Source organism: Orcinus orca, chromosome 1, assembly GCF_937001465.1.
Source record: "Orcinus orca chromosome 1, mOrcOrc1.1, whole genome shotgun sequence".
In the NCBI taxonomy this organism is placed as follows: domain Eukaryota; kingdom Metazoa; phylum Chordata; class Mammalia; order Artiodactyla; family Delphinidae; genus Orcinus; species Orcinus orca.
The window spans coordinates 195,774,861-195,846,949 of NC_064559.1; the positions used below are offsets into that span (position 1 = coordinate 195,774,861).

At 41.6% G+C, this 72,089-nt stretch overlaps 2 protein-coding genes and 1 long non-coding RNA gene across 5 annotated transcripts in view; all 3 read right to left on the reverse strand.

Annotated features, from left to right (window-relative positions):
• Positions 1–5,124: 5,124 nt before the first annotated feature.
• On the reverse strand, positions 5,125–46,605 carry CDC42 (cell division cycle 42). 3 transcript variants are annotated; one of them, XM_004272509.3, is made up of 6 exons: positions 46,469–46,602; positions 24,285–24,439; positions 21,793–21,865; positions 11,546–11,655; positions 11,226–11,423; positions 5,125–6,635 (listed from the first exon to the last, which is right to left on the reverse strand). In XM_004272509.3, the coding sequence occupies exons 2-6, from the start codon at positions 24,387–24,389 to the stop codon at positions 6,546–6,548; spliced, it is 576 nt and encodes a 191-aa protein (XP_004272557.1). In that variant the 5' UTR covers positions 24,390–24,439; positions 46,469–46,602; the 3' UTR covers positions 5,125–6,545. The 3 variants fall into 3 exon arrangements, with proteins under 3 accessions (XP_004272557.1, XP_033289108.1, XP_004272558.1); XM_033433217.2 differs by lacking the exon at positions 46,469–46,602 and adding an exon at positions 45,490–46,155; XM_004272510.3 differs by lacking the exon at positions 5,125–6,635 and adding an exon at positions 7,940–8,124 and having other exon boundaries at positions 46,469–46,605.
• A 6,717-nt stretch (positions 46,606–53,322) lies between these two features.
• On the reverse strand, positions 53,323–64,025 carry LOC125962074 (uncharacterized). The gene is made up of 2 exons (XR_007473445.1): positions 63,496–64,025; positions 53,323–56,541 (listed from the first exon to the last, which is right to left on the reverse strand). It is a non-coding gene; the product is annotated as an uncharacterized LOC125962074 (long non-coding RNA).
• Positions 64,026–70,054: 6,029 nt separating this feature from the next.
• Positions 70,055–72,089, reverse strand: part of CELA3B (chymotrypsin like elastase 3B) — a 5,960-nt gene continuing 3,925 nt past the window's right edge. Inside the window, exons 6-8 of the mRNA XM_004272507.2 lie at positions 71,676–71,818; positions 70,868–71,020; positions 70,055–70,166 (exon numbers count right to left, since the gene is read on the reverse strand). Of these exons, the coding sequence (XP_004272555.1) occupies positions 70,149–70,166; positions 70,868–71,020; positions 71,676–71,818 (314 nt within the window). The 3' untranslated portion in view covers positions 70,055–70,148. The remainder of the gene's footprint in view (positions 70,167–70,867; positions 71,021–71,675; positions 71,819–72,089) is intronic.

A 72,089-nucleotide genomic window follows, 5' to 3' on the forward strand; every position in this document is an offset into this window, starting at 1 on the left:
TACAGACGAAGCAAGTGTAGCTTAGGGACATTCACTGACTTATCCAAGATCACACAGCTAATAAGGCCAGAGTTATAACTTGGGGCAATTATTTCCCTACAGCACATTGGATTTTTATATTTTGACTGACTCCAAATTCTCTGACTGACTCTTAACCTCTCCTAGATAATTCAGAAATCCCCCTAGTCCACAAGTGAATTCACTCAGCCAATATTCCTTTCTGCCTCACCACCTTCTCCCTACCCTCTGCCATCAAGACCCCACATAGGGAATCCCCTGGCAGTCCAGTGGTTAGGGCTCCACGCTTCCACTGCAGGGGGCACGGGTTTGATCCCCGGTCAGGAAACTAAGATCCCCCATGCCGCACAGTGCGGCCAAAAAAAAAAAAACCACAACAAATAAATAAATAAAACAAAAACATACAAACAAAACACCTACATAAAGAGTGGTGTTCAGATATTAGATAAAGAGCACCCCGGAGTCAACTGGCAGTTCTAACTTAGACTCACCACTAGGTGGAGGTAATCTCAACAGTCCAAGAAGTTCATGGGCTAGCTCACTGGGAAAGAGAGAACAGTGGGGCCGGATTTCAAACTAGCTCAATACTGCGCTCTAGAGCCCGCGACCACCACTACTGAGCCCGCATGCCACAACTACTGAACCCGTGCTCTGCAACAAGAGAAGCCACTGCAATGAGAAGCCCGTGCACAGCAACGAAGAGTAGCCCCTGCTCGCCACAACTTGAGAAAGCCCGTGCACATCAACGAAGACCCAACGCAGCCAAAAATAAATTATAAAATATAGAAATTTTTTTTTTTAAAAAGTAGCTCAATAAACTTTAAAATAAGAAAGAGATAGCTCAATACAGGCACAAGTTTCCCCACTTTTGTGAGGGTATGCCCCAATACCCAACAGCCCATTATCAGGGAGTTAAGAATTTCCAGTTCAGAGCTTATGGCTCAAAAGCACTGAACATTTGCAAAACCACACAGGTCCTCTGCTCCAGTTCCTGCCTCTGAGAAGACTGGTCACATGACTGCATCAACTACAGCTAAACCACAAACCAAGACACAGAAACTAAGACCCTATCCAATCAAATATTAATGCATCAGTATGAGGCTAATACAACGAAGCAACTCTCTGTTTAGTCAGACTTCAAAAAAAAAAAAAAATCAATCCACCTGGAACTATACTCACTGACGAGAAAGAGGAGGAAATAAAGCCACGTGACACTGGCTCACACCCTGCCTAAAGGTCTGAAAAATAACCAGGGTGTGTGTGGCGTTGGGGATCTGCAGCAGAGAAACAAAGTGACCTTGTTTTTAACTTAGCAAGAGATTTCATCTCCTAGAAGTCCAATTTAGTCTGTTGGAATAACTTCAATTTCATACTCATTTCTAGCACTAACTTACACTTTGGAATTTGGACCTGTGTACTCTCTGCAGATGAATTAGAATATTCCTGGGACGAGTGAAGAGGATATCCATCTCCAGTGAAATCTGTATAGTACACTTGTCTTGAAGTTATCAGGGAAATACAGCCTTCCTCTACATTCTAGCTTTGACTTAGAAAACCTTAGCTGAACTCTACAACTCAAATACCTGCTCCCTTCTCACATTGCTGCCTAAGTAATTTAATTACTTAGGTGACTGCCCAAACTATCTCAGTGCCAGTCCAATAAAACCATATGACTATGAATTTTGTAAACCCTCTTTCTAATTAAGGGTAAGAACTGAATGCTGGTTTGGAAAACCTCCTCCTCAAAGGAAAAATGCTGTAAAGACTTGTAGCCCAAAATCACTCTAAAATTCATGTCAGACATAAATGAAACCTTAAGAGATCATGTAGTGCCACAGTTTTCAAACCTGGGGGTATATTAAAATATCTGATGAGCTTTAAAGAAGTGATGCTCTGGGCTTCCCTGGTGGTGCAGTGGTTGGGAGTCCGCCTGCCGATGCAGGGGACGTGGGTTCGTGACCCGGTCTGGGAAGATCCCACATGCCGCGGAGCGGCTGGGCCCGTAGGCCATGGCCGCTGAGCCTGTGCGTCTGGAGCCTGTGCTCCGCAATGGGAGAGGCCACAACAGTGAGAGGCCCGGGTAACACATACACACACACACACACACACAAAAAGAAAGAAGTGATGCTCCTACAAAAAATAATTTGAAAAAAATTGTGATGCCCAGACCCTATCTCCATTATTTTCCTTTTTTTTTTTTTTTGGCGGTACGCTGGCCTCTCACTGTTGTGGCCTCTCCCGTTGCGGAGCACAGGCTCCGGACTCGCAGGCTCAGCGGCCACGGCTCACGGGCCCAGCCGCTCCACGGCATGTGGGATCTTCCCGGACCGGGGCACGAACCCGCGTCCCCTGCATCGGCAGGCGGACTCTCAACCACTGCGCCACCAGGGAAGCCCTATTTTCCTTTTTTAAAATGAGCTCAAACCTATTTTTGAATTTACTAAATATGAGGGAATGAATATATGAGTGGCAGACTTTGGGCTTGGCTATGTGGAATCCTCTGGGCAATGGAACATGAGAAATTTCAAATGTGCTTGACCTTGTACCCCCTTTGGCTCACCACATGAAGTCCTCTCAGGAAGGCACTGCTCTCTGGAGCCAGGCTCCAGAATGAGAAACATGAAGCCAACCTGAGCCTAATCTGAAGCCTGGAGGCAAAGCCCAACTGACCCCTCAGCAAGAAAAATAAATGCTTGTTGGAGTAAGCCGCTTGAGTGTTAGGGTGGTTTGTAATGCAACATTACTGTAGCAATAGCTAATAAAATGTTTTTTAAAAAGAGGAGGGGCTCTTCAGAAAAAACTCAAAGTAATACATAAAGTATTGTAACAGCCCTGGAAAGAAAATATTAAGATGAGGTCTTCTGTTGAGCTATGTAGTTAAATCACCATGCTCTGGAGTTCGGGGAACCTGGGTAAGTCTTACAGAAAACAATGAGAGCTAAATTAGGAATGTGATTTAAAGATACTCCCCTCACATATTATTCAGATACACTAACCATGAAGAGCTCAGCCCTTTCTGAAAGATAATGGAGTTGCTACTTCTTGGTGAAATACCGTCCCTTCCCCAGACTGTTATATACCAAATGTGTAGTGTATGTTAGCTGTACCCAGCGGAGGCTAAGTTCCAAACCTCAAGAAGCAGGGTCCTCGTATACCAGTTTCTTAGCACTCAGCACCCCAATAACCACTAACAACATCAAAATGGGAGAAGGAAAAAAAGAAAATAGTCCAAACCTAATAATGAAGAAAAAGTATTATTTTATCCATTCTATGAAGGTATTATGAAGATACCAATAAGACACCAATGATTTAACAACAGTTTTTTGGAACCAAAAAAAAAAAGCACCACTACATTAAATGTATACACAAATTTTAAGAGGTATTCTGATCATACTATGAAAATGAGCCCCCCAAGAAAGGAAAAATACACCTCAGAATAAAGGAAATATTGCAATCATTTCTTAGATTCCACAATCAATCCTTTCTTCCCCTTAGAATATATTCCCTCTACTGGCATAAAATCCAACTGAAAGGGAATTCCCTGGCAGTCCAGTGGTTAGAACCCGGCTCTTTCACTGTTGGGGGCCTGGGTTTGATCTCTGGTCGGGGAACTAAGATCCCACAATCCACATGGCACAGCCAAAAAGAAAGAAAAAAAAAAAAAAATCCACTCAAAGGATGCCTATTTCTAAGACCTTCAGTAAAACATGGGTATTTTAGAAAAACAGTGATGTTCTGGCGTTGTATTAGCCTAGATACTGTAAATTTTGCTATAAGCTAAATCTGCTAAGGCCTGTTTCAAAATAGCGCTTTTCCAATCCCTAGATCACACTCCCTGGGCAGTATCACTCACTAAGCCAAAGATAACAGACAAGTCTGTTAAGTCAAATAGAAAACAATATTTAAACAGAAAACAATGTTAGCTTCATCCATTTGCCACCCATGTTCATCTGATATGTGTAAATCAAATTGAAAATATTTAATTAGAAAACAATGTTAGCTTCAATCAATCCTCTTGTCACCACTGCTCTTCTGACGTGTGGATAATTCATCAACACAACCATGTAACCTGCTTTATTTCATTTATTCATTCTTGAAAACATGTACCCATCCAATGACTATTTTTAGAGCCATTTCTTATGTGTCAAACACTGCTCTAGGCCAGGGCTACAGCAATAATCAGGATGGACCTATATGCCACTGTACTAAGAACTAGGGATACACATACACAGTTTCTGCTCCCCTCAGTCTCATAACATGATCCAGGTGTCTCTCCCTGGTATGGTCAACAAGGAATAAGATACATTCGTTAAAACAGCAAAGCTTAGATTTGCCTCTTCCTAACCCATTCCCGATCAGCCCAGCTTAGTTCTAGCACAGTATGGAAATCAAGTCAAACATGACTCCATATAGAAAACTATCAAAATGAGGCTATACATTGTATCAACCTTATTAACTGGATTAACAGTCCTTAGTTTCTAAGACTCTCATACAGATCAGTATAATGCCCTTAAGGGAAATGAATCATTCTTGTCACCTACAGAAAATGTGTCCCATATTCAGATTCAAAGCACAGAATCTGGAATCTTTTAGAAGCAGTTTGAGGTTAACAACCTAGGAGCAGTAGTTCTCAAACTTGGCTGCATAATGTAAATACCTGGAAAGCTTTTAAATAACCCAGTGCTCAAGCTCCACTCTACTAAAGCAGCAAAGTTTGAAAACCACTGATACAGAAAACTTGGAGAAAAATGGCTGCTTTCCAACTGATGGATGGATTTGGAAGTATGCTGCCATTTCCTTCCAAAAACATGAGCAGTGAGCTTCCAGAACATTTCTTCACTAAGAACTGTTATGAACCCACTTGGTATTAAAGAGGAGTCTGTAGGCTACCTGCCAAACTTAGGGGAGAAGGCACAAACCTGAATGTGAGGGGAAAAAAAATCTCAAACTGAATTCCACAAAACAAAGTACATTAAACCTTTGTGCTCTAAATCTTTATCTTGAAATCTGTTAGAAATTGATATCAATAAGAGTCAAGTTCCCATTCCTAAATATCTAAAAATTAAGAGGCGGAGGGAAAATAACAACCCCCAGGCTGACTTGTAATGGGTTTTTTTGTTTGTTTGTTTAATACATCTGAAAAGAATGCATATACAAAGAATTCAGACATGAGAAAGCATTGGTTCAACACTAATGAAATCTACAAGAAGTAGGATTTGGGGAAGGTGGGGAAGATTACCTAACATTTTTAAGACTTGGAAACTGCAACCAAAATAAGCTGATAAAATCCCTATTAACACTTATGAAGAGTCTTCATAAGACTCTCCCCAGGATTTTTATTAAACTAGAGAGCCTCACCTGGCTGCTCTAGCGTTCCTCATATGCAAAACAGAAATAAGGGGATTTCCCTGACTGGTCCCCATGTTGTTAAATGTTCTCCCCACCCCCACCCTACCCCACCCCACCCCCAGCTTCTTAATGAAGCAGGTCTCCATCCTCATAACTTGAAAGAGGATGTGAATCATCCCATAGACATGTCTTCTAGCACCACCCCTCGGATTTCCTCTATATACCAGGTCTTCAGCTGTGTTCTAGGAACGCTGTATCATACACTATTAAGCTGCACATCTATGCTAAGCATATTAAGACAATGACTGACAGGGAAAAAAAATGTTTTTTAATTACGTACTCAATCCATTTGGTGTATTTCAAAAGGTGCGATACTTTTCTTCATGTATCAGTGAAAGAAGTTAGAAATTAACTTCAAAACAAATCGGCAAATGGCAAACAAATTTCCTTGAGAGCCGGTCACATATATAGTGCGTCCTAGAAAAGCGGAGGGGCAGGACAGGTTCCACCCACTCTCATGAGTTTCATCAAATACTGGACCTACTCAAGGGTGGAGAGAAAAGGCAACTTTCAAAAAGGAGTATATTATTAAATGAGGCGTTTACTATACTCCTTCCTAAGAGCACCAGGTGGGGAACACGTTTTCTAAACTAGATCTAGGAAGTGGAATGTGGAATCAATCCACCCTCCTCCCCTTAAGGGCTGTCCAATGGTTAATGAATTTAAAAAACATGACTAAATAAAAACAAATCCCACACACACTCCCCCGCCCCCCAAAAAAAAGAAAAGAAAAAAGAAAACTAGATATCCCAGATTACTCGCCAGAGTGGAACCCGGAAACAGCTTCAACAACCAAATTAGTCTGTTACAGAGTCATCACAAGCATGCCTTGCTTTTAAACAAAAAAAAAATAATAATAATTTTTTTGAAACAACAGAACAAAAACTAGTACTGATCACTTTTCTGACAATACACAATTACTCAAAATTAACTAGTACTGAGAGGGGGAAGGGGGCCATACCTATGGGCCTTGTCTCACACGAGTGCATGTGGGTAGGTGCAGGGCATTTGTCATTATTGCAAAAACGAATTTTAATTTTTAATCTTTAGTTTGATTTAAACATTGCTTTTAGTATGATGCCGACACCAGCTGTGCAGAAAGGGCTCTGGAGAGACGTTCATAGCAGCACACACCTGCGGCTCTTCTTCGGTTCTGGAGGCTCCAGGGCAGCCAATATTGCTTCATCAAATACATTCTTTAGGCCTTTCTGAAAAGGGGTAGAAAGAAAAAAAATGGGCAGTCTGATATTCAGTATAATACAGTTGAGGATCAAATTTAAAACATTCAAACCCCCAGGAGTTGGCAAATAACGAAACATTAAAAACAACCCTGAATCTCAACACAATCATCTCACTTCACCAAGTTTTGTCCAGGCAGGGCACTGGAAGGATCCAGCAATTCAGGAGGAGAGGAGCAGATATTCATGAGTGAGACAGTGGCCTTTGAGAAAGCTTTCTGCAGACCAATGTATGTCACAAGAAGCAAACAAGCACATGTCATTTGCTCATTCAATATGAGTTTTGTAGTATGCTGCTGGAACATTTTACATAAAAACAAGTAAGCAGCTCTGCATTCGAATGAAACAGCTGGATATGGAACAGGACTGAGAGGCTGGGCACCGGGCAGTGGCATCCTTATCATATGGAAGGCGCAGGCAAAGATGGAGAGAGCGATTACAGTAGCTGCATCAAAAATAGTCACTCTAAACTCCCTTTATCCCACCAATTAGAGCCAAGGGGATTCAAGGAAGCAAAAATGTGGGTACCTGATACATATGTAAAACTAAAGCCAGTCAGTGCAACAGGAATAAAGTTTCATCAGGCATTTATACAAACAATTGTATATTTTTAATTTCAAAATTTGAAGGTAACCATAATTGTATGTTTCCCTCACAACAATAAAATCAGAAGCAGGAAAATATAAAGATGGCAGCTTTACATCTCAACATTAACAAACCTTAAGTCAACTGTTAAAATGGATGCTACTCTTAAAAGATAATGTAACAAATGATCTCATAAAGCAGTAGCAGGTACATCAATTATCTTTCCCACCCAGACTGACAAATACTCCACTACAGCACAGACAGCCAAAGCAATAGCAACACAAAGTTTCACTACACAAAGGAAAACCAGAAAAGAATCCTCCCTTCCCCATTACACTGTACTAGCAGGTCACCCTTTTTCCATAAATTTTGTCATGCAATTACAATTAACAATTGATCGTAAGAGTAAAATGATGTTTGTGTTATTTTCTCCATCTAGAACTAAGATCTAGAAGTGTTAAACTCTTCTTATTTTCTCCAAGAGGACATTCTTAATGCCAGATCAAGTTCCCTTTTGCAATAGTAATCCAAACCAAACAGCTCTGAGCATCAGGCAACTCAAGCAGCAGAAAGTTAAACAAGTCCAACTTGACTACTGATCACAAAAAATATTCTATAAGATATTGCATTCTTGATCAAAAACTAATACAGAGGTTGCTCTAAGGTGGTGAGTAAAAAGACGCAGAGGCTTTCAAACAGGATGGTTTTATTCCTTTGTTTTTAAACGATCTTTCTACAGTAGTGGGACAGGAAGCAGCAGCAAAGAGGGGAAGGAGAAAACAGTTTAGAATATACAGCACTTCCTTTTGGGTTGAGTTTCCGGAGGCTCGAGGGCAGCTAGGATAGCCTCATCAAACACATTCTTCAGACCTCTCTACAAGACAGAGGGGAGGAGAGAGAATAGCAGCCAGGTTAGAGGATTAGAAAGACCAGCAGATACAACAGCAGTCTGGATTAACTGGGCTGAATTCACAGAAGCAATGTGCCTTAAGAAAAATAACTGCCAGAAAGCTAGATCTTAAGCCCATTAGCAAGACAGTAAATAACAGAACAAATTTCTTACCTCAAAAAAGGTTAACTGAGCAAGAAAGCAATTTTTGTGAAAATGCCATATGTTGACTTCTATAACAATCACACTTTGAAATCTAAATTACAACATTTTAATGAAAATAATGCCAGAGGAGAGGAATGGATATGTAAGCACAAGATACATGCAGTGAATAATCAGGCCTTGCAGAATTCCCTAGTACTTCTAATGACAAGAATGGCACACACATTTTGGAACTACACCTACTACAACTTCAGGCTTCTGTGAATTCATCCCCTGAATAACTGAAGGACACAAATAGCAGGCTAACAGGCATGCTACATGTTTCTAGATCCAATGACATATCTGGATGGGATTAATCAGGATTTCAGAGTAAACCAGTTTCCCAGAACAAAAGGTTCAGACACTTAGAAAAAGTGTTAATTGTTCAGCAGTACCAACTGGGAGAAGTTTAAACAACAGACTCTAGAAACAGCATACACCTCAGTTATTCAGTAATGTTATTAGAGCAAGTAACCACCACCCAATAGGAAAACAAAGAACAGGGTCCTAGAATGAATTTTAGCAAGCAGTCCAATGCTTTTAGATGTCCGCATGGTTATCAGAGCATAAAGCATGGAGTGAAAAACAAAGAATATTCTCAGATCTACAGGGATTAAGATGCAGAAATACACTTACACCTCAGCCAGAACTCCAGCGTGACAGTGCGACTCAGTAGTACTGGTACCAGGTCTACAGACTCACCTAAACTCACCTAAATCTGAAGCCACAGGTATACCTCCCAAAGAAGTTCCACATGTTCTTTAGGTCAGTTGGATCCCAAGTAAAACCATTCCCCAAAGCCCCAGAGCACGGCTCCGAAAAGGAGCGCCAGGCCCAGATTACCCCAGCCGCCCCCACCTTGCCCTCCCCCACCACAGAAGCCTTGAGAACTGGCACTCACACATTCCACTAGGGACAAAATAAATGAGAAATAACAGTAAGCACTTGGAAAGAGGCAAAGAGGTTAAAAAGTTTCCTTCCTTCTGTGTCTTTTACAAAGTAGAAATGATGAAAGTTAAAGTTCCTCTGAAATTCTTTCTACACATCTAGGAGCAAACTCTGGTTGTCAAACATAAAAGGAAGGAGGGAAGATAGAAAGAAAAATAAATTTTATAAGGGAAAAAAGAGGAGGACGACAATCAGAAACCAGGGCATCCCTTAATAAGAAGCAAATACTTTCTTGCTTATTGACAAAGATCAATTAATCCCCTACAAGACAAAACTAACCCCTGCTTTAATCACACTATCTGATTATATTAAAAGCTCAGTTTTAAAGGAACCAACAAACAGAATCTGTAATCCTAAAAAATTATAGCTCCCAAACAGTACCCAGGGACCCCATTTTCTATCTTCTCTTTTGATTTCTCCAAACTTCAAAATCTGGTAAGAAAAATGTAGTTGCTAAGACCTTTTCAAATTTCTGTTCTCTGGAAAGTGACTTACTATATAAACCTGTTCAATACTGTAAAAAACTTTACATGGAAGCATCCAATTCTCTAAAATAAGCTTCACTAGTGACCTAAAATTGGATCCACATGGCCTACTTGCCTCCATTTCCCCCCAAAGCAACCTGTATTTAGAGAATGGGGATATGTAACAGTTATCTGACTCAAATGTTCCACACACATCCTTCTTCAATACACACACACACACACACACACACTTTTCTGGGGATGGTATCAAAACACAAAAGCATCAGGCATTTAAAAAAATCTCAGTTAGTGCTACATGTGAGAAGATGTAAAATCTTCTCAACTTTTACATATCTGCAATAGCAATACAACAGGACTAAACTGCCAAGGAAAACTGGGTTTGGGAGAAGAAATTAGCCCTTGAAGTCATCCTGTGAAATATCCAGCTAAGAAAAAAAATTTTATCTTTGCACATCCAACCCAGGGCTAAACTGGAGATTATTAAATTACGTCTACATGCTACATACTATATACTTAGTACATGTTTTTTTTCAAACTTCATAAAAAAGAAAAATTACCTGAAAAAGTAGCATGAGAAATATGTGAATTTCATGTAATTATAAGAAATCTCCACCCTTCAGTCTTGCCTTATTTTATTTAGGCGTGTTTGCTCATTGTTCAAATGTCAAAGTAGAATAAAAGAGTTCTGTGCTAATTATTTACATAATATTTTCCTTTGGTCCCCAGAACAGTACTCAGAGGGGAGAACTGGTTGGTGATACCATGAAGGTAGAGAAAATGAAATCACACAGGTCACTTATAACTCTCACTCTAAATACCCTAACACTGCTCCCTGTCCTCAGAATCTGAAGTTTCCCATCAAACTATGAGAAGAGTTCCAATTAAATCGTTCAGAAAGAAAAGAGGACTGCATAAAGAAGGAATGCCTCCAAAAACATAAGAATAGTGACACTATATAAAGGCATGCTTGAGAAATGGCCTAGGTAGCTTTCTCTGACATGAAAGTCTCAATGATTACAACCAATTCCCTATCCCAGTTGAATTACCCCAGAAACAGTATACCATCAATTGTCAGTACTGATAAAAAATCAGATTTATTTAGATGAGATTTTAAGTTGGGGGGGGAGGGAGGGGAATCATTCACAGACTCTTGTAAGTGTGTGCTAATCTGGACCTTTCCGTTAATTTTTGTTTTTAACACAATCCCTGACCACTACAAATGATTCAGTAAAACGTGGGAACTCACCATCACAAGAGCTTTATTTAGAAACTAATAATTTTCTCCATAAAAACAGAGACCTCTAACAAAAGAATATATACTGTGAAGCTGGTCACAGTCTTCCTGGGCAGCTTTCTTGAGCACTGCAGACCGCTGTCAGAAATAAGCCCTGAATCCTACTGCTGCTCGAAACCACTCCACTGTAAATAAACGTGGGGTTCCACAGTCCTCACCTGTGTAAGTGCAGAACACTCCACATACTTGACAGCCTTCAGGTCACGGGCCAGTTTTTCAGCAGTCTCTGGGGTGATAGGCTTCTGTTTATTCTTGGCAAGTTTCTCAATAGTAGAGGGGTCATCTCTGAGATCAATCTGGGTCCCAACAAGCAAGAAAGGAGTCTTTGGACAGTGGTGAGTTATCTCAGGCACCCACTAGAGAAAAGATATTTTAAAAAATACACCTGCATTAATCCACAAGCCTCCAAAGCTATTTACAATCAACAGAAGTTCTATGACAACCTTTTTTTCAGGACAAGAATATCTGACTAACTCACCTTTTCTTTCACATTTTCGAATGAGGATGGAGAGACCACTGAAAAACAGACTAGAAATACATCTGTTTGTGGATAACTCAGCGGTCGTAATCTGTCATAATCCTCTTGCCCTAAGGGGAAAAAAAACTGGAGAAATCAGCAACTGAATCTTGGTGCCCTCATAGCATTAAAATCACAAATCAGTCAACAGACTATGCATGCAGCTAACAGCACACTTATCATTAATAAGAAGCCAACTTATTTAACAAAATATATGGCTTTGTAATAGAATATTTGAGCAATATTCTCACTCACCTAATTCTAGTTAAAAGGTACAAACTATCAGTTATAAAATAAATAAGTCACAGGGATGTAATGTACAGCACAGGGAATACAGTCAATAATATTATAATAACTCTGTATGATGTGTAATATATAAAAATATCAAATAACTGTTATACAGCTGAAACTAATATAATATTGTAAGTCAACTACACATCAGTAAAGAAAAGCAAAACCAAAAACCAAAAAAAAATTTCAGGTCCTTAGAACAGCAATGAATTTGTTATGTATTAATTATTTGCTTTGTTACTGATTTGTAGTTTTCAATCTTTGTGTCTACTAGCAACGAAACAATAATGTAACAAAAATAAACTGTTGCTACAGAAATAGTTAAAAATCAAATCTACTCCGATCTGATTAAGAAACAATCACAGTGAAACTATCTAAGGGAAGAAAAATCTCAATGAAACCCAGCTGACAAAATCCACTGCCCATGACTACCAAAGCAGATTCACATGTTTAGTTAATGTGTACATGTAAGACCACTACCTGAAACTGAAAACACACAGAAAAAAATTCAACAAGAATCAATGGATGCTAAATCAATATGGAGGAAACTCTGGTGAAAAGGAGAATATTTGTATGGTCTTAAAGATTATTAATAAACCACAAGGGGAAGAACATAACTACATTGTGAAGAAACAACATCACCTTGACTGAGTGATCTAGATTGCCATCACCAATGAGTGGCAGATGAGTATCATATGCCTCTACATTTATATCCTGAGAAAGACATCACTAAGGTAGTATTCCAACCAAAATAGCATAACTTGTATCTAATCATGAGGAAACAGACCAAACCCAAAATGAAGAATATTTTTGTAAGGGGAAGAGGGAGAGAGGATTCCTGGGCCTGTATTCAATAAAAACATCATGAAAGACCAAAAAAAAAAGGGGGGGGGGGCAGGAGAGCTGAAGAACTGATCCAAATTATAAGAAACTAAAGAGACATGACAATTAAATACAATACATGGTCCTATGCTAAAAGCAGAAAAAACTGGACGTGGATCAACTGATAAAACTGGAATATAGATGTTAGATTAGAGTATGGTATCAATGCTAAATTACCTTAAGTTGATTACCATTATACAAAAATGTCTCTGCTCTTAGGAAATACATACTTATTCAAGGCTAAATGGCAACTTACTCTCAAATAGTTCAGGGGGAAAAAATTATGTATAAATATGTTGAAAGAGAAAAATACAGCAAATAGGGTAAAACATTAACAACTGGTAAATTTGGTTAAAGGATGTATGTGGGCTCCTGATACTATTTTTGCAACCGTTCTGTAGGTTTGAAATTATTGCCAGATAAAAAGTGTTTTAAAATATCCATACACATTTCCAGAACTGTGAAGGGAAGGGAAGAGTCACAGAGGAAGGATTTAACAGTCCAATTTCAAAAGTGAGCTACAACAATCCTATGTATTAAAAGAATAGCCCTAAAAAACAAACAAACAAACAAACAGAAAAAAAACAAAAAGGGAATTCCCTGGTGGTCCAGTGGTTGGGACTCTGCACTTTCACTGCAGAGGGCACAGGTTCAATCCCTGGTAAGGGAACTAGGATCCCACATGTCACACAGCCCAAAAACAAAAAAAAACCAAAAAACAAACAAATAAAAGAATAGGTAAGTAATTAATGACACTGAACCGTATGCTAAAAATGGTTAAAATGGTAAATTTTATGTTATATTATTTTACCACAATAAAAAAAAAACTTTAAGGGGAAAAAAGGAAAGTTAAATATTTTGTATGCCAGTGATTTTTTTTGTTTTGTTTTGTTTTTGCCAGCATTGAGAGAGAATACAAGAATTTAGGGTAGCTATCAAAACATGATAATTAACGATGTCATTCTTATTGCCACTTAAATAATACAACATAAGTAGACAATAAAGGTACTGTCAGGATAATACTCTATGGAAAGTGAATAAAGGTTGAAGGAGAAGTCCAAACAGCAGATATTACAAAACAATAAAACCACCATCAGTACCTCTAGCATTTACTGAATACTTACTATAGCAATATGCTAGGGTTAGAATCAAAGGAATTCAAAGGTATGCACTAAGATGTGTAATTCTCACTTCTTAAATTATTAATATAATGTACAACTGTAGTCATAGAAGGGATTTGGAAAAGAAAGAATGGGGAAAACAAAATCAGCCAAACTCTAACAATTGTCTCAAACTGCCTGAGCTCTAACGCTAGCTGGAGCTTTGAGGCATCACAACCAAAGCTCCAATAAAACAACAAAACAAAAAGTAAATGTAGAAAATAAGACAACAAAACAGTTAACCAAGCTGTGTAAAAAGTACAGACATTCACATACCTTTTCTTAGCCCTAGACCCTATTCAAATGGAATATATTTCACAAAAATTAAGTCTGGCATACTAGAAAAGGCTTCATTTTTAGTCATTCAGCCCCTGCAACAAAAACAGATCCAAGTCTGTATTCCTGAGCACCACTAGGGGCATCTAAATAAATGCCCAATGTTTTACATGCAACCAACCTTCTATTCAGATGGACTGGTGACAGAAAACAAATACAGTCATTCTTTTTTTTTTTTTTTTTTTTTGCAGTACGCGGGCCTTTCACTGCTGTGGCCTCTCCCATTTCAGAGCACAGGCTCCGGACGCGCAGGCTCAGCGGCCATGGCTCAAGGGCCCAGCCGCTCCGCGGCATGTTGGATCTTCCCGGACCGGGGCACGAACCCGTGGTCCCCTGCATCGGCAGGCGGACTCTCAACCACTGCGCCACCAGGGAAGCCCCAGCCATTCTTTCTTAACACTAGATCCAAAGCTGTACTGGTCTGTCCATTTACTTGCAATGAACAAGCCCTCAAAGCTATAAATCTTTTCCTTTCCCAAGGAGAAAAAAATTAAAATTGTTCGATAAACAAAAAGTAGGCTACCTTACATCTACATTTGCTACAATTGCTACATTTAAGGAAACAGAATGAGTACGATCCCTTAGATGAGCAAGATTCTTCAATATCCAAGCATAATTTATCCAGCTAAAATCTATCCTCTAAGTATGAGGCAGCACTATCATTTAACATACTTTAAGGTACACAACATGATCAAGAAATTTTCACTCTACTGCGTAAGACAGGTTTTGACTACAAGTCTTAAATTATATCTACTCTAACAGTACACCAGCTCATCACTTAACTTCTAATACTTGACAAAAAGCAAGGATACATCTCATGAGTTGCTGGTTTTTTTCCTTCCTCCATATTCAGAATTTGAATTCAAGAGGAACTAAGTCAGTTTGAACTGAGGGCTCTGGTCCATATGAAAAATCTGAAGTGATCTCATGGTATGAAAAATAAGAATACTGCTAAAAAACAACACTTTCAGAGAATTCCAGTAGGACATTGTAAACCCAAGAAGACAAATTAAAGATTTCACAAAATTTACCGCTACAAATTAAAACCTAAACATTTTTTCTACAACCAAGTACTCAAAATTTAATGGCCCTTAGTGATCCCTGCTTCCTCTGTGCTATGGAGCTTACTCCTAAATAATTCCGTACCTTTTATATCATAAAAGAAAAAGAAAAAAAATCCAAAAATAAATGAGGACACTCTGGAACCTGAGACTCCTACCATGTTATGTATAACATCTGTAAAAATCTATACTATTGCATGTTAATGCAGAATTTACTGAAGATTCAAATCTTAGTCGTAACGCCTTTGGAAGGTTCTACAGTAGCACTAAACTAGAGACCAAAGCAGCTATAAATATCTCTATGGAGAGCGTTGTCATTCCTGATAATGTAATTGATCAGTAACTGCAGAAGGTTGCCAGATACTAGAAAACACCTCAATGAAAGGAGTTTATTTTTAAAAAACACAACAAACAAAAAACAGAATCAGCTAAACCAGGTCAAAGTGCACCACTATGACTTGTTCTGAATATTCTTCTGCTAAGCAAGAGAATAATATTAGCTGTACACCAAACACATTCCAGTCCCTGTGCTGGGTTTTTTTAACAGTAAAGTGTGTGAATCATAAATACACAGCTCCTGAGTTTTTACATATGTATACACTTTATTAAACTATCACTGAATCTTCACAACACCTCTAAAAGGAAAATATTTTAAACATTTTACATATCAAGGTAATTAAGCCCCACACAGTTAAGCAACTTGTCAACTATCTAGCTAACTGCTCTATCTAGCATCAAAGTCCAACCTTTCTCTTGTTTATTACCATGGTAAGCCCGGAATGATTGACTGTGATTACAATGATTAAAATTTAAAAATGAAGCTAGCTTTTGAAAATTGAACCTAAGAAAACAATTAAGACTATATATAAATAAATGAGAATGGGGAAAAACAAATTTAATGTAAACATAAATGAACCCAACTGTATTACAAATAATATAGCCACACTTTGGGGGGGGTGGGGATAACAAATCCAAGTAATTTTTGAACAAGGAACTGTGTATGCTATTAGACCAAAGAAAAAAATTACTGCAAACAAATCTTGAACTCTTCTTACATATTTGTTTTTCACAGTGGTATATGGTATAGCAATTCTGAAACTATTTTGTGTGTATTGCAGGACTGAAAACAGGTACATCTTTTGGGGAACCTAGCTTCTAACTATAGAAGAAATGGAGATGAAAATATGGAATTGATGAAGGTAAAGAAGACTGCCTGAGTTGGACTAAATTGGAGGTATCAACAAAAACTCATTATCCAGAATAAACGTGTTAATATTTTCTTCCCTAGTTGAATGAATGATATTCAGGACAAGTCACTGTGGTGCAGAACAAGTCGCTAGCATGTTACAGCTGTTTGCTGTCTTATCTCTGTCCAGACCTCTGTAGCAATGAGCATATCTAGCACCTAGATTCCCATTTTGCAACAACTGTAGGAAAAATTGATTCAGGCAAGAATTGTCAATGGTTATTAAATCTAGAGGGGGTGCTATTTAATGACAACAGAATATTTACACCATTTTAATGTATCTCCTCACAATTAATTATTAATTATAAAAGGAAAAATTCTAAACATATAGTAGGAAAACTGGACAACACCTTAATCAAGTGATCAGAATTACTTTTACCAAAAGGTGATACCCTGAGATGGACGTAACATTACTGATCTGGTATTCTAACCAAATATGCAATATCCTGAATCTACTCATGAGGAAATGGACAACCTCAAACTGAGAAACATTCTGTAAAATAAGTGGCCTGTTTGCTTAAAAAAATGCCAATACCATAAAAGGCTGAGGTTCCATACTAAAGGATACTAACCAAAGAGAGCGACAACTACATGCAATGTGCGATCCTAGGTCAGAACCTATACAAGAAAAATTGCTCTAAGGGACAATATTAGGACAATTGACAAAATTAGAGAGTTGACTACAGGTTAAAGTTTAAAATGTTATATATAATGTCAAATTTCCTAAATTTGGTAAGTGCACTATAAGAGAATATCCTTGCTCTTAAGAAATATACAGTGAAGCATTAAGGAACAAAAGGCCATGATGTATGCAACCTAACTCTCAAATGGCGTAGAAATAAAAGCAATATGCATATAGAGCTGGAGAATGTCACAAAGGTTAAGAATTGGTGAATCTGGTAAGGAGTTCTTTGTATTAGCAACTTTTCTGTAAGCCTGAAGTTAAATCAAGACAAAAAGTGACAAAAAAGAATGTGTGTCCAAATACTAAAATGTTTCTGTAGTAAAGATCATAATATGAAAGAAAACTGCAAACAGACCCCTATATTAACAAAAGAAGTTAAACAAATTGTGGTGTGAACTGCCACACAACGGACTACTGTGGAACCATGAAGACTATGACACACAAGTACAACACTGAGAGGTATCACCATGCTTTTCTTTTAAGAGATAAAGTCAGGTACAGAGAGAAGAATATCCTTTTTTTTCCTATGTATAAATACAATGAATGTATAGGAAGAGCTCTGTTTAGGACATACACTAAGATGTGATTGTCTCTGGATATAGATGCTTTTTCATTTTCTCCTTTAGCTTATCTGTATTTTGATTTTCCTGTAATAAGCAAAACCTGTAATCTCTATAATAAAGAATAATATTTTTAATTTTGACATAGAAAGGAATTGGTGGTGGAATTGGAATTATTCAATATGAAAAAGAGCCTATGATAAACATATTGTGAAAAAATTTAAGTATAGAACTATATACACAATAGTAAAACATATGAAAAAAATAAATAAATAACTGTGGAAACTCATTAAACAAGAATTTGGGGGACTTCCCTGGTGGTCCAGAGGCTAAGACTCTGTGCTCCCAATGCAGGGGGCCCAGGTTTGATCCCTGGTCAGGGAACTAGATCCCACGTGCTGCAACTAAGAGTTCGCATGTCTCAACTAAAAAGACCCCGCGAGTCACAACTAAGACCCAGCGCAGCCAAATAAATTTTAAAATATTAAAAAAAAACAAAACAGAATTTGGTGTTGTGACCACAGGGGCAGAAATAAAGCTATGAAACAGAGGGAGAGTCCTATCTCTGGTCTTAAGTGATATTATTTTAATATATCTACAAGAGTTTCAGCCAAAGACAGGAATAGTATAAAAAGCATTCAAAACGACTATATTCAATATCTTGTAATAACCTATAATGGAAAAGAATCTGAAAAAGAAAAACATATATATATATATATATATATATTATATATATATATATATAAAAAACTGAATCACTTTGCAGTACACCTGATATTAACACAACACTGTAAATTAATTATACTTCAATTTTAAAAAGGTTTTAAAAAAGAATAAATTAAAGAATTCAAAATAAAATAACACAATCAACAGGTTAAAAGTAACCAAACAGTTAAAGGAAGTCAGAGGCTATCTCAGTGGGGATGAAAGCTTTAGCAGAAAGAAAATTGAGTTAATGGCATGACTTGAACCAGGACTCTGAGATTAAGGCCGTTGGAGAAAGACACAGAGTCTCCTTGTAGGTATGTCAAAGATAGGAGACTCAATCTGGATGCCTACAGTCCCAGGTCTCCAGTGCCTGTCAAAAAAGATCTCTGGCTTATAGCGACCTTAACCAGTTGAGGTGAAAACTCCCCAATTTGCCTGGTAGAGTAAAATAATTTCCTTAGTGAATGGCCTTTAACCCCTAGAAAGATTCAGAATCTAATATAGAGATGAAATAAATCAACATTATTATTGTTAATTTTCAGTTACATTTAGGAATAACCTATTCTTATTTAACACTCAGTGTCTATAGTATTTAAAACAATCACCATGGGACTTTGCTGGTGGCACAATGGTTAAGAATCCGCCTGTCAATGCAAGGGACATGGGTTTGAGCCCTGGTCCAGGAAGATTCCACATGTCGCGGAGCAGCTAAGGCCATGTGCCACAACTACTGAGCCTGTGCTCTAGAGCCCATGAGCCACAACTACTGAGCCTGCGTGCCACTACTACTGAAGCCTGCTTGCCTAGAGCCCATGCTCCACAATAAGAGAAGCCACTGCAATGAGAAGCCCGCGCACCGCAACGAAGAGTAGCCCCCACTCGCCGCAACTAGAGAGAGCCTGCACGCAGCAACGAAGACCCAACGCAGCCAAAAATAAATAAATAAATTTATTTATTTTTTAAAAAACTATCACCATGTTAAAGAACACAATAGATTAGTTTTCTGATTCCAATTTAAACTGTGTAATTGAGTAACTGATCTTGAGGTTTTTTGTTGAAAATGTTAAGAATTTTATGAAAGTTGTAAATAATACTGTTTAAGATAAATTAAAACAAATACAGAAAATCATAAATTATCAGGTTTATTAAAGTTACATATGTAAAAACTTGGAAATGTTTCACTTGTCAGGTCAAGCAAACTGAATTGCTCAAAACAGAAAAGTAAATACATTAAGTTTATAAATGCAATCTAAAGTGCTAGAAGAAATTTAACAGTTGTAAATGAGGCTGACTGGGATTAAAGTCTGACCAATCCAAATTAAATAAACCAATATTAATCAAAGGACCCTAGGCCACCTTGAGAACAATCTGTCAAAACCGACTGTTTTAATAAAAGATTTAATAAGTGTGCAACTAAACTTAAAGGCTTACCCACTCCCAAACTAACACTGTACAAAGACCTGCATACAAATGTTCATAGCACCATTATCCATCACAGCTTAAAATTAGAACCCAAACAACCAGTAACTCGTAAATGGATAAAACAAACTGTGCTATATTCATTGACTGGAATACAACTCAACAATAAAAAGAAACAAACTACTGATACACATAACATAGACGAATCTCAAACAAATTTGCTAAGTGAAAGAAGTAAAACACAAAAGGCTACAGACTGTATGGTTCCACTGATATGAAATTCTAGAAAAGCAAAATCATAGTGACAGAAAGCAGATATGTGGTTGCCTAGGGCCAGGTCAAGGGAAGGGACTGACTATAAAGGGCAAAAGGAAACTCTTTAGGATGATGTATATTGATTATGGCGGAGGTTACACAACTATATGGTCAGCAAAAATAAACTGAACACTTAAAATGAGTGAATTCTATTGTATTATACTTCAGTAAAGCTAAAAAATTAAACACTGATTAAACCATAAAGGTTTATAAAAATAAGCTTTGAAATTTGAAAATAAAATTTTAAATTAATTTTCAACCCCAAGTAGCCATAAATTGTCTTCTCTCTGTATATAGATTGCCTCCAAGGGCACACAGAAACACAAAAAATCCCTCACCTACCACGAAATGTAGGTCATTATCTCATTTTGTCTATCTTCCAAGTTTCCTCTAATATACCATTACCCCTAATTTTTAATTCATAAAAACTTTAAAGGCCTAAAACACCATTAGAAAGCCACTGATCTCTGGGGCTTCCCTGGTGGCACAGTGGTTAAGAATCCGCCTGCCAATGCAGGGGACACAGGTTCGAGCCCTGGCCCGGGAAGATCCCACATGCCGCGGAGCAACTAAGCCCGTGCGCCGCAACTACTGAGCCTGCATGCCTAGAGCCCATGCTCCACAACAAGAGAAGCCACCGCAATGAGAAGCCTGTGCACTGCAACAAAGAGTAGCCTTTGCTCGCCGCAACTAGAGAAAGCCCGCGCGCAGCAATGAAGATCCAACGCAGCCCAAAATAAAAATAAATAACTTTATCAAAAAAAATAAAGAAAGCCACTGGTCTCTAAACTTAACTGTTTACTATTGTCTCTCCATTTCACCCTCCCAATTGAATCTAGACAGTTCCTTAAAGTGGGCAGTATGATACACTCCATAAGAGCAATATGTCAGCTGACAGACAATGAGAGGGTAACTCATAAAAAGTGAAAAAGTTAGGATTCCTACATACCAAAAGGATACCTTTCTGAATTTTTCCTTTGCCTAACTGAGCTGATGACAACAGAGACAACAGAGAAAAGTCAGAAATGAAGATGTGCAGCTACTGTTAAAACAAGGAAAAAACACTGAGAAATTGGGAATACTTAAGGAAGAAAGAAATCTGTTCCTTAAATCTGAAAAGTTGACCACAAATGTCAATACTGTGAGCTAGATTATTGGTTTGCCCTCAAAATATTTTCAAATATAGTATAAAATAACAAGTTATAGTATAATATAAGAAGCTATCTGTACATATAATATGCAGACACATATATTAAGTAAGTCTTCAAATATCAGAATGATAGTACAGCCTGTCTAAGGTACTCTGCTCTCATCCTATTTTATCTCCTTCCACACCATCCATCCAGGTTACCCCAAATGCCTATTTGCTATTCCAGGTCTGGGACTGCTTCTTGGTCAAGCATCGACCATCATAATATTCAATCCTGCTATTAACAAAAGGCAAATGGTTTGCTAATATTCTAGTTTCCCAAATGTCCAAAAAAAGACAACCACCAAGTGTTATAGTTACAGACCAAAACATTGTAAAAGACATCAAGTTTTCACCTGCAGTATCAAAAAGTCCAAGAGTATAAGGCTCTCCACCAATCATAACTGTGACTGCATAGTTGTCAAAAACCTAAAACATAAAAATATGACATTGTTAGTGTGCAAGGGGATGGTCAAAACAGGACAGGACAACTCTTAAGCTAAGACAATGTTTCTTTCCCAAGACTCAACCATCTCTTAGTCCATCTTTCTTATATGACCAACCTTGCCAACTAAGCCCTTGCATGACCTAATAGTTCTTGAAAAAAGTGGCAGGAGATGTATTCTGGGATGTCTGCTCTACCCCAGCAGCTTGGATAAAAATCCACAGAAGGCTTAGAGGTGTCACAGGAGCAGAGTCCCCTGACTATACAAGATGATCCTATTCAAGTCTGAAACTTCTGAGACAGTAGTTTAAAGTTTACCTCAATTTTCAACCTGATTTCTAAGAAATTATTTCTTCATAGACCATTTCCTTTTAATCTAGTATTAAAATCTCCTAGATCCATGATAATCTTTTTCCTTTCAGGGTTGAAGACAGGAGCAGCCTTGTTGCAAACATTCCCATTAGAGAGAAATGTAGGTTCCCTCAAGGTACTCAAGGAAAGTGTCTAAGAAACGGCTGGCAGATTATTTGTTGGGACTTCATGAATAAAACTCATGTTATTGGGTACAAATCACATGACCTAAGATATCTTCTTTGAATTGGGTATACTTAAGGATAGTATATAGGTAGGGGGGTGTGTGTGTTTATGTACACTTAAGGATAGTGAATAGGGTATACTATTTGTAAACAGACTGTAAAACCCATTAACAAACTTAGTATATACTAATATTGGTTGTACTAAGTTATTTGTGAAAATGGGAGCTAACAGTGCTAAATGAAAAAAGACCCAACACTAATTCATGGACTCCTGAATTAATTTACAATTGAAAAGCAAGGCTTTGCAACCAGGAGAAGGATGTTACATTTTAAGATCAGCTCTGTTTAACACTAATTTTCTGGTTCATGTTTTAGTGGGTTGTTGGGAGTTTGTTTAAATGTAAGCAAGAGTGGATTGGAAGCAAGGGCTTTGGGGGAGGTGGTAGTTAAGGGAAAGTCAGTTCCTGATAACAAGAACAAGGAAGTGTAAAGAATGTGGTTAAGCTCTCAAACCATTCAGGTTATTTTCTTAAGTCATACCTAACCCTCTTCCAGAGATCCACATACAAACACATACATAAAACACCCATAAGCCCTCCTTAAATAGAAAGCCTAGACTCAGAAACCATGTTTACAAGAAAACAACTTTAAATGGAGACTGAAACACAAATAATCTGACAGTTGCCCTCACTCAAGACCTACAAAATCGATGTATCTCTAAAAGTCCCCTAAAAGTCCCTTTCAACCTCAGAACTTCTTTCACTTATGAATGTCCCCAAATGGGCCAACTCAAAAATACGATTTCATATTTAAAAATATGATTTCTCCCCCTCAAAGAAACCTAATTTTTCTTCCAAAAGCCTGGGCCTATCTCAATCACTTTATATGCCCTGGGACATTATAGACTTTCAATTACAATTTAACATAATTACCAAGCCTTTAACCTGTCACCCTCTTAAAAATGCTCTCATCTCTGAAGATTAACCTAAAGTAATGATACATTTTCTTCCTTTTTACTTCCAAACAATACTAGTTCCATATTAATCATACATAGGTGCTTCATAACCCACCCCTAAAAGAGCTCACTTCACAGAGGTGGTTATTGCCAGGCCAGGCCAACCCTAGCTCCTCTCTCACCACAGAATAGACATCTATGTTTAATATAATTACACCACTGGATTGGTCAACCAACCTGGGACAAACACTGGATCCCCAAACACATTCACAATGAGTGTTACTCTAAATAACTGTCTCTCTCACTTCAGTATCTTTGTTATTCCCATTTTCCCTCTACTCTTCCAAGGAGCTGATAAAAAGCATTTGTGGGAGAGAATCCCCAAAGGCTTCTTCTGTTGATGTACTCATAAGAAAAACAGGTCTTCTGTGCCTCTAAAAACCAGTCTGGAGCTCCATTACTGCTAGGACAACAGCTCCATAAGCTTTCCTTCTATTCCCTAAGGAGAATAAGTGGAGACACATACTACTTTCCCTGAAGTTACAAGACCCCCAAAATCATCCCAGAAGATCTCCAAGCACTGATTAATCATTGGCCAAGATATCAAAAAAAATCACCTCTTTCCAAAATGTAGGGCATACTTCTCCAGACTGAGACCACCACTCTTTAGAATCTTGTCTATTGGAGTTTTGCCTCCCAGCACTTCTTGCAAACCCTTGTATCACCCCTTCTGACTTTCCACTGATTTTTCAGCTGTTTAATTTTAAAGTGTATATAATTTACCCATGATAAGTCAAGATCTTTAAAAACAGGAAACAAAGGCAGACAACAGAAAAATTTCAGTACATAAAGTTTTCAAAAGGATATCAAATTATAATATATTTCACTAATAGATGGAAGCTTTATACTTACAGTCGGTACATACTCAGAAGGAAATTTGTTTGTTGTGTAGGATATCAGGAGACATGTTTTACCAACGGCACCATCGCCCACAACAACGCACTTAATTGTCTGCATTGCTGAAACAGTTTTGTATCCACTTTAAATATTTCAAATTTGATGATGACCTACAAAAGGATTAAAGATATTTCTGTTAATTATTTGTACTTATACATGTGTTTTTTTCCTTCAATTAGCAACAGGCTCTCTCATTCAGAGCAATAACAGAACCAGCAACCCAACTACTAGGGCTAAAAGAACCTAAAAAGAGAAATAGTGACTTGCAAATAAGAGTCAATTTTCTAAGTTTCTGATCCTTGGCTGTTTTCTTTTTTCTTTTTTTAATTTATTTATTTATTTATTTATTTTTGGCTGTGTTGGGTCTTCGTTTCTGTGTGAGGGCTTTCTCCATTTGGGGCAAGTGAGGGCCACTCTTCATCGCGGTGTGCGGGCCTCTCACTATCACGTTGCGGAGCACAGGCTCCAGACTCACAGGCTCAGTAGTTGTGGCTCACGGGCCTAGATGCTCCGCGGCATGTGGGATCTTCCCAGACCAGGGCTCGAACCCGTGTCCCCTGCATTGGCAGGCAGATTCTCAACCACTGCGCCACCAGGGAAGCCCGGTTGTTTTCGACATAAGTGTTTTTTAAAAAATCAAAAGTAGCATAAAGAGCAGCATGTCTTTTTATAATGAAAGAGAAGAGGCTATTTGAAAATGAATCCCACATAGTGTGTCAAGTTAATTTGTGCAACTTTTCCTTCAGTTGTACATGCCCACACATGTGTGTGTACAGGTATATGTGTACTAGACTGCAATACAAAGACCACTGCTTCAATGAATGGTCCATTTACCCAACTTTAGAGCTATAGTTACTCAGGCTATAACCAATAAGCAGCAGAGCACCACCACCTCCCGTCTGTAATAGATGAGCAACATGAGGGACGGGACAAAGATCAGGGTGATCCCTGGTCTCAGTAGCTCTTTTAGCGCCAAGTTGCCTAGTTACTAATTCAATATTCATGGCATGAAGAGGTCAAAACCTAGATTTTTATAATGAAAAAGTCAGATCACTCTAAAGCATTCTAACTTACAAACAGATACAATTACTTTAGCTTCTCTTACTGTAGTCCTCCATTCTAAGAAGCTATTGATTACAAATGTGCCAAGGATTTACTACATTTCAATTCTGAATGCTTGTTTTTACACTTAAACATTTCTAAAATCAGAACATATCTTTACCGAAGGTTCCTTACCCTTGTTACCAGCCATTTTCCCCCACATTTTGACATCTACGAAATTGGGATATATGACATCTTAGAGTCAATGAAAAATTATAACAGTTTTTCTGGAAGAATAAAGAAGAAACACCACACCCTCTATACCTATATTTTAAGATAAAATCCTTTTTCAATTATAATTCTGAGGGATTACAATTTCTTGTTAGCTAAAGCTGCCACCTTATTAAACATAAAAATGTCACAGAACCATCTAACTGTGGATTGGATGCCAGACCTATATGATCGTACAGTAACCTTCACAACTCTTAATCATGACTTATAAGTCTGTTAACATCTCTGTATCAGGGCTTCCTTGGTGGAACAGTGGTTAAGAATCCACCTGTCAATGCAGGGGACACAGGTTCAAGCCCTGGTCCGGGAAGATCCTACATGCAGCGGAGCAACTAAGGCCATGCGCCACAACTACGAAGCCTGCACTCTAGAGCCCACGAGCCACAACTACTGAGCCCATGTGCCACAACTACTGAAGCCCTGCACACCTAGAGCCTGTGCTCCGCAACAAGAGAAGCCACCACAATGAGAAGCCTGCGCACCGCAACGAAGAGTAGCCCCCGCTCGCCACAACTAGAGAAAGCCCACGTGCAGCAACAAAGACCCAATGCAGCCAAAAATTAATTTCAAAAAAAAAAGAAAAAAAATCTCTGTATATACAAGTGAGTAACCTACAGGAAATACACATTCTCCTGTTCCTCATCAAAATCATCTTGACTACATTTTCCCTGTAATGCACTAGAGGAGTACTCATACTAGGTTAAGGATCTTAATCCCTAAACTAAATCAAATTACCTATCAAAATAATCACACTAAACCAAGCACTAAATTAGTTCTAGAGAATTATTCTAGAAGAATGTCTTTTACTTAATAAAAGAAGAGAAAACAGGAATAGCTGTCTTCTCATGGTTCCTCAGTCCACCTCTGAAAAACAGGATAATATTCTACTAAGAAACAAGGTCTTCTGTAAAATTTCTTTCCAATTCAGAGTAAAGAAAAGAAAGCTAAGCAGAGAGAGTTCTGATCATCCTACAGAATATTTTCCAGGTGCCTAAAAATCAGTTTCAAGTTCAGTTCCTGTATCTTCTATTTCTCATGACCATTATTATGGGGCAATTTTTTTTTACAGAGTTTAATCATAAGCACTGGACAGAAAGTAAGGTTTGATCACTGTGGCAGACACTGCTAGCGGTCTTCCAATTCTTCCTCTCTTCTTTAGTAACAGAATTTTACTGAAGCATATGGCTCTTAGTAAAGACTACATTTCCTAAATTCTTTTGCAGCTAGATGTGACCAAGTTCTGGCAAATGGGAATGGAAGCGATGGATGCAATTTTCAAGACTAGCCTTAAAAACAAGGGGAATAGTTTCTCCTATCCCGGCCTTTAGGCTGGAATGCAGACATGATAATGGAAGCTGAAGCAGTCACACTGAACCAGAAGACAGAAATTACATGCTAAGGATGAGTAACACAATAGGAAGGGCCAGCCCTGTATTGCCTTCCAAGACTTTTACATGAGAAAGAAACTTCTCTTTCATTAAGCCCCTATTATTTTGGACTTCTCTGTTACAGCAGCAGAACTGAATCCTAATTACTATATTTCACGGATGCTAAGAAGACAACAATTTTTAAAATACATCCTAAATTTAGAGGTGTTAAATGTTAAGAGAAAAAGTCTTAGAATCAATAAAATTATAATAATATTTGGATTTATCAAGTAACTTTACAGTAAACTTGACCACTTTTGAGACTTTGTCTTAAAAACACATAAAATAAATGCTATTATTAAATTTTAACTATGGTTAAAATCAATTGTCATCCCTAAATATGAAGATCCTTATCTTCAGTCTACCTATGGTATTCACTTTTAAGACTTGTAACCCATACTACCTAGCAAATACAAAATCATCAGGCCATTTATAAACTTGAAACTTCTAGTGAAGGAAGAGCTACCATTTCCTGCAAGTTTCATTAAAATTCTCTAGGAAATAAGGAAGAAGAAATTGAAAACAAAAAGTTTCCATAATTAAAGACATGAATATGACTGCCACATGGTTAAGTCACAACTATCACAAGCTGTATTGAATGTCACAATATTGTTCTGTTTTATGTTTTGGTTTTTTGATCATGAGGCATGTGGGATCTTAGCTCTCTGACCAGGGATCGAACCTGCACCCCTTGCATTGGAAGGCAAAGTCTTAACCACTGGGCCGCCAAGGAAGTCCCAAAACCTCTCTGCATTCTTAAGAGCAAAATCACTACAACTAAATGCCAAACTTTCTGAGGAAGATCTTTAAGCTTTTCCAATGAAAGATAATGGGTGACTAGAACTCTTGTGAGAGAAATGTGGTCCGCAAACAGTTTGGCAAGATCACTAACATTACTACTTTGAGAACTTTCAGAAGTCTGGATCTTTTCTCAGCAGGAGAAACAGCCCCCAAGCCAATCAGGCCCTTTTTGCATGTCCTGCTTAGTAAAGCTGGGAAGACTTTCCGAACTACAGAAACTAAATACATAACAATAATAATTTTCCTAACTCTGAAGTCAGGAAAACCCTGGGTTTTAACCTCTGCTCAGCACTTACTAGTGACCTACGCAAGTTTCTTAATCTCTTTTTGCCTCAATTTTCTCATTTGTAAAACAAACTAATTATAATTTACACCAACACCTTGCAAAGTTATAAAGACTAAGTAATATAAAAGGACCTGGCTCCTAGCACATACTCAATATACATGAATTCCTCTACCAACTGTGCCAGTTAAGTCAATCCCACCATACCTATTTTCGTCCAGAGGATCAAAACTTGCACTGCACTTTCTTCTCTCTTTGGTGGACTATTACCTAATCAAAACTTCTCACACTTTGCACAAAGTAGGTGCTCCAAAAACATAGGCTAAAATGAACTGAATATATTTGCTGCTATTTAGCTAAAGACACAAAAAACAAGAAATCCACCCAAGTATTCCTTCTTCACTTGAAGACTCCCGTATTATTTTTGTCCTGTATTTCCTGCATTTCCCTGTATTTACAGAGCAGTCCCTAAAACCAAGCTACTTAACAGGTGTTAACAATATAATTTAGGTATTGGAATAGACCCTATCACTATCTTTAAACACCAAATTAAATGCTTTTTTAGTTTATTAATTATCACTGCCTACATGCAAACTACTGAAAATGTGACAGTTGTTAACCTAAAACAATAAAACAGCCAGTTATTTTACCTTCTCCCTATTGGAGATACAAAGGTACTTCTCAGGTCTACAACTAAAGTCTAGTGGTAGGGTGTGAGAGCTCCCCCTTCTGGTCACCTGACTCCATCTTAAATGAGGTTTCTGTTTATTAATGTTCACATTGTTATTGATAATATTTTTTATAATCTCTTTTTCCTGTTAGGCTTGAATTCACCCTCTACATCAGCAATTCCAAAACTATCACTTTGGACAACCAGAGTCAGAATTACCTGAAATGAGTCTGTTAACAATTCAGATTCCTGGGCCCTCACCCCAAATCTAATAGATCAGAGCGCAACACTTCCTATGAAATTCTAATGCACAGTGAAGTTTGAGAACCACTGCCCTATATGATAACAAGACAAAAAATACCAGTAACAAAAGAATCTAAACTAAGATAAACACTACTGACATTTAGATCACCCAGAAGTGAGTTTCTTAAAAGTAGAATCCAAATTATCACTGTGAATTATCTGTATCAACCAGGCACTTTACATATTTAGTAATGAAAAACTCATGTTGTATACTGAGAGATCACGAACCAAGATACTTCAGAGGTGCTTTAAAACTGGTTCAGGGCTTCCCTGGTGGCACAGTGGTTGAGAGTCCGCCTGCCGATGCAGGGGACACGGGTTCGTGCCCCGGTCCGGGAAGATCCCACATTCCGCGGAGCTGCTAGGCCCGTGAGCCATGGCCGCTGAGCCTGCGCGTCCAGAGCCTGTGCTCCGCAACGGGAGAGGCCACAACAGTGAGAGGTCCGCGCACCGCAAAAAAAAAAAAAAAAAAAAAAAAAACCTGGTTCAACCCAAGTGTTCTCAAATAATAGTGCCAGTGGCAATACTTATATAGCACTTACTATATGCCACATACTGTTCTAAACATATTACACATATTCATACATTTTGTCCTCTCAACTCTGAGATAGGTACTATACTGTCCCCATTTCACAGGTAAGAAAAGTAGGGCTCAGCGAAGTTAAGCAAATAGACCAAGATTACTGAGCCCGTAAATGGCAGAACTGGAATTTAAACCCAAACAGTCTGTCAAGGCTCTGCTCCAAAATTCTATACTATACTACTTTCTCCTAAGAAGTGACATTAATCAAAACAAATATGATCACTACAAATGGAGAGGCAAGTATATACCTATGACAGTTGCCAGACTGGGAAGAGGAAGGCAGAGGAAGAAGCAAGAAACAGGGGTTAAGTTCATTTCCTATTTCTTCACCCTGCAGACAACCACTCAATCTTACTGGGGAGAAGGGAAGCGAGAAGAGAGAATTTTTAAGATAGAGTTCACTCTTCCCCTTTCTATCTATATACCCACAAATCTTCCATTTCTTATGCTTCCTCACCCGACAGTTCAGCATTCTATCAGAAACTGGTTGTGGACCCCCAGTTAAGTAAGAGCACTGGTTCAGGAGTCAGACTGGCTCTACCACTCCAGCTATGTGACCTTAGGCAAGCTGTATAACTGCTCAGTTCTCCCTTATCTCAAAAATGAAAATAGTAATACTTTTCTCATAGGGTAAGTTGATTGAATAAGATAATATATGTAAGGAATTCAAAACAGTGCCTGGCCTCTGGTAAATGCTTAGTAAATGTTTGCACCTACTCTTAAATGAGTAAAGGTACTTTTATAGTACTCATTGTCTTTACTACAAATGTAGTCAAATTTAGAGCTATCACTACAAAGGTGGTCATTTCAGAGTCAAGTTCCAATTTAATTAGGATTATTCTGCAAAGCATCTGACATGTATTATTAATAATTTCATGTACTGAAAGGTCACCAGATGACCCACAGATGGGGAGGGAGTAGGGGGGCCAGGGGAGAGACTTTGTTCTTGCAATATATACAATGCCAGCTTCAACAACATGGAGGAAACTAAGCCAGACATATTTGTAATTCCTTATGTTAACTTCCTATTTAAACAACGTCAAATCACTATAACAGCAAAGAGGCTATGTAGTACCAATGTACCATTCTGCTATCCAGAGTGGCTAGAAAAGTTATTCTGCACCAATAACTAAGCACTATTTATTTTAATAATGAAGTTCATTTGTACCAGAACTTGGAATTGGTTGGTGTTGAGCAACTTAAGGCATAAAAAATGATTCTGCCAATCATAAGGAAGATAAATTGTGAAATAAGGTGGATCTTCCACACTCCTTCCCAATACCTATCACTCCTCCTGACAGCCACACCAAAACCATTATCTCCTACATTCTTAAATGCTTTGGAGGTCCAAATTACCCTTTGAGAATCTCAAAACCAAAGCCCCTTTAGTTTTCTGGGGTTCTTGAGCTCTGGATTTAAAGAGGCTATGGAACTCTTAGTATCATTATTATTATTGGCTGGATGCCAACTAAACTCCACCAAACAATGCAATCCCTGAGGAAAAGGATTTGTATGTGGGGAAGGGAAAACGCTCCCAGCTACAGATGCCCTATCTTCCCATGCCCCACAGTTCATTCTAGGCACAAGGCACAAAGAGCATATGAAAAGATTTGGGGGTTAGGTATTTGCTAATAAGCTTGTTTTGCAAAAAATGTACATTCTCAATCAGACTATTATATCCCTTATAAAAAGATGTCAAATATTAACAGTAAACAGTGTGAATAAAAGCCGCATCCAATTTTTGGTATTCACTGTGGTGAAAATAAGTGTTTGGTCTTTGTCCAGGATTCCACAGAGCTCCTAAAACCCTTGCAATTCCCCTAAATGGTAGCAGTACCTTTTGTCATTCATAATGAGCCCCTTCCTAATAATGACTTAGGATGGGGCCTCTGGATAGCCTTGGGATGGGACTGCTCACCAGAAAGACCAAGTGATGAGAGCGTTAGAACTTTCAGCCCTACCTGCCAACCTCAGGAAGAGAGGACGGGGAGGGGAGCACTGGAGATTGAGCTCTGTGAAAACTGGCGAACAAGATTTAGAGAGCTTCCAAGTTAGTCAACACGTCGTGCTGGAGAGTGCCTGCCTGGGGAGGACACGTACTCCATACCCCAAATTTGCCATCAGCCATGCAGAAGGGTGGATAGCCTGGGTACCCCATCTGCAGCTGGTGCCTGAAGTGGAGGCAGTTTTGTGGGGCTGAGCCCTTAAGCTGTGGGGTCTACACTAACTCTGAGAGTTAGTGTTACAATGGAATTGACAGAAGTGATGTCGGAAAAAGACACTACATTCACACTAACACAAAATACACTCAAAGTAATGCTCTTTTCATTTGAAACACATTTCCCCCTGAAGTAATCCATTTTCATACTTAGGATACAGGAAAGAGATATGGAGAATCAAGAGAGTAACAACCCTGAATAACAAGCCTTCCTTACCTATCCAATGAAACAGCTGGTCTGGTTAAAGGATTAAACAGAATAAATAAAATCGGCATCACCTGTCTCTCCTATCAAATCCAGTCACTTTAGAGAATATGGTTTATATAACCTTTTGCTGTCACTACACCTCCACCATAGTTACCTTTCTCCCCCAAAACAAGCAATACACTGTAAGAAGAATGTTTTTAAACCTTGAAATAAACATTTAGCTTCAAAAAAATTTATGAGAACCAAAATTTAAGAGTTCACCCAATATTACTTTAAAAAAACAAAATAAAGAATAAGATTTTTTTTCCGAATTGGAATATCCCTTAATGAACTAACTAAATCCCATCATTTTGCAGATATTCTGGTCTAAATGCAAAGGACTTGCCCCTATGCCAGACAGTTAACACTCATGTATCCTGACATTCTTTCCCAACTCTTCAGAATTCAGGCAAATACAGAACAAGCCACATAAAGACAGTTCTTTTTGAACTTCATAATTTGTTTTCAGAGTCCTCAGTAAATAGGATATAATCTTAGAAAACTTTGGCACTCATTCCGCCTGCCAGTGCACGGGACAAGGGTTTGCTCCCTGGTCTGGGAAGATCCCACATGCCGCGGAGCAACAAAGCCCGTGCACCACAACTACTGAACCTGTGTTCTAGAGTCCTCGAGCCACAACTACTGAAGCCCGCATGCCACAACTACTGAAGCCCGCAAACCTAGAGCCCGTGCTCCCCAACAAGAGAAGCCACCGCAATGAGAAGCCCACACACCGCAACAAAGAGTAGCCCCCGCTCACCACAACTAGAGAAAGCCCGCACGCAGCAATGAAGACCAAACGCAGCCATAAATAAATAAATAAGTTTATTTAAAAAAAAAAAAGTCAAAGCAATTCAACTACTGCTCAAACGTATTTGCCCTAATAAAAATCCAAAAGAAGCTTAATATAATCAAGTAGTTTGCCTCCGTTTCGAATAATAAATGTATGCATTCCAATTGGAAAAATAAGTTAAAATTGGAATTCTATAAAATAACTTTCAATTATTAAAAAGTAGACAACCCTGTGTTGGAAGAGACCCCATAGGTCTCTTGTGGTCCTACCCATCTTGCTAGGTATGCTAAGAATGCAAGGCTCTGACCACTCTACCCAGGCCATGTCATAGGGTTGTGTTTGCAGCAAACAACCTTGAAGGATACAGTAATGTCTCCCTCTGGGACAAAGAGCAGGGTTGCCTTCTGCATGCTATTAAATAGTAGGTTCCCCAAGCTCGGTGTTCCTCAGCTATGACACAAACCCACTGCATCTCCCACATGGAAGTCTTAGGGATAAGGGGAAGCAGCACACAACACACTGATCTCCTGCTGCTGGCTGTGGCTTAATTAAATTCTTTGTCTCTGACCCTAGAGTCTCATGTCTTCTGCCAGCAGCCATAAAACAATATCAGGCTAACATATTAGCTTGTAAGGAGAGTAAAATAAAATCCCCAAACCTGTTTACTTAATTGACTGAGCTTTGTGAGACATAATGATTTTGTTGTGGATTTAAGTTGTATAAGTAAATAATAGAGCAGTTAGATGGTTTCTTAGAATTATTAGAGTAGAGGCTAGGTAAGAACACCAGGTCTCAAATATTTCATTCATTACCCAGAAGTTTTCTTTATAGAAAATCCTCCTGAAATAATTAACATTTTTTTGCGCCTTGTCCTCCTCACTCAAGCCAGCACATGTTCCCTAGGAGCTGATTGGCTGTTTCAATTGTTTATGTTCCATCTTCTAGGTATCTATTCTAACAGGAAGAAATTAGTGAAGGCCAGAATCCTATCATCAAGAAAGGTGGTAGGGACTTCCCTGGTGGCACAGTGGATCCTCCTGCCAGTGAAGGAGACACGGGTTTGATCCCTGGTCCGGGAAGATCCCACATGCCGAGGAGCAACTAAGCCTGTGTGCCACAGCTACTGAGCCCATGTGCCACAACTACTGAGCCCATGTGCCACAACTACTGAAGCCTGAGCACCTAGAGCCCGTGCTCCGCAACAAGAGAAGCCACCACAGTGAGAAGCTCGCACACTACAACAAAGAGTAGCCCCCGCTAACCACAACTAGAGAAAGCCTGCGCACAGCAACAAAGACCCAACGGAGCCAAAAAAATTAATTTTTTAAAAAAGGTGGTAAAATAAAAATAAGAAATTAAGTATTCACTCGTTTTGCTTTAAATAAGGCTAATAAAATTTTTAACTTTTCAAAAACCAAACCTTATTTTGTTCTTTCCTATCCTTAAATAGCTGTAAGCTTATTTACCCCAAAAATTCCACTTACCTCTAGAATTAAGTCATTATAGAAAGTTAAAGGACAAAGTCTCCATAGTACATGTCCAAGAGCCCTGTTGTTGATTTTTTGTTGATTTTTTAACGTGAGACTGGCAAATATATGCAAAATTGGTAGATATTTCACCAAAATATAGTCAAAGAAATCAGGGAAGTAAACTTGGGCAGAATGTAAGTGATAACACTACTGCAGCCTTTGCTTTTTGGGAAAGATACTGGGTTTTTCTCCCCTCCCCTAAATGTACTTTCCAGATGTTTCATAAAACAAAAGTATCTTTGGGCAAAAACATCTCCAATTCTTCATGTATCTCTCTCCCACAAAATGGTTGCAAAATTCCTAATATCTCCAGCTGCCAATTAAATGCATTAACATATGCAAAGTGATGAAAGGCAAACATTAGGCACTCATTAAAGCAATTATTCAATTCTTCCATTTTCTGTCACTTGTGAAAGAAACTGATAAATACTGTGAAACCACAACCTACATGAAAGAGTAGAGAAGCGGGTGTCAAATTAAGGTTCTATGGGTCCTTGAGACCACAAAAATGAAGCGACTGTCAGGGAAAAGAGTGCTGACAGTAGCACTTATAAAATGAAAGATTATGATTCTATGTGGTAAAAGATGTTTTCAGCAGGGCTAGAAGTTTGCTGAGTCAGCTTCATTTCTGAAAATGACTTCATTCCAAAATGTCTGATCCAATAAGAACGTGAGTCCTTATTTTTACTACCATGCTGAGTTTTCCTTCTTCAAATTGGCAAAAACTAAGGGATGCTAGCCAAAGTAATCATTTTATATTGTCTTTGTGACCAAAAAAAATTGGTAGTCCAATTAGTAAATATCTACATAAGCTATATAACTTTTGAATGTAATATTTCAAAACAATTTGGAAGAACTGAAGAGTATGCAATAATGTATAAGAGTACTAAGTATCTGATTAGAAGAGAATAGATATTACAATAAGATTTTCCCTCAAAATATTCAAGACTTGTAGATTTATTCATTCAGTCAACAAACCTTTATTAGGCACCTAATAAGTGGCAAGCATTGTCCTATACATAGCCATATCCCCCTCTGCCTGGAACAAAGCTCATGTCCTTTTGGGGCAACAATCCAAAGTGGCATATACAGACAATAACCAAATAAGCATCACCCCCCCCATATTGTTCCTTAATAGTATTACTAATACTGACACCCTTATAGGCAATTTTCCCATTCTGGTCTCTTAATTAAGGGCAACATAATTCTGTTCTCTTAAGAAAGGGCAAGGAGATTTTAAAACACACTCAAACCTCCCCTCAGTTTCCCGCAAAAGATCGGATAACAAAAGATAGAGCATTTCACACATCCCAAATCTCAAGCCTCAATCTGCCACAGCTCTGAGGTCTTGACAACCTGGGGAATAGGACTGAAATTGCACAACTAAGTATGTGTCTTACTTGGCCCACCTAATCAACTGCCAACTGTCTGACACTATTTAAATTATCCAATATGGTTTGGTGCTTATCTCAATGTCTATGCCTTTATCCACATCATATCATCTCTCCAAACCTTGGATGTCTAGCCTTACAACTCATCCTATTTCTATCCTAACTTACCACCCCCAAATCCCACCTTAACTGAAACACCTTCCCTAACTATTCCAGCTATCAAAAACTGCCCAAATGGGGACTTCCCTGGTGGTCCAGGGGATAAGACTACACATTCCCAATGCAGGGGGCCCACGTTCGATCCCTGGTCAGGGAAATAGATCCCACATGCCGCAACTAAAAGCTCCCACGTGCCACAGCTAAGACCCAGTGCAGCCAAATAAATAATATTAAAAAAAAAAACTGCCCAACTTCTCTGAACTTCCATAGCAAGGCCCTTCTTAGATCTTAAATCTCATATTTCATACTCCTATGCCTAACACTCACCATGCTCTAGCCACACAAGTCTCATTATATTCCTCAAACATGCCGAGCCCTGTCCTGCCTGCAGGTCTTTATACATGCCAAATATGCCTTCCCCTGCTCCTAACGCTGTTGACTTCTCATCCTTCAGATCTCAGCTCAAATCATCATCTGCTCAGAAAATTCTTAAAGCACTCTTGTGGTCCTAAGTCTATCAAGGATGAAATCACGTGCCAGTCTGTATCAGAACTCCCACATACAAGCATACGTTTGCAGGAAAAAAAAAAAGTTACTATATTACCTAGACAACACACACACAGTAAAATGAGTGACAAACTGAGAACCTTTCTTTGAACAGGTTACCAGGTGAGATGCCAACTACAAAACTAACATGATCATTTAGAGTTTGTTATATCTAATGAGGCAGAGGTACCTACATTCAGATCATCATACAATCTAGTTTACAAACTACAAGCCATTTTTAAACCAGATTACCAAGATTCTGAATCAAAGCAGTCTACCAATTTTGATGTAAAATCTGTTAACGGGGTGAACTTCTACAGAAGCATTCAACTGTGTGCTTGAAGAAATAACTTGACAAAGAATAAGAGATGCTATAACATTTGCACTAAATTCTATGTCAATGCAGTACAGCTGGCATGACTGCAGGCTGCATAGCAGTGAGTAACAATATAGTTCTATTCACTAAAAGAGATCAAGAGAAACAAAAACAACAAAGATAAGAGTTGCAAAGACTGAAAAACAACCAATATGTGTTGGCAACAAATCTGCCTTTTAAAGCACACTTTGCAACCAAAGACAACACCATCAAAGCACAAACTTCTACCTTGATTATCAATTGTTTCTATGGAAATTATATACATACGCCGTATTTCGAGAAGCTAAGTTCCTATAATGATATTCCAGATGTATCATGGAATACATTTGTTTAATGTCTATTTTTAAAGACTTCATATAAAATTAAGCAAAACAGTACCTGTCACTGATCAAGAGTGACTACAGTAATTCCCTCTATCCATAATGCTCTTCCCTGGATGACTCATTCAGTCACATCCCCTACAGATCTTTGCTCAAATGTCATTCTGCAGTTGAGAACTCCTCTGACTACCTTATTTTAAATTGCAACCCAAGTTCTACAAACCCAGAAGCACTGCACTGTACCCTGCCTCTCCTTCTTCATTTTTAGTCAAACACTTATCTCCAACGCACACATTAGTATGTCGATTTCATGGGGACAGAGATCTGTTTTGGTCTCCTGTATTCACTGCTATATCCCCAATACCTAGAACAGTGACTTTGCACACAAAGGGTTGCTGAATTCACAAATTAATAAAATAGTATGGGTTAGAGATGCAGCAAGTCAAAAACACTTGTTCTTTGGACTCAGAATATACCCGTTAGTGGGTCCTCTAATCTCCTAAACCCTCATCTATTACTATCTGGATCAAAACAAAACAAAACAAAACAAAATTTAATACCCTCTGAGAGAGAAGGATTCTATTCCTAAAGCTTAAGTCACTTCCACAGTCTGAATTAGCTAAAGTAGTTAACAGCAAGTGTTTAATAGCCACCCAGCATCATTTTTGGGAATAAACACCCTGTATCATCTCTAGCAACTCTATTCTCTATTCTGTTCTAGTAATGCACAATTCTACAGACTTTTTTTTTTTTTTTGGCCTCATGGCATGCAGGATCTTACTTCCCTGACCAGGGATTGAACCCTCACCCCTTGCAGTGGAAGCACAGAGTCTTAATCACTTGGCCACAAGGGAAGTCCCTCTACCAATTTTTAAACTAGCAAAAAAACGATACTTTCCTAGAAGCAGCAGGATCCCCACAAAGTATGTGTATCACATTGTGTTTGCAACTATATCAGAGTGACACAGTTAATGTAACCAATCTTACATTGTCATTTTATAATTAAAACATGCTTCTAATTTTGGAACAATTCACTCAGATTTAAATCAATTAAAATAGTGTATAATAGCACAGGCAGATCAGCCCGGTGCTTTGTGACTGCCTGGAGGGGTGGGATAGGGAGGGTGGGAGGGAGGGAGACGCAAGAGGGAAGAGATATGGGAATATATGTATAACTGATTCACTTTGTTATAAAGCAGAAACTAACACACCATTGTAAAGCAATTATACCCCAATAAAGATGTTAAAAAAAAATGGTGTATAATGAACTTAAGGAATCACATAATTGCCAAAAAGTTATCTCCAGAATCTGCATCTTCAAAAAATCTTTGCCATTGATTAGTTCTATTTTAAAAGCTGCTTCTATGTCTTAGGTTTCTTTTTTTAGAGTGTGTGTTTTAATATTTGTAAAGAATCATCTCATCTTCATATTTAAAAAAAGAGAGGCAGAGTGCGAGACAGATTTTTTTATAAGAGCAGAAATTATACCAATTTCTCCAACTGAAAGTAGCAGAGGTAAAGAACGTGCCAACAGAAAACAAACTTTCGTATTTTCAACATATGTGTCACATCCAAGACATGAATTAATCTTGCTCCTGAAGAAAAATTACTAAATTACCAAAAAACAATAATTTTTTAAAAAGAACTAAGACAGCCCAACCTAAGTCCTTAACCCCAATCATGATACACAAAATGATGTCTTTTCCCCATACCCCCACCTCTCTCAGATAACTATCCAATAATAAGTAAAATGATTTTTCTGTTCCTGGCTCTGATTTAACTAGAACCAAGGACAAGTTTTAAGGCAAATACATCTTCATTTCCATGTAACACATGCAACCAGGAAAAAAAAATTAATGTAAAAGATGGGATCTGGGGTGAGTTTTTATTCTTGTGAGGGAGAACTGGATTGGGCAGTATGTATGACAAGAAAAGGAAATATGTCAAATTATAAAATACAAAAAACTTACAGATTACTACCACAAACTCCTAAAAAACTTCTCGTGTACATTAACAATTATTTTTTTTAACATAGAAATTCTTTGGATCGCAAATAAAACAGTTAAAAATTATATGACTTTCAGAGCTTTAAAAAAATGGCTTTGAAATTACTGCAAGCTTTTCAGAATACTGGAAAACAATAAATACCTAAACTAGGATCACTGATCCAAGAACAAAGGAAACTGGAGACAGTGACTCCATTTCAGAAATTTCCTTTGCAGCCACTGGACAATCACTTCCCCAGTCCCTAATAATGGTCTGCTTTTCCCTTCCAATACCTTCCCCATTTTTAAGTTGAGATGGAGTTACTCCCCCACAGACACCCCAAAGATGGGTTTTATATGTAAAATGCTAAATTCCATCCCAAGGAACTATATATTAGCAATTTCTTTACAATAGCTCTTGAGTGGGGTTTAGGCCACAGGAAGAATAGATAATCTATGGCCTCTGCTGAAGTCTTTACCTTTCACGTGCCTCAGTAACTTGCGAAAAATTATCCCATTTTTCTACCCATAGCAAAGCCACACCAACAGCCCCTGAACCTAACAGAGATTAACAAGCCACGAGACACCAGCATCTCCCAGTTCACTTTCTCAAAGCTTTACAGGGTGTTCCATGGGTGGGGGAGGCAGGGCCGTCATCAAACAAGTTTAAGAAACACTGAATTAGGACTTCCCTGGCGGTCCAGTGGGTTAAGACTCCACACTCCCAATGAAGGGGGTGCAGATTCCATCCCTGGTCACGGAAGATCTCATACGCCGCATGGTGCAGCCAAAAAAAAAACAAAAAAAACACTGAATTAAACAGATTCTCTGACGATCTAACTTCTATGAACCTTTAATAAACTTACACACATCATGAATTTCCAAGATGGGGATATAATATGTAGGGTTTCCAATTTATTTGATACCTACCCCCATGGAAATCTCTTCCAGGTATTCTGAAACACACCAGAGAAACAATACCGGCATTACTCTTAAAATTTAAATTATCCCTTATCCCCATCTCCACTGATTATTATAAACTCTTAGGATGAACTAACATTCCCTTTGGCCTTATGAACAAATAAATCATATGACCTAAAATAATTCAAACATTTTCATAGCTTATATTTTGTAGTATGTATACTATATGTACACTTTCTGAAACAAATGAGGGTATGAGATATTGATTTAAACCCCAGCACTCTAATATTCACAGGAACTATCCATTCGTTCCTAATTATCTGATAAATGAAAATTTGCATTTTAAAATCTAAGTTTATTTTTAAATCTTACTGTTAATCTTAAACTTCACAATAAAAATATAGTTCTCTGGCAAAGTAACAAGTGATATAGATGGTTTAATTCCACTTCAGAAGATTCTAAAATTGAGCTCCTCTCAAATACCATTCAGCTGGTGAAACAAATACTAGTAACTATAGTGAAGTTGTATTAGGAATGAAAATCCTTGAAACCACACATAACAATGATTCTTTGTTAAGAAACTTTATTCTTTCACTTCCTACTCCTCTTCATCTGCTTTTAAACAGATTTAAAAGCAAACCAAAAAAAAAAAAATTACAAATATCCTTAAATTGCCTACCAACAAAGCAAATGGATTGTAGCTGAAATCTTGCTTATGATTTCTTCTACAAAATTTATCATCTCATCCTCTTTAACACTAATTAACATGGTATTCTTTCACTCCACCTCCATTTCTCCCTCTGGTTTCATTTGATCTGTTATTCTCAATCTCTTCTGTTTACACAAGGAGTAACAAAAAGTGATCACCTTTTTAGCTGAAAACAATGGCTGTGGCTTAATATCCAACAGTAGACAGCTTCATATTGCCATTTGGGACACAGAGAATGGACACAGGTGTTCTCTGAGACATTGATCCCCCAGCTCTCCTGGGGCTGCAGCACCTCTAGCAAGCCAAGAATAGTCTTATCCATTTACTCCAGTGTAGCATACAATATTTTTCCGTCTGCCTTGATTTGAAAAGGGTTAGGAAACATTGCTCTAGAGCATACACTGCTACATCAAATAGTGTAAGAAAAAAGAAAAATTAAAGAAAAATTCAATCAAGTCCTTTAAAAGTAGCAATAATTTTTTCAGGATGGTAGCTATATTAAGACTAGATTTTAGTTATTAGCATTTTCCCTTGGGACTTCCCTGGTAGTACAGTGGTTAAGAATCCGCCTACCAGTGCAGGTGACATGGGTTCGAGTCCTGGTCCAGGAAGACCCCACATGCCACGGAGCAACTAAGCCCATGCGCCACAACTACTGAGCCTGCCTTCTAGAGCCCACAAGCCACAACGACTGAGCCCTTGTGCTGCAACTACTGAAGCCCACGGGCCTAGAGCCCATGCTCCACAACAAGAGAAGCAACCACAGTGAGAAGCCGGTGCACCGCAATGAAGAGTAGCCCCCTCTTGCTGCAACTAGAGAAAGGCCACGCACAGCAACGAAGACCCAACACAGCCAAAAATAAATAAATAAATAATTTTTTTAAACATTTTCCCTTGAGATTGGAGATATGGTTTATTTTAGTAAAAAAAAAAGCTGAAAACATTTTTTACATTTGATCAGCTAAATGCCAACTTTGAATTTCACCTGTTTTCATAACCAACAATCATGTGAACGATCCTAATCATATGCTCTTCGTAACAATTAGTTTTCCATAAAAAGTCACTGCGTTCAAACATGTAACTGAACTCAAGTTCAAGCAGTTCTAAAACTAGAATTTAGGATTATTTAGTTATTATTAAGTGCGTAATGACTCTTTAGTAACTAAACAACACATTAGTTCCTGATAATGAACACAGACATGAGGCGATTCTACACAACAGGCAAGAAACTATAATTCATTCCTCTAAAAGCCAAATAGGTTTCACATTCACTTCCTGATTACAATCCTTGCAATAAATTCTGATACACTGCCTGAAAGAGACCAGGTTATACTTAAGTGGGGGAAAAACAAAAATAAAGCACTCAACGCTTTTTGTGAAATCCAGCAGTCTTAAAGAGGGTGCTTCAAACATCAATGTGCATAAAAATCACTTGGGGATTTTGTTAAAATTCAGATTCTGATTCAGTAGGACTGGGATGGAGCCTGGTATTTCTAAGGAGCTCCAAGCTGATGCTTACGCTCCTGGTCCACAGACTACATACTGCATACTTGACACCCCTACTTCCATGACACTGGTTAAGATAATGGATAAAAATTTAGAGCAGGGGCTTCCCTGGTGGCGCAGTGGTTGAGAGTCCGCCTGCCGATGCAGGGGACAAGGGTTCGTGCCCCGGAAGATCCCACATGCCGCGGATCGGCTGGGCCCGTGAGCCATGGCCGCTGAGCCTGCGCGTCTGGAGCCTGTGCTCTGCAACTGGAGAGGCCATAACAATGAGAGGCCCGCGTACCGCAAAAAAAAAAATAAAAAAATTTAGAGCAGACACCAATCCTCACCTCATTTAATTTTTATGGTTTCATGAGATTAATCTGCGGGGGGATGGTTATTAAACTGTTGATGTTTGAGAGAAACGCAGATAACTTCTGAAAGGTGGGGGCATTGAGAGGCTGTAATAATAACAAGGGCAAACACCTACAGAGCACTTACTATGTGCCAGTGAAATGTCTTAAGTACTTCACTTAGGTTAACTGATTCTCCTAACACTGTGTGGTAGAAACTATTGCCAGCCCTGTTCTACAGAAGGTAAACTGAGTGACAAAGACTTTACTCAGATTGCATGTAACTAATAAATGCCAGAGCCAGGATTTAAATCCAAGCAGTCTAGTTCCAGAGTGTACACTTTTAATCCCTATTCTAACAGTGTCTCTCCCAAGAACATACAACAACAGAATTAAAACAGCAAATCCAAATGGCTCACTCTTAGAGAAAATGATGCAAGTGTTAAAAGTGTAAAGTGTTAAAGAACAGAGTGAGCAACAGAGGTTCTCTTCAGGTGACTGACCACTGAGGCTTGGTGAACACCATGACTTAACAATATGTAGTATTTTGCTATATTAGAAATTGTTCTGGACTTCAGCATAATAGCTAAATAGTTGAAAAACACTTTTTTTAAATTTTTTTTTAATGGGAGACCACTTCAGTGGCAAAAATGGGGTTTCACTTCATGGAATAAGCAGTTTGAGACCAATGTCCCAGGGGCGATTAGTAACGAAGAGTTCTGACACCCAGGACTTATAATAGCAGCAGTGGCAGACATACCTGAAATGACAAGTAATGAAAATTGCTTTAGCAAAAATATTTTGGACTGAAGGGATGAGTAACTAAAAGTAGAAACGTAAGGGACAAAGCATAACATGACCAGGAATTTGATACTGTTGAGTTGAGGGGAAGAAATGGAAAAATTAAACTGCTATTTCAAACAAAGAAATACAGGAAGGAAACAAACATTAAAGTCTGAATAATTTTTAGGAGAATAAGAACTGGTCATCAGAAAAGATTTTCTAAGCAATGGTTAACTGTTCAGACAGTACAGCTGCAGAAGATATAGGACTAAACAGATGGATATGGTCAAACAAAAGTAGATGAGTAATCATCACTTCAATGAGCCCAAATATGAATATGGCTGACCAAGCACAAAAGAGGTCCCAGGAAACACAGTACACAGGCCTACAGAATATGCAGAAAGTGAAAATATTAACCTTCAGACATCACATTCATTCATTTGACAAACATTTCTTGAGACACATCATAAGTCTGGCACTATTCTAGGTGCCAGGGATATAGGGGTGACCATACCAGGTCAAAAGCCCTGCCTTCATAGACTTACATTCTAGTGGGAGAAACTAATAGACTTGGAAGAGAATACTGAATATTGAAAGCCTAGAATGAAGCCCTTTAATATAGGAGAATATACAGATCTATTTATGGGACATAAGTTAACAAAATATTAACCCCTCCTTCCCCAGCAGAGGAAGCTCTGTAGCCTGAAGTGTTCCTCATTAAGCATTCTTTGTCCTCTCAAAAAAGACCCTAAAATGATACATGCATTTAAAATATATCTACAAATAAAGTACAATATGACTTTTACTTCCAAGAATGGCTATAAGTACTACTCCCAGACAGGCAACACAATAAATTGTACTTCAAAGTTTTCCAAATGCAACACTTCTTGGATCAAAACATTTTATTAGTGTAACCATTTTTAAAATAACTGGAAATGCTTCTATAATATACCACAAAATTGTAAGTGGAAAAAGTATCCAAATAAAAGAAAACAAATCTTGAAGTTACAAAAAAGTCAAGATTTGGGCTTGGTGGACTTTAAAAGAATCTCACCAATATTTGATTTTAGCCCGACTACCCTAGGCTGTAACACCTGCCTCAGACTGCCAAAAAATTAAGTTCAACTGAGTACAGGTGTCAGTTATTACGTGCAAAAATTTTAAGAGGCTGTGACACCTTCTGGGTCTTGTCTACCAACACCTACACACTACAGAAAGCTGATTTAAACCTACCACTTCTTTTAAGTGTTTCTTAACGAGCAATCTGTTCTCTCTATACAAATAAGGAGAAACAATAAGAAAATATTTGTTTCAACATGAACTTTCCTTATAACAATGCATTACACAGTTGGATCTCTTTGGCTTTACAATGCTAACATTTTTCTGTGCTACAGTACCCTGGATGTACCTAACATTCTGGAGAACAAATACTGTGATCCCCAAAGTCTGAAAATGTTACTCAAGTTTTTTTGGTTAAAAAAACCAAAACCCGTTTTTAATTACAAAATTAAAGTGACTAGCAAGCAAAGATTAGGTGTAAAATGAACTGATTCTCTTTTCACCATACCCTTGCCACAATACTGCACGAGTGTAGACTTCGGTACATACTCTGAATCAGTAAGTCATATGGGAGAAGTGAAACAATCTGGACCAAAGAAATGCTTCCACAAATAAATTAACTTCATTCCAGTACTCAAAGGGAGCTTTAAAGTTACTGCCTACGCAAGTGTTGTCTTACGCTTTATTTCCTGGCACAAGCTCATCTTGAGATTTTAAACCTTCCTGGCTTTTAGATGCATATGAGATGGCCAGGCTTTCAAAAGATTATCTCTGAATACGATGAGTTGGGAAACAGGCAGGATCTGATACTGGGTGACCCAACCGAGCCAACAAAATGCTGTCTTAATTTAGTGAGTCCCTGACTTGTAGGAGTTAAAAACTCTCACCCCTTATATTGCGATGACGTAATCTTCCCCACTGCATTTCTCTTGGACTTAAAGGGGAGGACAAAAAAAAAAAAAAAAAAAACGAACAAAGAAAATTTCCCCCTAAAGAGAGGAATTAGGCAAACGGCAGAACGACAGTTTCGGGAGGTGGTTAGGTAACTCCCTGAAAGGGAAGCTTCAGCTGAATAGGCAGGGCGAGTTGGAGAAGGAAATGTAAATGGTATTAGGAACTCGACCTAAGGCAGGAATAAAGGAGACCGGAGAAGCGGTTACCAGGCCCACCCCGCGGGACAAGGCGTCGGGCTGCGGGACCGCTGAGGAAGGCGCGCGGCAAGCAAAGCCCCGGGCCGTCAGCGAGCCGCGCGCCGCCCGGCCGCCACTTCCCCGCCGCGCTCGCAGTCCGCTCCCCTCCCCCCGCTCGCCGCAAAATGTCCGCGGCGGCGCCCGGCGAAGCAGGAAGTCGAAGCCGGGGCGCGGCGGGCAGACCCGGCCAGGGAGTCCGGGTCACCGCCACACCGCGCACCCCAGGCGCCCGCCAGCCGCTCCGCGGTCCAAGGCGCCCCGGACCGCCGCCCGCCCTAGGGGTCCGCGGCGCCGGGGGGAGGGGAGCAGGGCGGTCGGGATGGGTGTGACCCTTTCCTTCCGCCGCTGCCAGGTGACAGCCCGGCCCCGGCCGCGCCCCTGGCCCTGCCCCGGCGTCCCGGCCGCACACCTCTTGCCTGACCTGTGCCCCCCCAGCCTTGCCCTCCGCGACCCCCTCCGCTCCGTCCCCCGACAGAACCCGGACCCGCGCGAGCCCGGACGGCGCCGCGCGAGCCCGGCACCCCACCCCCACCGCGCGCGCCCCACGATCCCAGGCTTCCAGGGATCCCAGAGATGGGGTGTCCTCCCCCCGGACAGGGAAAGGCCGGGGGCAGCGCGGCGGGGACCGGACTGTGGGGAGGCCGCTCCCGCGGGGAGCCTCGGGCCCCGCACTCACCTCAGCTCCTCCGCCGGGGCGTTGGCAGCAGTGCGCGGGGTCTCCTCAGCTGCCGGACAGGGGCACGCGCCTGACGTCAGCACGCAGGACACGCACGGTTGGGTGCCCGCGGAAAAGGGAGGGACCGGGAGGCGAAAAGAGGCAGAGCGGTTCCGGGCGGGGCCTGAACTCATCCCCTGCCCGGGTTCTGGCCGCCTAACGCGCACGCGCCAGCCAGCGCCGCTTGCTAGTTGGTGGCTGGTGCCGGTAATTCTCCACTGGTTCCGCGGAATTTGTAATAATGCTATAAACGGTCGTTTGCGAAGCGCTTCCACTAACATGTCTTTTGATACTTGCAACCTTACAAAGTTTTATCATCCCGATTTTGCAGAGAAGACAGTGGCTACTCAAACAGGGGCAGTGACTTGCCCGAGATCACACTACAAGTGGACGGCCTCCTGACTCCCCAGGCCTGTATTCACTCCGCCTTGGCGTGAGAGCTGAGGGCTCGCTTCTCATCTCTGCCAACAACCCACTATCCCTCGCTCCAACCGCATAGGTCGTCTTTTGGTTTAGAGACTTCCTCCCCACCGAAAGGCCTTGCACTCACCCGTTCTCCTGGCTTCCTCCTCTTCAGCCCTTCCTTTGGCTTTCAGCCTTCAAATGTCACTGCCTTCCTGATCATCCTATCCACACAGCACCTGTTTATCATGTGTCTTTCCGGCTAGTGTGCAAACTTCGGGAGAATAGGAAACTTCTCTGTCTTTTCTCAGATGTTTCCCAGTGTTAGAGGGAAATAGCTTATCTTAATAATAGTTCGTTTATTGATAACTACCACAGTTATTTGGCCAAGAAAAACACCTATTTCCAATATACTTAATAGTCATATTTTCTTTTGGACTTTTTAATTACACAAGAAGAATAACTACATTTTTTGAGTATTTACTACAGGTATGGTGCTAACAGGTTTGCACGTAATAGTAGGTAATGTAAAATTCATAACCACCCTATAAGTTAAGAACTATTACCCCCACTTATTGATGCATGAAGGTGTTAAGGACTTACCCAACGTCACCGAGCCAGGCAGTAGCAGAGCTGGGACTTGAACCCAAGAGGCTGGCTCTAGTTCACCTACATACTACCTAGCAGGTTTATTGCAAAGAAATCAGAAGATAAGCTTCAACTGTAGTCCTACCCCTAGTGATGCCAACTATTAATATTTTGGTGTACACCTTTCCAGATATTCATAGATATAGATACATGTATGCCATTTGTTGCACAAAGATTGTACTCTGCATTTCTCTCTCAAAACTACATTGTGAGCATCTTTCCATGTCAAATAAAGCATCATTTTTAAAGGCTGCATTCTACTATATGGGCATTACAATGTTTATTCAATCAATCTCCTACTGTTGGAATTTAGGTTATCTTTGGCTACTGTCATTTTTTTTTTTTTTTTTTTTTTGTGGTACGTAGGCCTCTCACTGTTGTGGCCTCTCCCGTTGCGGAGCACAGGCTCTGGACGCGCAGGCCCAGCGGCCGTGGCCCACGGGCCCAGCCGCTCCGCGGCATGTGGGATCTTCCCGGACCGGGGCACGAACCCGTGTCCCCTGCATCGGCAGGCGGACTCTCAACCACTGCGCCACCAGGGAAGCCCTCTACTGTAAATTTTTGACTCTTGTAAAAATGCATGAGCTTAATTTCTTAAACTTGAGGGAAAACTGGTTGATTTCTCCCCCTGCAAGACCAGTTGGCAGTGACCTTTCCTCCATCCCATCTCACAATTCTATCAGTGTCCCCAGACAGTGTCTGCCCTTTCCCTCAGCAGCAATATCTCATGAGGTGTCACCCAACCCACTTGGCTTTTCCTGCCTTTATTCTGAAGACAAGGACTCACTTAGCACTTTGTCTATCGTGTTGTCAGGTTTTTGTCAGAAGGACCCTCCCCAACATTTTCACAGCCCCCAAGGCAATAGCGTTACTACCAGTCTACACCTTCCCCTGCTGCCAGCCCAGACCCCCACACCTCCTAGTGCCCCTTCCCCACAACACCACTGGCTGCAGCTGCTTCATATTGGCAGAAGGCGCAGCCTGTGGGTCTCCAGGCCTCCTTCCCCTGTGGTTACCAGCCCAGGGTCTGTTCCTTCTTCCTTTGGTAACAGCACTTCCACTTCTCCTGGGGCAACCCTTCCCCCAGTTCTCAATCCCTGTGGCTCTAGAGGAGATGTCTACCCCTAGTTGCAGGGATAGACATGTGACCCATGCTTGGCCAATCAGCATTTTAGAGAGCCCTCTTGCCACAGCATCTCAGCAATGGGCGTATGACACAATGAGAACCACTGAGTCTTAGGTCAATTCTGAGCCTTTGGTCAGCACTGTCCAGTTGAATGAATCTATCTTTTGAGGGCAGGATGTACTCATGACACTGCTGGTGGCCATCTTCCCACTGTAAGGCAAGAGACTACCTGAGAATGAGTCTAAGACAGAGGGCAAAACAGAGCTGAGAGATGGGACAGTGAAACCAAGTCCTAGGAGCATTGTTTGAGCCCTTGGATCCATTCTTGCTTCAATTTTCAGTCATATTAGCCAATAAATTCCCTCTTCTCCCTGCAGTGGAAGCCCAAAGTCCTAACCACCAGACTACCAGGGAATTCCCTGGATCTCAATTCTTATTAGGTCACTTCCCAGTTCAGGAAACCGTGTTTTCTCCTTTGCCTTCAAAATAAAATTCAAAGTCCTTTAGCCAGGTATTCTATGTCCTCCATGATCTGGCACCAACTTGCCTTTTCAAAGTTATTTCCCTTTCCGTTCTGTATTAGTCAGAGTTCTCCAGAGAAACAGAACCAATAGGAGATTAGATAGATAGATAAATAGATAGAGATCTACATCTACCTATATCTATAGTATTTATCTATATTTCCTATTAGGTATCTATCTATCTACCTGAAGAGATTTATTATACACAATTTATCACACAACTATGGAGGCTGATAAGTCCCAAGATCTGCAGGGTGAGTTGGCAAGCTGGAGACCCAGGAACTGGTATAGTTCCAGTCCAAGTCCGACAGCCTAAGAACCAGAAGAGCCAATGTTTCAGTTGCAGTCCAGTGGCCAGCAGGCTTAAGACCCAGGAAAAGTCAATGTTTCAGTTTGAGTCCAAAGCCAGGAAAAAGTCTTCCTTACTCAAGGGTGGGTCAGCTTTTTGTTCTATTTAGGCCTTCAACTGATTGGACAAGGCCCACCACATTAGGGAGTGCAATCTTCTCTACTCAGATATTAATATCATCCAGACACATCCAAAATAATGTTTGACCAAATATCTCAGCACCCCATGGCCCAGTCAAGTTGACATACAAAATTAACCATCACGGGACTTCCCTGGTAGAACAGTGGTGCAAGAATCCGCCTGCCAATGCAAGGGACACACGTTCGATCCCCGGTCTGGGAAGATCCCACGTGCTGTGGAGCAACTAAGCCTGTGTGCCGCAGCTACTGAGCCTGTGCTCCAGAGCCCATGGGCCACAACTACTCAGCCCACGCGCCACAACTACTGAAGCCCACACGCCCTAGAGCATGTGTGCCACAACTACTGAGCCTGCGTGCTGCAACTACTGAAGCCCGCACACCTAGGGCCCGTGCTCCGCAACAAGAGAAGCCACTGCGATGAGGAGCCTGCGCATGGCAGCAAAGAGTAGCCCCCGCTCGCCACAACTAGAGAAAGCCTGGGCGCAGCAACAAAGACACACGCAGCCAAAACTTTTTTTAAAAAGAAAATACTTTAACAATAATAATAAAATAAAATAAATAATCACAACTTCTGTCACACACCTTATGCTGAAGCTAGACTAAATTACTTAGTATTGCGCATGCAGGTACCATGATTTCTGGTCTCTGTGACCCTGCTCAGGCTGTTCCCCTTGCCTAGAACAGCTTTCCTGATCATCCAACCTACCTGTCAAGTCCCACTCTCCTTTCCACCACGAACTGTACCTTTTGCCAACACTGTCCTTGTGGTCCCTTCCCACCTCTGTGACTCTGCAGATTCAGTGGTTCCCGTCTCTGTTTGCCAAACTCCTTTTCTTCAAGGACTAGCCTAGATCTCGGCTCTGAAAGCTTCGCTGACAACCCCAGGCACCAATTATTCCCATTACACTTGGTATTTAAAGCATACATATTGGAATCATCTGTATCTGTGCTAACTAAACCATTAGGCCATGAGCAGGCAGGGGCCTTATCTTATTCACTGTTGTCTCCTTTTACCTAATTTCCTGGCACTCTGCCAGCCCTCAAAAATGTTTGGTAAATAATGAATGAATGAGAGTCATCCACCTCTTCCACAAAGCCTGCTCTGCTTCATGTCGCCAAAAGTGATCTCTGCCTCTTCTAAACTCCCATAGCACTTATCTGAGGATTTCTTTGGGCCTCACCCTCTTCTGTGATGTTTACCCATGCTTTCTCTGCCTGACTGTAAGCTCCCAGGGGCAGGCTCAGTTTGGGGTTCATCTTCATGCCCCTAAAAGTGCTCTTCAGGTGCCTTAAATGTAGTGAGCGCTTAAACACCGGCTGAATGAGAGAAGCCTCAACACTGCATTCTCTGCCAAATGCCAAAGAACACAAATCCTCTACCTCCTCCCCAGAGCCTGCCAAGATTACTACAGGAGACTCCATATTAAAGAGGCTCTCCTTTGTGGTCTTCAGTCTTAGGATTTACATGAGAAAATCCTAATTTAAGACTTTCTATGCGGGGACTTCCCTGGTGGCTGGTGGTTAAGAATCCACCTGCCCTCAGTGCTTTGTGGCGGCCTGGAGCAGTGGGATAGGGAGGGTGGGAGGGAGGGAGACGCAAGAGGGAGGACATATGGGAACATGTGTTTATGTGTGACTGATTCACTTTGTTGTGGAGCAGAGGCTAACACACCATTGTAAAGCAATTATACCCCAATAAAGATGTTAAAAAAAAACAAAAGAATCCACCTGCCAATGCAGGGGACAGGGGTTCAAGCCCTGGTCCAGGAAGATCCCACATGCCGCGTGCGCCACCACCACTGAGCCTGCGCTCTAGAGCCCGTGTGCCACAACCAGTGAGCCCGCGAGTCACAACTAGTGAGCCCGTGTACCACAACTACTGAAGCCCGTGCGCCTCGAACCTGTGCTCCACAACAAGAGAAGCCACCGCGATGAGAAGCACGTCCACCGCGACGAAGAGTAGCCCCCATTCGCCACAACTAGAGAAAGCCCGCGTGCAGCAACGCAGCCAAAAATATTTAAATAAATAAGGAAATTTATTTTTTAAAAAAAGACTTTCTGTGCGATTCATAGGCGATAAAATTATCAAGAAAATCGAGGAAGTGATTATTGTAAAAATCCGGCTACTGGCTGCCTCTAAAGGAGGTTGTAACCTGGAATGGATGGGGGAGTGCAGGGTTGGGGGGATGGTGTTGACAATGTTCTATTTCGTGACCTGGGTGACGATTACATGGATGTTTGCTTTATAAGCATTCATTGTACTGTACATGTGTTTTACGTGCTTTTTGCTCACGTGTTAACATTTCATAAAAATTAAGGTTAGAAATAAATAAAACAAAAATAAAGTCTCGCTGGTGTTACTAGAAGGCTGATGTTGTTGTGTAAATTTCTATCATTCAGACGCAAGCCTTCCCTTCCATTCTGATTTACTGGCTGCTCTTTCCCTCCTCTGACTGGTCACGGCCCAGGCCTTGCCAGCAGCTCCATTTTGCTGCTAGGACTCCAGATGGGCTCCTGCTTTGGCCTGCCACACCTTAGGGGGCTAGAGCTGCTGCAGCTGCAGCCTACTCCAAAGGCTTCGACCTCACCTCCTGCCCTTTCTGAAGCCCCTCAGCCTTCCTCCTCCACTTCGTGCCACATCATTATGCTTGTCCAGGGACCTGGACCCTTCTTGGAGTCAGAGAAAGGAGAGGAACTGACCGAACCTGTTTCCTACTTGCCTTTTCTCTAACCGGCCCAGGCTTGCCTCCTTCCCTTCATCTGTTACACATCTCTGGTGGAGATAATCTGGGTCACTGAAGAAGGGTGGATGAGACGAGATAGGGAAGAGAAAAATCTAGAAACAACTGAGCGACTTCTTCCCCATCCGGTAGGGTTTGATAAGAATCCAGAGGCACATGGCGCAATGATGAAGTTTTAACTTGAAAATGACCTGAGAATCACTCATGTGGGCTAACTGGTCATGGGCACGTTGTCACCAATATTCAACAGTCAGTAGGTGTCTATTATGCACTAGGTACCTTGGAGGCAAAGGTGAACAATAGCCCCCTGCTTAACCCCTTCAGTGGCTTCTGGCTCCTGCCCATCTCTCCGACCTCCTCTGGACCACCCACTCACTCACTCACTGGGCTCCAGCTACGTTGCCCTCTTTGTTATTGCTCAGACACATCTGAGCTTCCTGTGCCTACCCCAGAGCCTTGCGCTCGCTGTTCTCTCTCCTGTTCCGCAGGTGCCTGCTCCTTTCCACCCACTGGTCTTTGCTCAAATATCGCGTCTTCAAGACCTCCTCCCCACCCAGCTTCAGTGGCACCTCCAACCCACTCTCACACCACACGGCTTTACTTCCTTCTTAGAGCTTATCACTATCCAAAATGATCTCACCTCTTTATTTTTCTTATTATCTGTCTCTTCCCATTAAAAAGTAAATTCAAGGCTTCCATCACCACTGTACCCTCAGTGCTAGAATATAGTGCACACTCATAAATGACTGTTGAAAAAAATACAATGAATGAAGAAGATACAATCCCTGCTCAAAGAATTAAGATCACGTAGTGGGACAAACAATAATCAAAATAAGTGCTACTATGAGGTATGTACAAGGATCTGGGGGAGTAAGAAGAGTATTCACAGTAGTTATATGTAATATTTATTAAGTACTTCCTAAGTTCCAGGTATTGTGCTAAGTATTTAATATGTATTATCTCATTTGAAATTCACAAGAACTCTGGAATATAGAAACCCTGATCTCCAACAAAAACGAGGAATGGAGAGGTTAGTAACACGTGGCCAAAGTCATACAGCTGGTAGGTGGATTCAAACCCAGAGGTGATCAAGAAAGATTTCCCAAAGGAACGAGGTTTAATCTGAGTCTAGAGGACTTGCACAGGCTGGTCAGGCCAGGGTGGGGCGTGCTGACAGAACAGAAAGATTCCTGGTAGAAAGAACAGGCATGTCAGGTTCACAGGCATGGAAAAGCAGGATGCTCAGGGGACAGATGAATTGCACAGACATAATGTTGAACATAAGAAGCCAGACACAAAAGCATATATACTGTATTACTCCACTCGGTTCAGAAACAGGCAACACCACTCTAGAGCAATAGAAGTCATAACAGAGTTACTTTTTGGGGGGTTGATGACCAGGAAAGGGCATGAGGGAGACTTCTAGGGAGCTGTTTAAATTCTGTATCTTCATCTGGAAGGTGGTTAGAGGAGTATGCCCACTTTGGATAAATTCATCAAGTTATACAGAAGATTTGTGCACTTTACAGGATGTGTGCTATATTTAAACCTTAAAAATTAAATGTCACTACATCAGTAGTATTGGCCTAAAAACTAAAACACCTGGGTTTTTTTTAAGAAGTGTGGAATTTTTTCAATGATGAGGTTTAATGTCTGTGGATAAGGTAAGCAATAAGGAGAGAGATGGGGAGGAGTGGGAAGATAAAAACAGGATTTTATGTGGAGAAATGAGAAGACAGAGCTGTTTGAGAGAGGGGCTCAGAAGGAAAGAACAAGATAGAAGGGACAGCTGAGAAGGAGTCACTCACTGACTCTTCCCTTAGCCAAGCAGATTCAGATACAATAACATTTATTGAATATTTCTGTGCTTTCGGTGCTGTGCTAGGGTGACCCTAGCTGGGAATGAGACAGAAGCAAGACAGGTGTGGGAACTGGAGCTCAGAGAGGTGACATGACTTGTCTGAGATCACGCACCTCATAAGTGCTGGAGTTACCCTTGCTAGAAACATCCCATTTGTGCTGGATCCTAAGACAGGGCTCCAAAACACTAAGTACTGGCCCCAACTGAAGGTGGAGTTTTAGCTCAGAGGAAGTGAAGGGGAGGCCCTGGCTGCTTTGGTGGTGTTGGTGGCTTCCTGCGCAGAAGACACACCCAGCTTCAAAATCACTATTCTGGGCAGTCAGGTTGTTGCTAGGCACCAAGGGGGCCCTGGAGCTTTCAAGCAGAGCCAGCCAAAGGCAGTTAACCTCACCTCACTGTAATGTCAGGTACAGAACAGAGAAGAAAGCCAGCTACCCCAGTGAAGCCTGAGTGAAGCCTTCTTCTTTTGGGGGGTCTTATTTTCATCATCATCTCCAGCTTTAAACAGGAATTAATAATCTCCCTCCCCCGCCCCCAATGAAATGCTTGTTTCCCATCAATTCTAGTTATTTGTGTTCACTAGAAGGAAGCCCCTTAAGTCAGGCAGCAACCATGTGTCTCCTACAAAAATTAAGCTATTCCTAGAAGATCAGTCACATGCAGGTCCTGTGTTGGAGGCCAAGAGCAGAGATTCCCTCTACGTGGGGTTCACAATCTGCTTGGGGACACAAACTAGGCACCGCATTCCAGTGTGAGACTTAAAACAGGGCATGGCACATTGGGTACACAATGCATATTCGCTGAATGAACAGGGACTTAGAACTAAAGGGAAGGTGTTATAGGAGCTCACAAGAGGAATTCAAATGCTGATTCAAGGCAGAAATCAAAGGCAGCTTCACGAAGGTGACCATGGCTATCTGCGTCACAAAGAATGAATAGAAGTAGGCTGGCAAAGATCAGGGGAGGCGTAGAGATGGGGCATTTTGGGCCAAGGGAAAATGGCCAATAAATGCATGGTGGTGGGTGGAAAATGCTTAGCAAAATAGTCAACTCATTGTCAAGGGCATTGTACTGCGCTGCCTGTGGAAACTGACCACACGTGGTGCTCCTAGGAAGGCCAGTTACACTTGAATTCTCCAGCCACCACCGTTTTCGTGCACTCCTTGTGGCCCCCACACCCCCCAGAGTTGGCTTCCTTTCCAGCAGCCAGGGCCTGGCACCCACTCACCGCTCAGGGAGTAGCTGCCCAACAGATGACATATTTTTCCATGGCTCTAGCCAGTTGCTAGGAATCTCATATTACCTTGTGGTCAGAACACTGGTTTTCACCAGTAGCCATCTGGCAGGAGCATGTTTCAATAACTAGATGCAATTATTCTCTTATGGAACTGGAGTCAATATAATCACAAAGGGAAAATTAGACACACGAGACATTTTAGAAATGCTTCCCGCTAGCTCCTCTACATTGTCCTCCTCTTGCCCTGTCACTCACAGAATTTAAAGTGTTTAGGGTTCTTTAGAATTGGGGTCTACATTGACTCAGAAACGACAATGACTGGTATTGGTGATAACGAGTCGACTGGGTGGAGAAGACCAGGAATCATCGTGGGTAGCGGCGACAGAGAGCGGGAATGACTGTACTCCAAACCCCCACAGGGCTCCTGAAACACTTAAAGTTGGTTTACTCTTTAGTATCCAGGCAGTGTGACCTCATGGCAAGGGCCTGGGACTAGAGCCAGACGAAATGGAGATGAACTCAAGCTTCTCCTCTTACTGGGTTGGTTTGGGGTGAGGATTTGCATTTGTAAGTTCACTTCCATGAGAAAGCGTTGGTACCACAGGGTTGCTGGGAGACAGCGCTGGGCATTGTGCCAGTTCTGGTTTGAGGTTCTGGTTCTGTAACTTACCTCTCTAAACCTCACTTATGCTTTGGAGATTTGACTCCATACCTGAATCCTCTACCTTGCTTTTTTTTTTTTAATATTTTATTTTTGGCTGAGGTGGGTCTTCGTTACTGCACACAGGCTGTCTCTGGTTGCAATGAGTGGGGGCTGCTCTTCGTCGTGGTGCGCGGGCCTCTCATTGTGGTGGCTTCTCTTGTTGCGGAGCACCAGCTGTAGGTACACGGGCTCAGTAGCTGCAGGCTCAGTAGTTGTGGCGCACGGGCTGAGTTGCTCTGAGGCATGTGGGATCTTCCTGGACCAGGGATCAAACCCGTGTCCCCTGCATTGGCAGGCAGTAAACCTCTGTATGTTGACAGCAAAAGACAGCTAAGGGTTACTGGACATGAAAAATATACATACTAAACATGCATAACATATTTTGTGTAAATAAAAAGGGATATACAGGGATGTCGGTCCAGTGGTTAAGACTCTGGACTTCCACTGCAGGGGGCATGGGTCTGATCCCTGGTTGGGGAGCTAAGACCCCACATGCTACATGGCATGGCCAAAAAAAAAAAGTGGGGAGGGGATATACATATTTGTGTGCACATGCATGTATATCTGCTTACATAATTTATATTTTCTGGAAGGATGCATAAGAAACTTAATGGGAAGAGAGCCTTTAAATTTTCCATTTATACCCTTCTATACTATTGGACTTTTCTATACACATGCAAATGTATTTTATAACCTTAAAAAATGTCAACAGGAGGGCTTCCCTGGTGGCGCAGTGGTTGAGGGTCCGCCTGCCAATGCAGGCGACACGAGTTCGAGCCCCGGTCTGGGAAGATCCCACATGCCGCAGAGCGGCTGGGCCGGTGAGCCATGGCTGCTGGGCCTGCGCGTCCGGAGCCTGTGCTCCGCAACGGGAGAGGCCACAACAGTGAGAGGCCCGTGTACCGCAAAAAAAATAAATGTCAACAGGAGTTACCATTTGGACCCTTTTTGGTTTTTTCATACTTTTTGTGTGAAATGAATCTAAGAAATGTTATTTTAAATGGTAACATAAAGATGAGAAAAGCCAAAGAAACATCTTGCACACAGGAGATTGCAGACATGATGGAAAAAGCCCAAGGCTAAGGGGACAGAAATCCAAGGCTCAGATTCTAGCTCTACCACTTATGAGCCAAGATACTTAACTGCCGGTTCTCAGTTTTCTCATCTGTAAAGCAGGTGTATTTACCTGAATAGGTAACCTCACATGAGTTAGGATTAAATGAATCAAGAAGGCATCTAGTCTAGATCCTGGCACACAGTCAACCATCCCAATAAAACATTCTCAAAGTTGGAGGCATAGTATTAATCTTCCTACCAAAACGCTTCTTAAGATTTGCCAGAGTAAGTGGCATTACCCAAACACATAAAGGAAACATATTGTACAACAGGGGGAATATAGCCAATATTTTATAATAACTGTAAGTGTAAAATAACCTTTAAACATTGAATAAGAATTTTTTAATTAAAAAGAAAAAAGGAACCATAAAGCCCAATTCATACAACTTTTCCAATAGCTTTCTCAATTCAACATTAACCTTAAGAGACCATGGACCTGAGGGTAATCTGTGGCATGTCTGGATGAACTCTCCTCCTTAAAACCAGTGGTTTTCAACCAGCAGCAAACTTGCCCCCAAGGAACATTTGGCAATGTTTGAAGACATTTTGGTTGTCACATCTAGGGGGTGTTACTTTTAACTAGTGAGCAGAGGATAGAGATGCTGCTGAATATCCTATAATCCACAGGACAAGTCCCCACAAAAGGGAATTACCTGGTCCCAAAGTGCCAAGGTTGAGAAAAACCAGTGCTAAGTGCACTCAATCCAGGAAACCTCAGCTGTTTTGTAATAAAACCCACAAAGTGAAAACTTTTTGGTCCACCTGTAAACTCTGGTCCTTTACTTGCATGCTAAATTCTTGGCCATTGAAGCAGCTGAGAAACTGGAGCAGGTCAGGAAATTCCTTAACACCAGGAGTTCCTAATGCCTGCAGACTAAAGGAAATACCTTCAGAATGTTTGGAACAAACTGAAGTACTGAAGATACAACACTTAGAGTTCCTCCTTTGCCAATGTTAAATTTTACTCTTTGCAAAAGGTGCACCTTCTGTCCAGTGATCTCCTACTCCTAAAGTTCAATTAAAACGCCACTTCCCTTAGCTATTTCCTCTTTGCTTTTAACATTTTTTTTCAATAGATCTTTATTGGAGTATAACTGCTTCACAATACCATGTTAGTTTCTGTTGTACAACAAAGCAAATCAGCCACATGCATACACATATCCCCATATCCTCTCCCTCCGGAGCCTCTCTCCCATCCTCCCTATCCCACCCCTCTAGGTCATCATGTTTCTTAGTGCTCTCTCAAAACCAAATGCCAAAAGGAAAACTAGCTTTACTCTAGCATGTCTAATGATATATTTGGATAGCTTCTTCCTTTCCTCAAAAACTACACATTTCCTTCAAACTTGGTTTTATAGTATTTATATGCTAGCATCTAGAAGAGTCCCAAAGGCACATGAAGTACTAAACAAACATCGGCAGAATCAACATGAGTTCCAGCATGGAGTTAACCAGCCCCTATCCCAAAAGATTAGTTTCCGAATTGGTAGCCAAGTGTGTTACAGGAATGGATCTACAAATCCCAAAGCCAGGCCGCAGAGACAGAAAGGTTCCTCAAGACTGAGTCATGCTGGGGAAGCAGCTGCTGTTCCCTCTCTGCCTGTCACAACCAGAGATACTGCTCTGTCTCAGCTGTCAACCAAAGTACAGGCCTCCACACACACAAAGCCAGGATGGCCTCTGTTTCGGGAAGAGCAGAATTGTCAGATGGTTGAGTGAGTCCTCTTACAGGAAGACGAGCTGTAGAACAAAGGTGATGAAAATGGAGAAAGAGCAAATCAAACAGCCCTGCCTGAGAGTTACCTCTTATGACCCTGTTTTACCCCTCTCAGTTTTGTCCAATTTAAATTCTGACTTTGAAAACAAAGGCCAGGCCTGTTCCTATTTCCCAGCTCAGCGAATGCCACACAGTTCTTATCTCGAGCTCACATCTACTCCTGATAATTATCTCACCTTTCTCAAATGCTGACTACTAACAGCTAAACTGGTAAATCATCAAAGGACATTTTTACTAAAAACAGAGCTTTAATATTTCAAGGACATCCCAAATGAGAAGCTTCCATTCATGCCTCCGCAACAAGAATCAAGAATATTAAAGTTGAAGCAATCACCTCTTTGGATACATAAAAACATGCTTTAATATATTAAAGCATGTCACAAAGTGCAAAAAAGGAGGCATTCAGCAGAGCAGAAACAAGCAGCGGGCTGACTGTCCTTACAAGAGGGCCGGGAAACTCTTTCTGGAGTTCACAGTCCCAGGAAATACAGCTGCTTCAGCCAAAAAAAGGTTTTGGTTAATTCTTATTACAGCTAGTCAAATGCAAGCTCAAAGAAAACCGAAGTTCAGATTTCCCATGACTGCAGTTGGATCCTGTAACAAAGAGAGCCTTTGGTTACTTCTCACATGTCGGCTGGGCAAGAAGCAAGCAGTAGGATTTAGCCAGTGACCTTGACCCCAGGCTGACATCTCTGTGCCCGAGCTCTGAGTTCCTCAGGGAGGACGGCCTGGAATTGCTCCTGCACCAGTATTTCCACAATCTGCTCCTTTGTGTAAATATCAGGTCTCAGCCACTGTCCAGCAAGCTCCTGGAGATGTCTGAGGACATCCCTGGGGCCAGCTGCATCCTCACAGCGGAACTGCCGGAACCTCTGCCTGGAGGCTGCAGGGTTGAGAGGACTCCCTCGGGGCACAGTCTCAAGGTCTTCTTCAGAGTCTTCATCGAGGCTCTCTGGTGGAACCTGGACCTGGGGAAGTGCTATCAGGACAACTTCTGGCTCCTCAGCCATCCTCTCATTTGGTGATGACCTTATTTCATCATTCTGGATTTCTCTATTTCTTTGTATCTCTGGGTACCCTTCAGTCTCCATTCTAGAACCCTGGAAAAGGATTTCTCAGACTCCTAGGCACAAAGAGAAAAGTCAGGGTCAGCAAAAACAAAGGATGTTAAAACCTCTTTGATCACATGGATCTGGTCCAGACCTAGGTTCCACCAACTTTTCAAACTTAACGGGGTTTCTTAATGAAGCTACTAGAGGGACTTCCCTGGTGGTCCAGTGGTAAAGAATATGCCTCCAATTCAGGGGACACGGGTTCGATCCCTGGTCAGGAAACTAAGATCCCTCATGCCGAGGGGCAACTAAGCCCACACGCACCACAACTACAGAGCCCACATGCTCTGGAACCTGCACGCCACAACTGCAGAGCCCATGCATCCTGGAGCCCGCGCACCACAACTAGAGAGAGAAAACCCACATGCCACGACTAGAGAAGCCCGCATTCCTCAACAAAGATCCCATGTGCTGCAACCAGGACCCGATGCAGCCAAAATAATAATAATAATAATAAATAAATAAACTGTTAAAAAAAAAAAGCTACTAGAAATTCTGTTTTTGTTTCCTCTTGCTGGATCAACTGACACAATTGAGAAAATGTATCAATAGTTTGCCAAAATGTACGATGTAGATTCTCAAAGAAGAAAGAATGAAGAATGCTGGCCTTGCTAGCTGGAAAATCTTTCATCCATTTTTTCCCCCAATACAAACATGTACGCATATGATTTGTAGGGGAAATCTCTAAAATCATGGGTGTTTGCTTCCTCCAGCCACTTTTATGGAGCATTTGCTATGTCCAAAAGCAAATTATGAAGAAGTGCTAAAATACAGGAGAAAAAGGTCTGTTCATTTACATCCAACTCTACTGTCTTTTCCATGTCCCTCCCTCTCTTTCATGAGAATGAAAGAATAGCAAGTGTTTAAAATAGTTTAGGGGACTTCCCTGGTGGTGCAGTGGTTAAGGTTCCATGCTCCCAAGGCAGGGGGCCCAGGTTCAATCCCTGGTCCGGGAACTATATCCCGCATGCATGCCCCAACTAAGAGTTCACATGCTGCAACTAAGGAGCCAGCGACCCACAACTAAGGAGACCGCCTGCTGCAACTAAGACCCGATGCAACCAAATAAATAAATAAGTTTTTTTTTAAAAGGTACTTTAGGAGCTACCATCAGGATGGAGTCTAAGGCAATTTAAAAAAAAAAAAAGGAAAAAAGCCTTTATGTTAAGATCAAGATGCTAAGCTCCCACCGTGTATGGGAAATTGAACTTGTCAGAAGCCTAGCAGCATACATTTCTGACTCATCGGATGCTTGACGGCTCCAGGATTAGCAAACCAGCTGTAGTGGGAGGAAGGAGGATGGGGGTCAGGTGGGCAAATCAAATACCTGTGAAACGTTGGGAAAAAAGGTTTTGCTTCATTTGGGCTAGAGCCCCAGTCCAAAGAGGGATTATTTACAGGAAAACCACATCCTATGTTAATTTATTTAAAAGAAAAAAAAAAGAGAGACTTCAGATGACAGTATAGAAATGACTATATTAATTTTCACACAAGGAATGTCCAATCATAAATCATAATCCCTGTGATGAAGCCACTTTACAAGGATCATCTTTTTTAAATTAACACCACCTCCCCCAAGGATTAGTCCTTTCCTACTCTATATTGCAGAATTGTTGATGTTTAAAATCTCTCCTGCGTCAGATTCTCAAATCTGTTTCCTGCGCAACAACTGACAGAGCCAACAATCACAACACTGACCAGCTAACGTGAATTAAATGGTTCTCTGCTCCTAATCACGTGTTCTCTAAACATTCACTGACCCATTTTCTAGGAGCCTTGAATTGATTCTAGACCCCATCACGGAGATATTCTTGGAGTACACCACTTCTTCTCATGCTATCTGCATTTTTATTCAATCAACAGGGTGTGCTCATCCCCAAAAGTAAGTTGTTAACTAATCCAGGTGATAAGAAGGACAAAAGCAGAATATCTCCAAATCTCAGGGGTGCCTTCAATTAAAAGAAAATATTTAGTCAAGGAAAGGTTGGATGAAACACTGTAGGAAAGCAAAATCTTGGGAACAACTTAAGCCATCAACAGGGAGATGACTCAATAAAGTACTGTCACCCACTCAGTGGAATACTATGCAGCCTCGTAAGGAATGAAGGTGGCCTATGAGAGCTGATACGTAAAGCTGTCCATAACACAGCACCCCGTGACCAAGGTGCAGATCAGTATATGTAGTATGATCCCATCTGGGGAAATTAAAAATTAGCATAAGCATATATGACCTGATATATCCCCAAACAGTACCTGGAAAGTTATCAAAGAAATTCCTTTTACTTCTGAGGAGCAGCAACAGTGAGAGGGAAACATTTTTCTTATATCTTTCTGTATTGTTTTCTTTTTAACTACACCTATATTACTTTCGCGACAACTCAAGAAGAAGAAACTTTTCAGGTTTTCCCCTCCTGCTCAAACCCTTTCTGTGTGAAAACCCCTAATCCACTTAGAAAAACACCCTCTTACTAATTCGTCTAGTTCCTAGCACCAGAAGTTTTTACAAGCTTGACTTTTAGGAACAGTCTCAATTGTCAGTAGGCCAGTTTTCAAGGTTGGCTCTGAAAGATGGACCAGCTCCACGATTTACCCAGCTTCTAAATCCTATCCGTTTTAGAAGCCCCCCTGCCAGACAGAATGCTTACCCTCGCCAGTTAATAACTCCAGTTTACGGAACCCTTATTTCCTACCTGACACTCTGCTAAGCGTTTCACATTCCCTACGTGATCCTCTTAGCCACTCAGGTTAAATTCTCGATAGGACTCTCTACCGCCCCGGTTATCTCCATTAACGGCAGCCTCCGCCCCTATATTTGTTGAACTTTACAAGCCAGATACTGCGCAACAGCTTTCCCTCATCCAATGCTCCCGATAACCCAGTATGACAGTTACTGTCATTTCCACTGACAAACTTAGGCTCGGAGAAAGGGGACTTGCCCAAGGTCACAAGGCTAGGAGGTGGCGGGACCACTCAGCCCAGTACAAAAATCCCCGGCGTCTCCGCAGGGATCTGAGCCCGACTCCTCCCACCACCTGGGCGCGGCTCAGAGGGCCGAGGTCCGGCCGGAAAAGGCGCGTCTGTGGCTCCAGAGCTGGGAAGTCCTACTCCTCCAGGGCTGAAGCGGGGCCCAAGGCCACGGCAGGCCGAGCAGCCGGCACACCCCGCGGGCAGGGGCTCCCTGCTCCTAGGGCCGCCCGCTCCCACCCGACGGTGCGCGGGGGAGGGGAGGCGCAGGGGTCGGGAAGGGGAGTTCACCTGCGCAGGTGCCCCTCCGAGGGCCGGGGGACGGGGCGCCTGGCGATGAGACGCGAAACCCCGCCGCCGGCTGCAGGAACGGGAAACCAGCTTCCCGGCGCCAAGCTTTGTGGCCCGCCGCCGGAACCGGAAGTCGCGCCCCGCCCGGAAGCTGGGAGCGGAGGGGGAACCGGGTTCGAGGCGCCCGGTCTCTCTAGGCCTTGGCGGTGCTCCGCAGCTTTATGATCTTAACCCGTTCTGGTCTCTTGGCCTCCCTCAGTCCCCAGTTCTCCCGACCGTGCGGAGCTTTGGGCACGGCCTAGGAGGTTTTCCGCTGCGGGGAAGGCCTTTGTCTTTCTGAGCCGCAGTTTGCCCAACAAAATGGAAAGAGGATGAAGCAGGAATCGAGACACTCCTGGAGACTGCCGGCAGCTGAGTCAGCGCCCCACCCTGAGGTTACACCCGTAAGCCTTTGCACCACCCAGAGGAAAGAAACCAAAATAAGAGGGCTGGCTGGCTGGCTGCTGTTGGCTGTCAGTGGTCTGTATGGCTTCCCGTGGAGTCACTCCAGATGGACAGAGGGCGCAAGTCCGTTAGGTGTCTCCGTGTACCCAGAGACCCCCCACCCCCCAGATAGTGAGCATGTGCCCGTGGAGCTTTGACAGTCTGTCCAAGGGGAGACCCCGTGTGCGTAGGAGGCGGAATCTTAGCCCTGTGTGTCTCTTCCAGACTTTCCAGTTGCCATGGTTAAGAACTGAAATTTAGAATTCTTACTAAGCTGGTTTGAGTCAAGGCACACAGGTTAAATAGCACAGCCTGTAAGAGAAGGTGCAGAGATGCGAACCAAGGCAGACTTCCCAATTCACTTTTATTTCTGAAGGGAAGGGACTTGGCCGTCCCGTTCTCCTTCCAACTGGCCTATCCAAAATGGAATGGGCTACGAAATTAAGAGGGGCACCTCAGTGCCTCCTGCTGGGTTATCACCCCAGAGCCAATGTCCCTGGGGAAGGGAAAATGTGCCATTTGTCTTCACAGCCACCACTGGTCAGTAAACTCCTAGATGGCCAGGTACTCGAGTTGGTGGTTGGAGAACCAGAGCTCCTTGCCATGGCCCTACCCCCACCTCCCCTAGCGACTGTGGGCCCTTCTCCCACTCACTCCTACAGTGCAGTCACCACCTTTGCCTCCTCTTAGCCTTGGTTTCCCCATCTGTAAAATGAGGGGCATTGAACTTGAGTAAGGACTTCCAATTGTCATTCCTCCCCTTCAGTTCTTTTTTTTTTAATCACATATCTATCCAGTCTTTTATTTAATCCATCTTATTTTTTATTCTTTTTTTGTTTTGGCCACACCTCGACACGTGGGATCTCAGTTCCCCGACCAAGGATTGAACCCATGCCCCCTGCCGTGGAAGCACGGAGTCCTAACCACTGGACTGCCAGGGAAGTCCCTGCCCTGCCCTTCTAAAGGCACCCATCCCATTCCTTTATAGCCTGTTACCCTGTTTTTATTGACTGTTCATTATTCTATCTCATCCACTAGAAGCAAGGTCCACAAGGCCAAGGACCTTGCCTGTCCTCTCACCATGCTTCCAACACATACAATTGAGCATGGGCTGGGGAAAAGTTCACTGAATGAATAAATGGGTAAGTGAATGAACAGAGAAGGCTTGGATTTTATGATAAAGCTAAACTGATAAAGACCAGCAGGGACATAGATATAGTTTAACAAAGTTAGGTTGGTTTATTAACTTGCTGCAGCCAGGGAGACAACACCCAGAGGAGCCAAACAAAGGAAGAAACAGGGTTATCATAGGGTTAGGGGGCAGGGTGGAATTTAGGTGGAAATGAAATGAAGCAGTCTTGATAGGCTCAAAGCAAACCTAACTGTGTGGAGAGGGGTTAACATTTGACTTGGGCTGAGAAGCGAACTCATGGTCTTGTTTCCTTGGACACCACAAAGTTAAGATCAATATAGAACTACTGTGTCCAGAAACCCCTTATCTGAAGCTCTGCACCTGGGCTGGTAATCCAGGCTGCTTCTCTGTGTCAAATCTGGCTCCAACCCACCAGACAAGAGGGGAATGTTCTGTTCTCCCTGACATGATTTCAAAAAGTTTCTGACAGTCTCTGGTTTTAGGGAATGAGGTTTCTCAGCACTGTCTTTGGTGTTAATTGACAAAAGAAGGTTTGACAGCTTCATGTTTCACAGGAGTCCCTTGATGCCTCAATCACTTGGATGTGAGGGCCATCGAGTACTCCAGGGTTCCCATGGCAGTATGACCCCAGCTCCCTGGGCCCCATACTACTCTGGGCCTTCATTAGAACAATGAACCAAGTCTCCACCCATGCTTCCCGTCCAGAATAGAATCTCGAGGGTCCGGCCCAAGTCAAGGTCATTCTCCGCTGCCCATGCCTGGCACAGAATACCAGTAGCTGCTCAGTCCATGTCCATTGAATCTAACTGTTGATAAGTTTTCTTTCTTTTTAAAAAAATTTTTTAAATTGTGGTATAGTTGATTTACAATATCGTGTTAATTTCAGGTGTACAGCACAGCGATTCATTTATACGTATATATGTATATATCTATTCTTTTTCATATTCTTTTCCCTTATAGGTTATTACAAAATATTGAGTATAGTTCCCTGTGCTATACAGTAGGTCCTTGCTGACTATTTTATGTATAGTAGTGGGTATATGTTCATCCCAACCTCCTAATTTATCCTTCCCCCCACCTCCCTTTCCCCTTTGGTAACCATAAGTTTGTTTTCTATGTCTGTGTGATAGATTTTCTAAATGGAAAGAAAAAGAAGTAGATGGAAAAAAAAAGTGGATGGAAGCATATCAAAATGATAGAAGCAGCTGTGTAAGAGAGGAGGGAAAGTGGGTGATTTTTACAAATCTTTCCCAAAGTGGAAGTTTCTAAAACATAACCAGTATGAATGTTCTGAAAAAAGAAAATATAATAGAATTGTTGACTCTTAAGATTAAAAAAGTGAATTTTTTTAAGGTGACCATGTTTTTATTTTTCTTTTTGAATTAACAAAAAAAATTTTTTAGTTGAGGTAGAGTTGAAAAAAATGAATTATTGACACTTCAATGATTTTAAGATGAGAACTAAGTTGTTGACATTGTGGTTAAAAAAGAGCATTGCCACGCTGATCCTTTATCACTTTTATTTACTTATATTTTATTTATTTTTTAAAATTTATTTATTTATTTATTTTTGGCTGCATTGGGTCTTCGTTTCTGCACGCGAGCTTTCTCTAGTTGTGGCGAGCAGGGGCTACTCTTCATTGTGGTGTGTGGGCTTCTCACTGTGGTGGCTTCTCTTGTTGCGGAGCACAGGCTCTAGGTGCGCGGGCTTCAGTAGTTGTGGCACACGGGCTCAGTAGTTGTGGTACATGAGCTTAGTTGATCCGTGACATGTGGGATCTTCCCGGACCAGGGCTCGAACCCGTGTCCCCTGCATTGGCAGGTGGATTCTTAACAACTGCGCCACCAGGGAAGCCCCCTTTGTCACTTTTAGAAGAGAATTGAAGTATTGACGTTGTGCATCTTCAAAAAGTGGATTGTTCTTCATGATTTAGAAAACAAAAACAAAAAATTGTTGGTGTTGATACTCTAATCATTACTCAAAAAATTAAATTATTGTCTATATAGTTTTTAAAGGATTTGAATTGTTGATACTTGGAAATTTTAAAAAATAAATTTGAATTATTCATTGAATTGTTAGCACTCTTAGGCAACATGTCCTAACTCCCTGTTGGCCATACATGAGGAGGGTGTCATAGAAGCTCTCAGCCTTCCCCTGAAGCTGGGTGGAGGACACTTGAGGGTCCATCGCCCAGCCACAGTGTGGAATTTTACATGTTTGGCTGCCCTTTGTCCTAAAATTGTTTTGGAAAATTGTCTAAGGGCTCTTCCCTGACCCACTGGGAAGAAGTAGATACTGCAGTGCCCTGGGAGCGCCTGACAGTTGCATATGCCATTCAGCATTGTCTCCATACAAATGATTAACGTGTCCTGGCTCCAGAATTTCTCCCATCCTCCTCCACTCTCCTGTGATGCAGAGGTCTCTGCTCTGCTGGACTCAGTTCCTTCCTTGCCCTCACTCTGGCCTTGTCAGACTGGTTCTTGGGCTTTTGTAGGAGCTGGAGTGGGGCTAAGGACTGGAGGAGAGGGTTTTGGAGGAAGGAGTTGAGATTCCAGGGGTGGTTTTAGGAGAAAAATGTGTGGCAGTTGTAGTGTGTGGAACCAGGGCTAAGGACTGGAGGAGAGGGTTTTGGAGGAAAGAGTTGAGATTCCAGGGGTGGTTTTAGGAGAAAAATGTGTGGCAGTTGTAGTGTGTGGAACCAGTGGATGGGGAAAGAAAAAAAGGGAATTTTAAGAGATACTGTTGATACAATCACTTTGGAGAGCAATTTGGCAATTGGTAAAGTTGAAAATGAGCACACTCTCCCAGTCAGCCATTCCACTTCTAGGAATATGCCCTAGAGCCACTCTCACATGTGCACCTGGAAATATGTCCAAGGATGTTCACTGAAGCACTATTTGTAATCAGAAAAAATTGGCCCTGCTCTAAATGTCCATCAGGAGGGGGAAAGGGTAAATAACTAGTGTTCTTGGGCAATTGAATACTCTACAAGACTAGCAGCAATGAACTGGAGATAGATAAATCAGCATAGATGAATCAGCATAAATAGACGTCAAAAACATTGGGTGAAAATATTGGGTGAAGGAAGCAAGTTGCAGAATAATCCATATGGCAAGAAGCCATGCATGTATTTTAAAAAACCAAAGCAATGCAATATATAGTTTATGGATATTTATATTTGTGATAAAAATATAATAGCATGGAGTGAAAGGATAAACACCAAACTCCTTTTATCAGTCAGGATAGGTTAGGTCCATGCCAGTGTAACAAACACCCAAAATCTCAGCAGCTTGTAACAAGACTGTATTTCTTGCTTGTGCTGCATGTCCATCAGGGGGCAGCAGAGAGGCTGTGTTCCACATCTCGCTCTGGGACCAGGCTGATCTGTCGCCACCAGTTACTGAGGCAAAGGGAAATCGTCCTGTCTCTCAAATCTTCACCTTGGCCAGAGCAAGCCACATGGCCAAACTCAACTTCAAGAGGGAAGGACTATCCTACTATGTGCCCCAAAGGAAAAGCAGTAATATTTGGTGGATAACCCCACACCCATGGTGGTGAAGACCCCTGGGAAGAGTACAAAGGGGCCTCCACCTGAACTGTAGTTATTTTAGAAAATATGAAGCAAAAATGTGAAATTTGTTCATTGTGGAGGGAGGCTATTTGGGTGTTTTGTTTATTATTCTCCATGTTGTATCTTTTAAACTTTTCAACACTGGAAGCATAATTTTTTAAGGAAGGGAGCAATGGAACAACGTTAATATTAAAAATTGTATACGTGTGTCCTTATGGGGACCATGCTTCCTTTCATGGTATTCAGGAGAAACGTGAGTAAAAGAACTTGGTTGTTTTTATGTTGAGTTGGAGGCACGGCAGCAGTCTTTTGGACCTCAGCAACAGCCCACTGGGGTCCTACCTCGGTCTCCGCATTGTGTGTGCATCTGTGTGTGCGTCTCCGCCCTGCAGCAAGGGCTCTGCCTGACCTTGTCCTGCTTACCTCTGTTCTCTCAGCCCAGAACTTTCAACAAAGAAGGTGCCTAGTAAATGTTTAATGAATGACTCTGATATGCTCATTTCCGTCTAAATAATGAGCCATTTCAGGGCAGGATCCATGTCGTCTTCCCCCTGTGAGCCCTCCTCAAGAAGAAGGAATGAATGCTTGTTGAATGAATGAATGACTGCAGTCCTCCTTCCCCAGCGCATCAATGGAAGCAGAAAATGCACAGCCCTGTCAATTCCAACATGAGCCTCCCAAGGGGCTGGTAAGGACAGTATTTCTGCAGACTCTACCATGCTTTTATGCCTGCATTGAAAAGCCAGTGATTGTGCACGTGGCTGTACAACTTCCCAAGACTCACTGGTTTGGGTTTTTTTTGGTTTTGTTTTTGATGTTGATTTTTGTTGGTTTTTTTTTCTGCCACACCACGGGACATATCTTAGTTCCCCAACCCGTGCCCCCTGTGGTGGAATCACGGAGTCTTAACCACTGGACCACCAGGGAAGTCCCTCACCCAGGTTTTTTTTTTTTTTTTTTTTTTTTTTTTTGCGGTACGCGGGCCTCTCACCGTTGTGGCCTCTCCCGTTGCGGAGCACAGGCTCTGGATGCGCAGGCTCAGCGGCCCATGGCTCACGGGCCCAGCCGCTCCACGGCATGTGGGATCTTCCCGGACTGGGGCACGAACCCATGTCCCCTGCATCGGCAGGCGGACTCTCAACCGCTGCGCCACCAGGGAAGCCCCTTCACCCAGTTTTAACCGCGGAAAGTCCTGTGTCCCAGGAAAACTGTGATGGTCGGTCACTTGACACCAACTCCCTTCTCTCTGGGCCTCATTTTTTTCTCATTCTCATATGAGAGGGTTGGTTCTCTTCTCATCTCTACATATCACATCTAAGATTTTAGGAACAGGCCAGAGGGGAAGAGGTGAATCAAAGAAGGAAGAAAGACTCAATTTGGAATTTTCTGAGAGATCTTTATTTTTCACAAAGAGAGTGAATGGGCACTGCCATCCCGGCCTTGGTTCTAGTGGCTTGCAATGGACTGAAAAAAGAGAGGGGAAAAACCAGAATAGTCTAGTCAGGAACACAGCTTCTGACGCCATATGGAACTGAGTTCAACTCCCAACCATGTTACTCATTGGCTGTATGACCCTGGGAGAGTGACTTGAGCTCTCTGGGCCTCAGTTTTCTCATCTGTACAATGGGGGTAATCATAGTACTTACCTCATGGGGGTTTTAAATTAAACTATTAACTAAGGTGTCACCATAGTGCCTGGCATATGTTTAAGAGTCCATAAATGGTGGCTAAGCCTATTGTCACGAACAGTATTAATCCTACCTGACCGCTCATTGCCAGATGAGGTTTGCTTTCTCACTGGGGCCTGAGCTTCACCTATCACAGCTTCCACCACATTTCATCATTTTGCTAATTTAATCGTCTGTTCCCCACAAGCCACAGATCACTCTATCCTCCATGACAAGAAAAGACCTGGACCAAAGGAGGCACTTCATATACACTTGTTGAAAAAAGGAAGTTCAGCAGTAGCTCAAAGCTCCACCCAGAAGCCCTTGAGATTCTTAGGGCCACACTGCAGCAGAAAACATCCTCAAACCCTTCTGGCATGTGCCCCACTCCCACTGCTGACCTCCTAGGATCAGGATCTGCTGTTCTCACCCATCCCCCCAGCACCTCTGAGAAGAGCCAGCACCCGGAGCCCTCGCTGCTTGCTCTGTCCTGCTTACCTCCTCAATCCAGTCATTGAAGGCCGAGACCCGCGTGAACACTGTGGGCTTCTTGCGGGTGTTGCAGCCAAAGGCAGAAACGAAGCTGGTCATGCCGTGGACCTGAAAGGAGCCATCTGCTGCCGGGCAGTTGAGGGGTCCTCCAGAGTCACCCTGGAATGGTTGGAGAGCAGTGGGGGACTGAGCTGTGTCTGAGCTTTAAGGAATTGGTTCAGACTTTGGGGATTTTGAGAAACCCTTCTATGACTTGACCTCTCTGAGCCTCAGTTTGCTCCTTTGTGATGAGGAATGATATATATCTTACAAGATTTTGTGACAATTAAATGAGGTGATAAGTATATGGTCTTAGTGCAGTGCCTGGTAGAGAGGAAGCAATCAATAAATGGTAGTTCTGATTATTAGTACCACAGTTAGTTATTAATATTGTTATTCATATTCACTTGTAGTACAGTGAGAGTATTGCTTAATTATAACTTCAGGACCCCAGATTTGAAGGTGACCTTAGAGATCATGGTGTCCATATCCCTTGCTGTACTGATGGGAATCCTGAGGTCGAGGAAGGGACAGTAACTCGTCCCAGATCAAGTCGGTGTGTGAGCTGGGACTAGAGTCCAGAGACCAGAGCTGTGTGCCTGGGCCGCAGTGACTTCCTCCAAGTCCTGCCTGGCCTGGAGGCTTGAATGAGCCCAGCAGTCAAGATTCCTCCCTCTCCTCCCAGGCAGATAGCAGAAGTACCCTGGGCCCTGCACACCCAGCGGAGTGGCTGTAGCCCCGCACCACCTCGGGCAGACGAGAGCTGCTGACTCACATTGCACCCAGAGCGGGTGTCCCCGCCGGCGCACACCATGGTCTTCTTCAAGGCACTGCCCCACCAGTCCAACTTGGAGCAGTGCTCGTAGTCTACCACGGGCAGCAGGGCCTGCTGCAGCTTGTCCGGGAGCGGCCCACTGGCTGTGGAGATAGAGAGCATTGAGCAGGGGCTGTAGGGATGCAGGGCTAGGGCTGGGGTCTGGGAGTTAGGACTGGGAGCCCCAGAGTGGGACGGGGGGGTTGAGGAAAAGCCACTCTTCCAGTCTGATGGGAAGTCTCCTCCCACCAGGTTATGTGGTCCTGCCTGCTTTCTCCATCAGAACATCTCCAGCACCTGGCACGCAGAAGACAAAATATCTTCCATTGAACACATTCACGTTTGGGAGGGGGAGGGGAGAAGGCTGCCTCTGGA

Excerpts from the sequence above, each read along its gene's own strand:
- CDC42 (XM_004272509.3), bottom strand. The coding sequence starts at position 24,389 with ATGCAGACAATTAAGTGCGTTGTTGTGGGCGATGGTGCCGTTGGTAAA. Across the intron at positions 11,424-11,545 it reads TCGAAAATGTGAAAGAAAAG|TGGGTGCCTGAGATAACTCA; the intron begins GTGAGTTAGTCA and ends TCTTTTCTCTAG. Across the intron at positions 6,636-11,225 it reads AGTGTTCTGCACTTACACAG|AAAGGCCTAAAGAATGTATT; the intron begins GTGAGGACTGTG and ends ACCCCTTTTCAG.